Source organism: Scardinius erythrophthalmus, assembly GCF_964197995.2.
Source record: "Scardinius erythrophthalmus genome assembly, chromosome: 7".
Lineage (NCBI taxonomy): Eukaryota > Metazoa > Chordata > Actinopteri > Cypriniformes > Leuciscidae > Scardinius > Scardinius erythrophthalmus.
The window spans coordinates 45,813,847-45,875,280 of record NC_138227.1 but is presented as its reverse complement, the minus strand read 5'-3'; the positions used below and the strand labels follow the sequence as shown (position 1 = coordinate 45,875,280).

Below are 61,434 nucleotides of genomic sequence, written 5' to 3'. Positions count from 1 at the left end.
GGCATATGCACCGATTAATGTTTCTGCCGGTTGGTGCTCGCGCTATGTTGCACTTCTGGTGTAACGACTGAAACAAATCAGACACAATTATTTGTTATAATTAACAAATAATCTTTAAAACTCACTCTGGGATCTATGATTCCATCCTGAGACTAGGGCAAGAACCATGACTAGCATCAGATAAGATGGTTTTATTTATAAAAATGTGATCATGTGGTCAAGACTGAGTCCATTGGAAAGACCTACAAAACTTAAAATAGACTTTCCTGCATTAATTTATAGACAAACTGATAAATAAATGAACATGCATCCCAGGACATTGTGTGTGATAATTTTAAGACTTGTATACTGTCTCTTGCATTTGTATTTATTTCATGCATGCTTTATGAGAGAACTACTAGTTAATGTAACCCCACCTATATCGTGTCTCCTATCTAATTAATCCTCATTTAATGACTCACACTTTAGTGTACATCTGCTTCTCATTTAATGCAGTGTGTGTTTGTAAAAGGAGACAAACGGCAAGGCCCATGTCTAACCACACTTGAGACAAGAGTCATAAATTGGAAATCCCACCCTTCTCATTGGTCAAGCAAACCCAGAGAGACAGGACTTTTCTCAAGCTTTATTAGAGCCAAATTCACAGTGACTCTTCCTCTTCTTCTTCTGGCTTCTACAGCTGCTTCTTCGGGTTGATGAGAAAACCTGATGAGTCAAACAAATAATTCGAGTTCATCACCATTTCTTGCTTCAACGCAGAAGAAATTGTTTGAAACTCATGGAACCATCAAAATCCTTCTTCAGGAACATCATGAAATGCTTTCACTGCAAAGGCCATGCAAGTATACATGTAACGAAGTGCTCTGAAAATAATATGCTGATGGTTCTTTTCAAAGTTAGATTAATCTTTTCCATAGCTTCATTCCCTATTTACGGTTTCATCCTGTCACTTTCTATTTTACCCAGGATTTTATGGATATGTTATGGATGAGATTCAACTGTGGATCTATTCGTCTTGCACGAAAACTACCATTGTCCTATGTTCTTCTCGCTAAAGGACATGGACGCGCCCCTCGGGGTAGATGCACTGGCCCACCCGTGGCCCAGAGTGCTGCTGTATGCTTTTCCTCCCCTGTGCTGGAGGCTGTCTCAATATCCTTTTGAGCCTCTGGGAAATATGTCCCTAAAGCTGCTGTCCTTCAAGACAGCTTTGCTCTTGGCCTTGGCATCAGCTAAACGTGTCAGTGAGCTACATGCACTCTCGGTTCATCCCTCGTGCACTAAATTCTCTCTTAGTGGAGATAAGGTTTCCCTTAAACCTAATCCGGCCTTCATGCCGAAGTGCTTCCCTACGTTCACTTCGGAGGTGTTGGAGCTGTCCGCTTTTCACCCTCCACCTTTTTCCTCCTCGGAGGATCAGAGGCTAAATGCTCTGTGTCCTGTCCATGCTTTACAGACATATATGACCAGGACCATCGCTTTCCGGAAGAGCAACCAGCTCTTTATTTCATGGGCGCCCCCTCATAGAGGGAATCCCATATCTAAGCAACGCCTCTCACATTGGGTTGTGGACGCTATAACTATGGCTTATGAATCAAAGGGAGTGCAGCCCCCAGGGGACATCAGAGCTCATTCCACGAGAGGCTTAGCCGCCTCTTGGGCTTTGTTTAGGGGAGTGTCACTGCAGGACATCTGCTCCGCTGCCAGTTGGGCTTCTCCTCATACCTTTGTGCGTTACTACCGGCTGGATGTCACCAGAATCTCGGTAGCACATTCGGTTTTAGGGGTGGGGTCATCTTAGACCTTCCCTGCAACCCCGTTGGAAGTAACGAATAAGGAGTGAATGGGCCGGCAGGCCATGCACATTCCTGTCACCAAGCATGCATTTCCATTCCTTTTCTGGGTGTATATATATATGCACATTGGTGTTGCTGGGGTTATTATCGTGTGTGTGCTGCATACATGTTTCATGTCCTGCATGACATGTGCACAGCAGTCATGTGTGTGCGTCAGGATTGCAGGTTCATGATTATGGGACGTGTCAGGCACCGCCTCCCTGGGGCGACCGTCCTTCTCTGGCTTTCAGAACCTTACTGTGAGTGTATTGGGCAATCGGGGAGCTGTCCATGTCTCTCCCATGGGTGGATCTCGAACACAAGATGATGAAAGAGAACAATAGGTTACTGTCGTAACCCCGGTTCTCTGAAACATCGAGTGGAGAGATCCACCAGCTTTGCCCCGCTTGCCGCACGAGAAGCGAATATACTTACTGAGGAATAGCAGCGCTTGCAGGCGTTATATGCCCCTAGGTAAGGGAGCGGGGCCTTACCTGGCATTGGCTGCGCGCTTCTGTCTGTCTAGCCAGACTTGGTGCAATTGGATGCTTCTGCAGAGGTCAGGTACGGATATCTTTCCCATAGGTGGATCTCTCCACTCGATGTTTCAGAGAACTGGGGTTACGACAGTAACCTATTTTTTCCCTCCCCCGGAAATGAACATTTCTTAGAATTAATAAACAATTAACACTGAGTGTTCATGGGATGAACAGGTTAATTGACTGTAATATTAATTTTACTACATTAAATTAATTCTATGAACTGATCCAAATATTCATAATTAATTATAACAAGTTATGATTGATTATTCATATTTATTTTGAGCTAATTTGCTACACTGGCAACATTAAATCCTGGAGAGAAGATCATTCTAGATTCCCGTTTCTGTAGGTGGCGCTGTTATGTTAGTTGGAAATATTTGCTTTACATGCTTTGAATCATCAATTTGGGCAGCTTTTTTAATAATAATAAAGACATAACTGAAATGCGGGACACTACTAAAGCTCCCAATTTCGGGACTGTCTCGTCGCCCTATCTGATGCCCGTGTGCCCATTGTAGGTGGACAGGGGTCATCATAGCTCTCTGATTGTGCCATTTGCAGCAGACTGTGATGTACTGTGTGTTGACACATTCCTCCCATTAACAACATTAACATTTTGTGTGTCTTGTGCCACAGTAAACCTTCTGTTGGCTCGGATCAGACGGTAGTGATGTATGTCTCGAGACCGGTCTTGGTCTCGAGACCGTTCTCGCTCTTGTCACGGCCTTGAGGGTCTTTGGTCTTGGTCTTGTCTTGGTCTCGGACCTCTCGGTCTTGTCTAGGTCTCGCTGTCTCAGACCGACATAGTGGTCGGGGGATTTAGCTATACAATACTACAATATCCACGACGACACAACGTTCGATAATGCAACATTATTATCTGCAACGGAACGGATTGAAGCGCGCGTCCGAGTGAAGACAGAGCGGCGTGTGCACGAGGCGCGAGCCACATGAGAAAACACTTTATCTGCGCCACTGATTGCAGCGGCAACGAGCACTTTGATCACTTGGTTTAAAAAACACATAGGGTTTTAACTTCATTCAGGAGATTTTGGGTAACTGCACAACTGACAGATGACTTTGAGCGCACTGCCAACGGTGTGTGTGTGTGTGTGTGTGTGTGTGTGTGTAACCATAGCGACAAAACGACCAACTTTCGGATCCTGCTCTTAAGCCTATAATTTCATTTTTAAACATTTTATTATGTATTTAAAAGTTGCAGAATGGATTCATTTGGAGACTCCGAAATCAGCAGAGATAGGCAGGCATTTGCTTAGATGAATTTGTGTCTTTGATATCTATGAAGGTAAAACAGTAGCAAAACTCGAGAGCATGTAAATGTGAATTTGAGAACTTGTACAATAAATATTCGTACTTGTACATGAACATTTACACTCACAGCTCCAATGTGAAAACCTGTAAAATAAAAATCTGAAGTTGAATGTTGAAATTTGCACTCGCAAACAATAGTCACAAACCTGTATTCTGAATCTGAAGCTGCAGACAAGTAGACACAAATGTGTAAAATGCCATTCACAGAAATACAACGACAGACACAAACTTGTAATATATATTTTGCGTTTAATCTTACGTTCACATTCGCGGTACTTCCTCAATTAAGCACTTGCAGCTTCTCAAATCTGTCACTGCAATTTCAAATTTCGCGCCTTGACTTTTGCTACTCTTTTCGCGACATATCAGGTGCAAAACTAACTTGTGCACTTGAAACTCAGAGGCGGTGAGAGGGAAAGGGGGGCGGGAGAAGGGGGGGTCAAAGGAGCCGTTTTATTGGTTGGCACCTAGCCAATGAAATGGGAGTTCGATGATGTCACGAAACCCGCGTGCACTGAAACACTAACATGGCTTAATGCATTAGACTGATATTAAAATAAATAAACGAAATTATCAAACTCAGTAGGCACAATGCTAATGCATACTACAGAAAAGCAGATGAGCACAGAATATGACGTAAAACATATGACGTATGCCATATATATATATATGCCCTATATATGGTATATATACCATATAGACTGTAAAAGAGTTTTGTGTGTCCAACAGTTAGGCTAGGGTGAATATTTAAAACATTTACATTTTTCCAAAGCGACTTACATTGCATATTAAGGTATACATTTTACATTCTTATCAGATAATTTAGGTGCATTTTCATATTGCAATGGAATTGGCACACACACACACACACACACACACACACACACACACACACATATATATATATATGTATATATATATATATATATATAGGCTATATATATATATATATATATATATATATATATATATATATATATATATATATATATATGAAGAGTTCAGATGCAAAAGCCTCTAAATGCCATTTGAAATTTTCTTATAGAATGATCATTTTTATCAAGCTTGTATATTTAAGTTCAGTAATTTCACTTAAATGATAATTAATAGGTAATCTTCACTGCCATTTAAGTGAAATTATTGAATTTAAATATATGAGCATCTGAACTCTTCATTTATATATATATATATATATATATATATATATATATATATATATATAAGCAAATGTGTGTTCAGTGCAAATAAACTTGCTGCCTAGTGTTTTATTAATAAAGTAACAAATTATGTGTTTTTTTTATTGTTTTTAATTTTTATTTTATAACTGTTAGTCCATTAAGCCTCATTAAGCGTTTTCTTGGGTTTCGAGGAAAACGTACAATTAAACGCGTTGCGTTCATATTCTGTGCTCAATTTTTTTCTGTATAGGCTATGCTTTATGGTGTTTCCTGTTTGGTCTTTTAATACCACTGTCTCAATTAAACGCGTTGCGTTCATATTCTGTTCATTGGTGAGGCATCGACCAATAAAATGACTTCATTCCGACCCCAGCCCCGCCCCCGACTCTGCTCTCGCAAGTCTGCATTTACAAGTGCACGAGTGAGTTTTGCTACAGGCATATCGCAAAAAGAGTAGCAAAAGTCAAAGCGCTAGGATTTGAAGTTGTACTGCCAGATATGAGAGGTTGTGAGTGCCGACTTGTGGTTGTACAACGAAACTGAACTAAAGCACAAAGATAAATGTGTAGTACACAATTGTGCCTGTCATTTTGTTTATGTAAATGACACTTTACACATTTGTAACTATTAATCTGCAACTTCGAATTCAAAACACAGGTGTTCTGAGTATTGTCTGTGTGTGCAAATCGATAGATGCAGCTTTTCACATCAGAGCTGCAAGTATAAATTTCAACTTACAAATACAAATATTAATTTTACAAGTTCTCACATTCAAATTAGCTACTGTTTTACCTTCATAGATATCTGTGTGTGTGTGTGTGTGTGTGTGTGTGTGTGTGTGTTGTTTGATTACAGTATTGTATTTAAGATGGCGTTAGACTAAATAAATGGTTTTTTAAATATCATCTGCATATCTCTGTTGTGTTGACTAAACATTAGGCCTAATCCAAGTTTATAATTGTGTATCTTTAATTTGATGTTACGATTTCATCTACACATTAAGTATAATTTCAATTGGTTGCATATTTCTCATTCTTTAGACAGTTGTTGGAGGAGCAAGATGGTGTTGGAGGTGTTTGATGTTTTGTCAGATGAACCAGTCAGTACCAGTCATGTCAGTTCTCAACAGTAGGCTACACAAAAGTTAAGGGAGTCTCAATCCTCTAATAGTGCAGTAACAGCCGTCATGCAATTGCTACACAGTTGATCTCACCCAGTCTGCAAAAACATTTACAGTGAGCTCACAGTCACACACATGACATGGTCTGTCTCTGTATAGTTCTGCCTGTGTAGTTGAAGTAATACCGTCTAATATGTATTGAATGTAAACTGCGGCTGAACCCTAGTATGCTGCTGTTCTTGAATTCATACAAGTTATTGCTTAGCTTCAACACTAGTCTGTTATTTTTTCCCTCCGGTCTCGACTTGGTCTCGACGTGGTCTTGGTCTTGACTTGGTCTGTCTTGGTCTTGGTCTTGTCTTGGTCTCGATACCCTCTGGTCTTGGTAGTGTCTTGGTCTCGGTTTAGGCGGTCTTGACTACAAGTCTATCAGACGGTATAGCCTTCATTGCCCTTGTGCATCGACCCTGTCTTCGGTTTGTGGTTTGATCCTCCGGAAGCGACACACAAGCATTGAGTTTCAGAGATACTTTGACTCAGTCGCCTTGCCATAACAATCTGGCCCTTGTCAAAGTCACTCAAGGCTGCGTTTCCCAAAAGCATTGATCAACTTAGGCTTACGATGCTTTGGAAATATGCAGCCCTGCTCTTAATTCCTGCTCATTTCTCCTGCATCCAACATTATGAGAACTGATTACCATCTAATCTACCCAAACATTAACATGTGGACTTGTTAGGAGAGGATCAACATATTTGCATGAATCATCACTCAAGACACATAAACCAAATGTAAAAAGGTTAGTGATTTCCTAAATAGTTCTTTCATTTATCTCTTATTTGCACCCATTTCTCACATAGTTAAATAATTACAAATCAAATTAATATTTTGTTCATTTAGCCTATTTATTTGGTAGGTAGGTGAATAATAATAGAGATGAAGTAATATACAATCCATTTTTTCTCACATGGCAATTTTACCACCAGGTAAACTTTGACAACTATTCTAGCACAAAGTTCTGACTTTTATTTTGACAGGCAGTTGGTTTGGTTTAGTGTATTTTGTAAGAGTTGCTGTAGCAGAATTAAAAATAAACATTGGTGAAACTGATCATCGTCGTGTGTCTGTCTCACGTACAACAATCAGCAGTAGTACTGACGACGAAGGCCTGTCTGTCTGTCTGTCTGTCTGTCTGGCATCTGGTTGTGAAACACACACGAGCACCGAGCTGCGAGCACACAGTACGCAGAACACCTGCACAGAGCCAGAGGACTAACACGCCATTTATTTACCATTTTCAAAGGAAGGAGCGTTGCATCTGTGTATTATTTTTTCGAAGGGAAAGTCTTAAGATTAACAGATGTTTGATGTGTGCAGTCGTTCTGCTGTCATTAGCGCAGAGTGAGTGTGTGCCAGAGGAGAGCATGAGTGTCTGATGTGCATTAGTTGAGTGAGTGTGTGTGTATGTGTGCGCGCATGCTTGGCGGAGGAGGAGAGCATGAGCCTCTGATGTGCATTAGTGTGAGTGTGTGTGTGTGAGAGAGCATGAGTGTGCTGTCTCTGCTGGCCCGGATCATGCGCTCTCTGCTGCTGCGGCCCGAGTCTCTCCTCCTCCTGCTCCTGCTGTGTGTGTCTCTGGCTCTCTGGAGCTTCTTCTTCTTCCACACGGAGGAGGTGAAGACCATCGTGCGGTCCAGCAGAGACGCGGTGCACCTGATGAAGGGCAGGATGAGGGAGATGATGCTGGAGGAGCAGATGAACATGATGAAGGGCAGGGTGAGGGAGATGATGCTGGAGGAGCAGATCTCCTTCTCCAGGACATGGCAGTTCAGGAGCAGCTCTGCCGCGGTGTACTCGATCCAGGGCAGGAGAGATCACATGGAGGACCGGTTCCTCATCCTCACGGACACACTCAACAACAGCCATCCGGACATCTTCGGCATCTTCGACGGGCATGGGGGAAAGGTAAACATCTCTCTCTGTGTGTGTGTGTGTGTCTGTGTGCATGCATCTTTTTGTGTGTGGGTGTGTGTGTACATGCATCTGTATGTGTGGGTGTGCATCTCTCTCTCTCTCTCTCTCTCTCTCCCTCTCTCTCTCTCTCTCTCTCTCTCTCTCTCTCTCTCTCTGTGTGTGTGTGTGTGTGTGTTTGTGCGCATGCATCTCTGTGTGTGCATGCATGTCTCTCTCTCTCTCTCTCTCTCTCTCTCTCTCTCTCTCTGTGTGTGTGTGCGTGCGCGCATACATCTTTCTGTCTGTCTGTGCATGCATCTCTCTCTGTGTGTGTGCATGCATTTGTGTGCCTGTCTGTCTGTGCATGCATCTGTGTGTGTGTGTGTCTGTGTGTGTGTCTGTGTGTGTGTGTGCATGCATGCATATTTATCTTTCTTTCTAGTGACATTTTGGTTTTTGTAAGTGGTAACTACAATCACAACTACAAACTACACAGTATGTTTTTTTTTTTTTTTTGGGTGTCCAAGAAAATATCATAGCCTTTGAAGCAGCTTGTTACATGCAAATGTCTCATTCAGTAGCGTCTTATGATATTATAATTTACTAATCATTAGTAAATTATGAATTGAATCATTAATTCAGTAATCATCACTAATGTACTATGACTTTTGCCAAATTTGATTTTAATGGATTCAACGACAGCTTTGTTGCTGAATACTCTGTGTTTATTGGAAAATTTAATTAAAGGGTCTGTTCAACCTAAAATAAAAATTAATTAATTAATAAAAAAAAACATTAATTATTTACCCTCATGTCGTTCCAAACCCATAAGGCATTCGTTCATCTTCAGAACACTAATTAAGATATTTTTAATGAAATCCGAGAGGAATCCGCAAGAGATATTACGAGAGAAATACGCCTGGGGCCGTCGCCCTCTGCCGTCGCAACGTTCACTGGTCTTTTTTGCGGATGCGAGCTTGACAGCAAGGCCGTCAAGAAACTGGACTTGACATGGAATGCTCCAGATGAGCCTACCAAGAGTAAGCTGGATTCCTGATATCTCCAGTCGGGCCACCGAAACCAGGCTGCTTCGAGGAGGCATCCACTTGGCATTCCATGGCTGTACTGCAGGTGTTTCGGGCAAAGCTTCTGCAGTCCCTGGATGGCGGCATCGTGGATGTGGACGTCGTAAAAGACCTGCCTGCGGCAACAGACTTCACACTCATGGCTACTAAGCGCTTCGCACAGGCCATTGGCCGCTCCATGGGCTTCATGGTCATATTTAACAGGCACCTGTGGTTAACACTAGCTGAAGGATGCGGACCGCAAGACGCTCCTTAATGCTCCAATCACTCCCTCCGGCTTCTTTGGCGATGCCGTGGAGTCAGTCACGGAGAGTTTCTTTGAAGGCTATGAGTTACGTGATGACCCGTCACTCGTTCCCAGCCCTCATTGAGGTTTCGCTCTTTGTCGGCACCTCGCCCCGCCCAGAGACCGGCCAGACAGCCCGCCGCGTCCCCCGCCCCGAGCCGGATGTTCGCTGCAGACAGTGGACGGGACCTGGAAATAAGCATCAAGGACCGAGGAGAAGCCCGCGCCGCGCTAGCGTGCCGTCCGCGGCTACCAAGCCTTTGTCCTGACGGTCCGTCCAAGAGGAGGAGAAAGTACGCTGTAGGCCCTGCCCCCAAGCGCCGTGTTCTGCATCATGTCCCCTCTGTTCCTGCAGGCGACAATTGTAATGTTTGTTTGAATGCTGTGTCTGTTTGTGTGAGTTCCACAATAAAAACACATATCCCTTCACAAAAAGAGCTTTTTCCTCCTCATACACTCAACACTTTGTCACTAGCGCTGCTCAGTCGCAGTCCATACCTATATTGGCCTCCCGAGGGCACGAGAGTGCCAATATTCCCCCGCCGTGCACAACACCGCTCGTTTACCCTCGCTGGCGCAGGGCTCCAGTCTACACACATCGCCACTGGCGACAACGGCCATAGAATTTATGTGACCGCTGTGTCATTATCTAGACACGTGGAGGGCTATTCTGGCCGTTTCACCTTGGCTGCTGGGGATAATTCAACACAGGTATTCTCTTCAGTTCAGACGCAGACCACCCCGCTTCAGGCATGGGTCCGTCACTGACTTTGCCTCAAACGCCCCATTCTGAGACAGGAAGTGCACAGCCTCAGACAGGAGAGCGGTTTTACAGACGCTATTTCAGGGTGCCCAAGAGGGATGGAGGACTCCATCCGATTCTGGACCCGAGACCCATCAACCGAGCACTTCACAAGCGCGCGTTCAGGAGGAAAGACCCCTCCTTAACGTGTGAGCTCACTCGTCGAGGTCTATCGCCTCTTCATGGGCCAGGTAAGCGAAACTGGCTATTCTGATCTGACTACGTCTGTTCACAGTTGTTGCCACTTCAGCTGATGACGCTGTGCTTATATACATACTGATGAGATTACTGCTGTTGTGCTGCCCTGTATTATTCAGTACAGCCGAACATTCTAGCTGATATGCAAATTCTGGTGTACTTGAGCTGAGCAGCTCATTGGTCTGGCCCTGCCTATCAGCTGTGAGCACTCCTAGAGGAACAACGCTATTGGCTGTTGTTCTACTCTATGATTGGTGTAGCCTTAGCCCGGTATCTTCGGCCTGATCCTAACCTCTCGTATGGCGGGACTGATTCTGTTCCCGCAGCGTCAAGCTGACGTGATACTGAATTGAAACGATTGCTAAATGGTGCTCTGGTGGTCAGATTTCTCAGGGGAGCGAGGAGATTATGTCCTTCACGGCCGCCCTCAGTGCCGCCGTTGGATCTAGCTTTAGTTTTGAGGGCTCTCTCTCTACCGCCTTTCGAGCCCTTAGCTTTGATTGCTGTTAAGGAGCTCTCCCTGAAAAGGGCTCTGCTCCTTGCCCTTGCTTCAGCTAAGCGCATTGGGGACTCACACACGCTCTCGTTGATGGTGATATTATCTGTTTCGGACCTGGCGACTGCAGTGTTACTCTCCGGCCGAGATGGGGTTATGTGCCTAAGTCACTACACCGTTCAAAGCACAGGTTGTTTCTCTGCCCGCTTTATCTACTGAGCCGTCTGCCTCGCGTGACACTGATGCTCAAAGCGTATACTTTGTTCCTCACTTACGTTGGGTCCTGCTGCTAGTGTTAACACAGTTGTTACTGCTACCGCTGTTGACACTGTGAAATACTTTCATGCATTGAGAGCTTATTGTGCTGTGTGTGCCCTGGTTTCAGTGCGCCCTTCGCTTTCATTGTGTTGAATATGTTGAGTTTGATGGGGTTGGAGCTGATGTTTCATTGGTCTAGTTCCACCTAACAGATGTGAGCACTCCTAGCGGCGTGGCTATTGGATGACTGTCTGTCTCTTCTGTAGCTGGTGTAGCTTGGCCCCGTTTTCTCCGGGCTTATCTTTACTCTTCACTACTCTCACGGCGGGATTTAATACAGTTCCCACAGCGTCATAGCTGATGCAATGTTGAAGTTACCGCTCTCGAAAGCGAACGTCTCCGGTTACTTTTGTAACTTCGGTTCCCTGAAAGGGCAGAACGAGACATTGCGTTAGCCGCCGTAATTGTCGCACCCATGCATTTTATACTGCTTGTGAGCCTGTCAGTATTTGCATACTTCGCGACAATTGGCCAGCTGTTCCCAGCTGGCGTTAGCCTATAAGATTTAAACAAAAGTGGAGAAGGGAGGAGTTTCCACAGCGTCATAGCTGGCGCAATGTCTCGTTCCCGCCTCTCAGGGAACCGAGGTTATGATAGAAACTGGAGACGTTTTGTGTGAGTGTATGTGGCGTTACTGAAGGTGCAGATGAGCTGATGAAGTAGGGGTGTGTGATATCACGATTTTTGATCGTGGACGATTAAATGTCTCCATGATCTGCTTTTGAAGAAATATTTGGCTGTGATGCTCAGTCACCTTCAAAATAGTAAAACAAACATGAAAAAGAATCGTGAATCGTGATTTTCCAGAAAAAAAATTGTGATATGATATTTTTGCCATATCGCCCGCCCCTATGATGAAGGTACTCATTCTGCCTAATTGTTACAGTTTATGGAGCCTAACCCTTCCCCCATTATAAGCACATTATGCTTATGTGTTCCCCATTATGAATGTGTGTGTGTTTACGTGTGAAGAGTGTATGTGTTTAGATGAGCATGTGTGAGGTGTGGGCGAGCGTCTGGAGGAGAATGATATGGGCGAGTAAGTGTGTGTGTGTGTGTGAGAGCATTTGGGCCGCATTTACACTGCAGATCTTGATGCCCAATTCCCATGTGTTGAGTATCTGATTTTTTTTGACGACCAGCTTACATCTTTTTCAAATCCGATACGCATTTACACGATACAACTAGACGGACTGACCCGGAAAAGCTCAGGCTGAAAATCAAGTAGAAATGGCAGGATTTGCAATGGACGCAGTTGAAATAATAATAATACAAGCTTTTAGTTTGAATCAATTTTCAGTATATTCAAATAACAAATATTATTTTTAGGGCTGTCAGTAGCTAAAAATTGTAATTGCTTACTTATCGTAAAATTAAGCGTACGTCCTTTATCTTGTTTAACGTGTTTATTTTCTTATCATCTTCTATATCCAGCTAAGTAAACCATCAGATTGAAGGGTGATTACCACAAAAGGTAAATTTAGGTTAAAATATTTTTTTCCCCACATAATTCATACATTTATGCACACCAAAGCAAAGCACCCATGGCAAAAATAATATTATTTAAGATAAAAAAAATTAATTTAAGCTAAGATTATGTATTTATTGTAAAATATTAGTTTTAAGTTAAAGATGTTTCAATTATGTTCATGATAATTTTTTCAATGATTTTAGATGCCACTATCATATCAAGTAAAGGAAAATAGGTCACACTTTATATTAGGTGTCTTTAACTACTATGTACTCACGTAAAATAAAATGTTAGGTACGGTGTACTTGTTGATGTTGTAGTGTAAAACACTGAGGTGGAGACTGGTAAAGGTTTGGACAGGTTTGGTGGGATGAGTGATTTAAAGGGAAGGGCAACACTGTCATTATAGATGTAATCACAGAAATGCAGGATATTTTAGAAAATACAAGTTCTATGTAAAACATGTATGTACATTGTGCATTGAATCAAATGATTCATTGAAATGTTAGTACATGGTAGTTAAAGACACTTAATATAGAGTGGGACTGAGAAGCACAGGGAGAGCATTAAAACTGATCCAGCTTCAAGAGAAGCATAACTTGCAAAAAAGAAAAAGAGAGGTGAGATTATATTTAGGCATGGCTCGTTTTTTTAACCGAGAACCGTCACACATCTCTAGTGAGTGTTTGAGCATGTGTGAGCATTTTTGTGAACAGTGTGTGTGAGTTTGTGTGTCTATATGTGTGTGTGTGTGTGTGTGTGTGTGTGTGTGTGTGTGTGTGTGTGTGTGTGTGTGTGTGTGTGTGTGCATGCATGTTTGTGTGAGTGTGAGTGTTTGTGTGTGAGCCTTTGATTGATGTGTGGGCAAATGTGTGTGTATGTGAAAGTGTTGCATGGTATATTGGTGTGACAGTAGTAAGCCATTGCCAGAGTGTTTTTCACATGCTGTTGCATAGTTTACCAGTGCTATTGGGGATGTTTTCCTATACCACTTTCTTCCAGAGCAAGTGTGATACCAATACTCAAATTCTTGGTGCTTGTTGATACCTGTACTGTCATTGCATTTGAGAATATCTGTGTTTCTGCTTTTTGGGAAATCAGCTGATATGCCTGATGCCTCAATATATTTTTGTCGGCAGTGTTTTCCTGCCTGTTGTCCTTTCGTGAACGCCATTCTGGTTCAGTGTTTTCATGATAGTTGATGCATGAACAAAGACTTTCATAGTCTTCTGGAGGTGTTTTGCTGTTATTCTTGTGTTCTTCCTCATCCGTTTCAGGATTGTGTGTTGTGCTCCTATAGTGATCTCAGTATGATGCGCCTACGGAGAGACTCCAGAATCTCCTTAACCTATAAATACTGTGGATTCATGAACACCAGGTCTCTGGAAGTGCTTTTGTAGCCTGTTCCAGCTCTGTAATGTGTTAAGGTCCTGTGAATGCTTTTGGGATTGAGGCATGCTTCACATATGTATCTGTGATTGTGATTTAAATGAAGAACAGACCACATTTTATTGTGGATAACCCATGGGTACTTTGAGTGAGTCAGATTCACTGTTGAACCTCTACAGGGATCGCATACAAAGCCAGCGAAGTATGAGAGTTGTTGCTCTAGGTTAAAGTTTTCAGGTTGTAAGTATGTCAAGTTATAGGCGAGCACCTTTTGCTTGCCCACACACGCATCACACATGCTTGAGTATGTGTAGTGTACAACACTGAGGCTCTCGTTTACTCTGGACTTCTCGAATTAAGGACATGCACTGTTATTCTGTCTTATTTTCCCTCCACACATCTGTGTTTCCCTGAAGAGGAAGATCTGTTCTGCTGAGCACATGTTTGGACGCCGCCGTCTAATGGAAAGGTGATGCACAGCTGAATTTCATCCATCGACGGAAACTTTTTTCCAACAGACTGTAAAATTAAACGTAAAATGAAAAAGAATTAACTTGTGCTAATTTAAGTTAAACGTGCGTGTGCAAGCTAAGTGTTGTGCTAACTGGTGATAACTCAGATCAGAGGAGATTAGTTAAGCTTTTTCCAGCACAGGAAGATCTTGCCTGTAGTGATTTGTGCAGTAGTCAATGTGTGTGTGTGTGTGTGTGTGTGTGTGTGTGTGTGTGTGTGTGTGTGTGCTTCTGATTACAGTTGAGATTTACAAAAAATTCTGTCAGTTTTCAGTCGGACTGTCAGACAGTGGCAGTGACATGCAACCAAATAATCCATTAGTATTATTCAGATTTACGGCTCAATCGGACTGAAAAGCCTTCATGTAAACACCTTAATCAATCCGAATGAGCTCGATCCGAAGGTTGTGACATATAAACGCACACATCAACCCGATCACGTTTAGCGTTCATGTAAACATTACGTTCAGATTCAGTCCGATTGAAACAAAAGTGGTGCATGTAAATGTAGCTGGTGAACGGAAATTACTTAGGAAATGAATTAAAAGGAAAGGCAGCAGGAATTACTCCAGCGCGTCTTAGATGGATCTCATAAATACAATCATATGAGCAGAATATTTTCAGTTCAGAGAGGATGGACATCCTTTGATCAAGATCAATAACATGTGAAGGGAGTTGAAGTGCTGGGTTGGGAAACATTTAAGGGAATAGTTCAGAGTTGAGTCATCATCGCCCTCACCTGAAAGCCCTCGCGCTGCTCTTATGCTGAGAGAGAGAGAAGACACTAGAGATGCACGATTACTCTTTAAAAGACTGTGATCTCCATTCAAACACCTGCACGATCTTCTTCTGATTGCTGATTGTTTCATTGCGCATCGAGGGATTTATTAAGTAAATGTCTTTCCATCTTATGCTCATTTCTTCTTATTGGATATCTGCCTCAAATGAGCGCATGAGTTTTTAATGCATACGGAGAAAGATACATATTTTATATTATACACAGGTAATGGACAAATGTCTGCTCAGGTCTTTTTATTATTGCAAATGAAAGGTTACAGACATGGAAATTAGGTTCAGAATGAATTCATTTGTCTGCTATTTCTTTGCACAGTAGCTAGGCGTCACTAGTGAGCAATGCTGAAGGAAGCTTCAAGTAATGACCCTTTGGCTGCGAGGTCTCAGTGGTTCAGGAAGCCTCATTTTGCCATCGCTTCAATGCTGCAGAAATGTTTTTGTACCCTTCCCCAGATCTGTGCCTCAATACAATCCTGTCTCGGCAGTCTAAAGATAATTCCTTGGACTTCATGGCTTGGTTTGTGTTCTGACATGCACTGTTAAATGCGGGACCTTATATAGACGAGTGTGTGCCTTTCCAAATCATGTCCAATCAACTGAGTTTACCACAGGTGGACTACAATCCAGTTGTAGAAACATCTCAAGGATGATCAGTGGAAACAGGATTGCACCTGAGCTCCATTTTGAGTGTCATGGCAAAGGCTGTGAATACTTATGTACGTGTGTATTTATGTATTTTTTTTTTTTTTTTTTGTCTTTCATTTTTAATAAATTTGCAAAGATTTCAAACAAACTTCTTTCACGTTGTCATTATGGGGTATTGTTTGTAGAATGTTGAGGAAATTACTTCATTTAATCCATTTTGGAATAAGGCTGTGACATAACAAAATGTGGAAAAAGTGAAGCGCTGTACTTTCCGAATACTTTCCGGATGCACTGTATGATGAACACTAAATGACCACAGTCATGGGCAGAAGAGTGTGTTCCTGAATTGATGTGAATCCCCTGACGTATTGCTCAAGAATGAGAAATGTCATCTGTGTTTGTCTCTCAGGCAGCTGCAGAGTACGCCAAGTCTCGTCTTCCCGTCATGTTGCGCCAGCAGCTTCAGAAAGAAAACAGCGCTCGTACTCCTCAGTCCGTCCTCAGGCAGCAGATCCTCAACATGGACAAAGAGATGCTGGAGAAACTGTCGGCTTCCTATGATGAAGCAGGTGAGAGCTCACAGTCCAATGGATGGCTCAGAATCACGATATACTAAGTGCAAGTCAACGACAATTTGACCTTCGACCTGAGAATCAAACATGACATGTGATGAGGTCATTGTGCCCTGTCGTGTCGTCTCATACTCTGTGCTGCTTTGAAACACATATTCAGTAGATTCTGAATATACTACTGAACAAACTATCATGTGATTTACTAGAGGTTCTGACAAAATGTTCATTGCTGCAGTCTGTTTAAAAAATAATTAATTTGATTTTTTTTTTAATTGGTTAAATGAATGATTCAGTCACTCTCTTATAAATACTTCACTTGTTTAATTACTGGATGAATTAGTGGGTGTTTCTCATTTCTTATTTGAGTATAATGCATTATATATAGTAGTTTAATGTAGTACTGACATTAAAACTCTGAAAACTTTTTTTCTTAACAGAAATATTTATTTTGGGTGAACTACACAATACATTCTGTCACTATCCACGATAAATATTGTTGCATTATTTTGCATTATTTTGTAAGGACAAAATAATAATAATTACAATACAGGTAGAAGGCTAACGAAAATACGAAGTTCAACTGTAAATCGTCCCAAGAGCTGGATTGGTGAAGGATCTCGCATGAGGCAAACAAGACCAGACTAACAGAGAGAGAGAGAGAGAGACCATTAATGCCATTGGTGCTTTTATAGTAGAGATCCCAGATGATGCCGCTCCACTTTAGAGGATTGGAGAATCCGCTTCTGGCAACACCACCTACACGCTGAAATACATGCATGACACATGCATGCTGACCGGCACTGAGAATAATACCAGACACGCATGAAACCGGCCTGGGTTTCCATTGATAACTGGCTCAGAGTTCTCTTTTATGAAGTTTTTCAGTCTTGTAAACGGGTAAGTTCAGCCCAGAGCCTCACTCGCATCCGGTTTGTGTCTCGCTCAGGTACCACGTGTCTGGTGGCTCTGCTGTCTGAGAAGGACTTGACTGTAGCTAATGTTGGCGATTCCAGGGCAGTGCTGTGCGATAAAGACGGTAATGCCGTCCCGCTGTCACATGACCACAAACCCTACCAGGTCAAAGAGCGAAAGAGAATCAAGAAAGCAGGTGAGTAGCAGCCCACTGCAGTCATGCATGTATAGATATTAAATTATGTTTAGGATTGTTTTTTGCATCGTCACATTGATGTCCTGTCAATTAAAAAAAATTTACCCCAAAAAGTTCATTACTGTAATGTGATAATTGTAAAGTATTTATACATTAGGGTAGCAGTTATACTTCCTTTACACTGATTTAAAGGTGATCTATTATGCAAAATTCACTTTTAAAATGTTTCCCCAAATTCAACTGAAAATGCAACTTTTAATGACTTCTGCAGTCTCAAAATTATTCAACCGCCTGAATATAATCCCTCACAACAGCACAAATCTGCAAAACAGGTGTTGTCTCACTAATCAAGGGCTTCATTAGGTGCACCAGGTGTGCTTGAGATAGAACACGTGAAATATCTGAACTGGCTAGGTTTGTTGAGTGTCACGTTTGCATCCTCTGGCACTGGAAAGGCAAGATGGATTCATTGAAGTATCAGGAAATCCTAGAAGAAAAACGTCATGCCATCAGTGAGGAAGCTTAAGCTTGGACCTTCCAACAGGACAGTGATTCCAAGTATACCTCAAATTTCACCAAGGCTTGGTTGCAGAAGAAGTCATGGAAGAGTCTACAGTGGCATCACAGTCACCTGACTTGAACCCCATAGAAAATCTCTGGTGGGATTTGAAGAAGGGAGTTGCAGGACGTAAACCTAAGAATATTACTGAACTGGAGGCTATTGCTCATGAGGAATGGGCTCAGATTCCTCAGAAATGCTGCCAGAAGCTGCTGTCTGGTGTTGTGGCAAAAAAATCATTAAACAATCATCACTGCGTAAGAGACATTTCTGAATCAAATTGTCTTTTAAAAGTATTTATTCTTGCAAGAAGGCCCAGTTGCCACACAGAAGTCACAAGTACAGTCTGTGAAACAAGTGTGACGACGGGAGGGAGGGCAGAGCAGGTTTTATACCTTTGTCTCAAGGTCTCCTGCTCACAGGCTCTTATCTAAACAAGGGAAGGTTTTCTCTGCTAGTCATCTAATCCTGCTGAGTTAATTCTTACAAACTCACAAGTTCTAAATTGGACGGATGACCACTAGGGGTCAGAGGCCCCTTTTCAATCTGCCTCCTCCTGACGTCTCACCTGTTTCCCAGTGTTTAAAAACACACACACATTAGTCATATGTTGGCAGACTACGTACAGTCCAGCAAGGGTCATTTCAATGTCTTACTGAAAATAAATGAAAATCAATTAAAATCAAAATTTTCCATTACACTGGTTATACATCTCATTTGCAGCAGGGCAGAACAGAAAAAGGGTTCCCTTTTTGAAAGGAAACTCGCACTGTGTCGATGATGCTATGGGGAACGCCTCCGAGTGAACTGGTGTCTGAAAGCTTATCCAATCACGGCAATCGTTATTGACCGGCGACAGCCTATGACGTCACTACTTGTGTGACCCGGAAGTATAAAAAGGGTGCCTAGAGAACATGTCATCCACTTATCGTCTGAGGGGACTGTTCAGCAGGCATGTCACATAGGTTACAGTCGTAACCTGAGATGTTCCCTTTCGAAAGGGAACTCGCACTGGGTAGATGATGCTTTGGGGAATGATATATCATGCTGAGGGGAGTGCATGTCAAATAATGGCTGTGACAAAAAACGTCAGTTTCACTGAAAATGCCAAAACACTCCCCCTTCGGGTCACATGCAGGCTTCCCTACAGCCACTGCCCAAGCTATGAGCCTTAAAGAGGACTCCGAAACACTGAAGGCCAACCAAGGCCGCTCAAAGGCTTGGTACCAACAGCTTCCATGGAAGGGGTTCCTTTAAGGGAATATGGACAGGGGGTCCGAAAGGAGTCTCGTCCAGTCACTTTCTGAGGGGAACATAAAGTCAACCCCACATGCCACCAGGGAGGCTGACCTGAAGGCCTACCTACTTGATAGCGATACTTGTTAGCAGAGCCTGCCTCAGACGTTTTAGGTGCTCTCACAGACATTTCTGTGGGCCTGGTTATACTTAGTTTACATCGCCAACAGGCAGTGAACTAAGCAGAAGTAAAGGGGAGTACAATCTTACGCTACAGGACTATCAAGGAGGCCTAATGAAAGGCCTACAGCTTCGAATATCAAGAGCATCAGCCCATGGCAATGCTTAGGCTGTAAGGGGGTGTACTCAAAACCGACCCAAATGGGAGGGAGTACTTGATGTGTCTCTACCTCAGACCCAGTGGTGAAGGCTGAATAAACTAGAGCTATGGGTAGCAAAGCACTCTAACAATGACCCTAACAAGGGGAGTACTATCAGCATGACCCTGAGGAAAAAAAAGAAAAATTCTGGGTCGAGGCCTATTTATCTTGTATTAAAAGACTAGTTTCCTTGTTTCACTGCTAAGCCCGTGGGAAATGGAGGCCTCAACTATGGGGCCAACTACATTCAGCCTTGTGACTTGAGATTTAATTCAAGGAGCCTAGAGGAAAACCAACTTAAGGCCTAGCTGAATAGTGCAAAGGTGGGCCTAGGCTAGACGACTCTTGTAATAAGAGGAGGCCAGTACCAGGGAAACTAGACATTACAGAAGATGAACTAATGGGCTCTAGCTCTAAAGAACCTACACTCAGATACTGAGGGGCTCAAGGCGAGGATGCTTCAAGCAGACCACCTATAAAAACTTCCTCGTATACATGCCTAAGTCAGATATTGAGATGAACATCATCTGTCTGAAGTTCAGAGCTATAGTCTCATTTCAACAACTCTCAAAGTGAGAGGAGACCTGCTACATACATACAAGGTGGCTATCAAGGTGGCCCAAAAAGTGAATAACTGTCAACAAAAAAAATAATGTTGTAATGAAAAACATCTTAATGGTCCTAAAATAACTTTTTCTGTTAAAGTCACTATGCAATCAAAATGGATCATTCTTATTTTTTTATGAAATATTTCAGTCTCCTCCCCCTTATAATTTTTTTTCTCTCATGATGTGCACAGTCATCCCTCCCCTCCATCAACCTTTCAATCACATGAGATTGTGTCAATCAAGCCCCGCCCTACATGTTTTCTTTTTACTTTTCCTGAAGCAGTTTCACTCTAATGTACATCACAATAGGGAGGAAAATACAATCACCATTTCTGGTTCTGACATGAAACAAATGACAATTTTTTTAATTTAGGTGTTAAATTTGGCTTCATGACATTCTGCCAAACATCTCTGAAGCTGACATTAAATTGCAGCTTAACTCTTTCCTCGCCAGCGTTTTCTAAAGACGTTGCCTGTCACCGCCAGCATTTCTGATTTTCACAAACGTTTCATGGCCCTCAGAATATTTTGTTGAATGAATATCTGAACATGCAATATAGCAAAAGAAAGAACAGAGCTTCATGACTTTTATTATCAACACTTGAATAAGTTTCATAAAAAAAATACATTTTGAGCAAAAAGCTGAGAAAATCATGTTTTTGTCAAAGACTACATCTGGATCAGATTCAGAGCGATGATGAAAACACAGATGGAGTAGACCGAGGCCATCAACACCTTCAAAGCTTCAGTCCTGTAGCTCGTCCTGGGTCGACATTTCATTCAGTAACATTAGTTTTGATTTATATGCTGTTTATTGTTGATGATCGTGTTATTTTACATATGCATATGATTACATATGGTATTGCTTGTTTCTGCTTCTTCTTCTCCTGTGTTGTGATCAGGAGATGCTGTACTCTTTCAAAAGATGTGTAATAGCGCCCCCTACCGCATAACAGTGGAAACACTGAAAGCTGGAAAATTCCGTCAATGGCAGGGAAAGAGTTAAATATGTTCTGCAACTGTTATAGATTTATTAGCAGAACTGTCATTGTGTTTGCGTCTGAAATGCATAGTGTCTCGACTTCCTACAAAACAAAACAAAATGTTCTTTTTTGAAACACCTTGAATTATCTTATTGAATGACTGGCCTGCTTTAATCCAGCAGTAATCAGCTTCTCTGATTTAGGTGGCTTCATCAGTTTCAACGGCTCCTGGCGTGTGCAAGGCGTTCTTGCCATGTCCCGTTCACTTGGCGACTATCCGCTAAAGAAGCTGAAGGTGCTGATCCCGGACCCTGATGTGCTGAACTTTGACCTGGACAAACTACAGCCTAAGTTCATGATTCTGGCCTCAGATGGACTCTGGGACGCCTTCAGCAGCGAGGAAGCCGTGCACTTCATCAAAGAGCGTCTGGATGAGCCGCACTTCGGTGCGAAGAGCATCGTCCTGCAGTCCTTCTACCGCGGCTGTCCGGACAACATCACCGTGATGGTGGTCAAGTTCAGAAAGAGAGGCTCCAAAGCTGCTGGCTAGTGAAGACGGATCTGAACTCACATGTGATCATGGACTGCAAACCGATATCTGAGTGACTGGATGAGCGATTATCATTATGCATAACTTTAGCGTTAGATAAAAATGTTAAAAGGCTGTATTTTTTGGAGAAGCAACGCTTTGTATTTAAATTGAATTGTACAGATTTAAGCAATCACTTCTTCATTAAAGGTATAGCTCCCCCGTGGAACATAAAAATGGAATTTTTGAAGAATATTTACACAGTTCTCTTATATAAATCTGTTCAAATATTATCATTATCCCTCACTTTGATCTGTTTTTATCTGTCATGTTGGTTTTAATTTCCCTGGTTATTACATATAATATTTTCAATAATTAACAGTAGGTTGCCTTAAGAAATAATCCAGCCAACACGTACAGTGTAAATCATGAATCATGGAGAAACAGGTAAACTGTGATAGTGACCATGTCTGTCAAGATCTAAAGTATCAAGTAACTGCCTGAAAACCTCCGCTACAGCTCTCAAATGCATGCAAATACATGTTCACTTCATTTCTGTGCTAATGCAAACTTTTCTGCTGAATGCACTCTTTGCCCCATATTATGGAAGTTGGCTTCTGCCACAAATAACAGAAAAACAAAAACAAAATATTTTGCAAAAAAAAATTGCGACTTTTTATCTCACAATTCTGACTTTTTTTCTCACAATTGCATGTTTCTATCTCGCAATTCTGACTATAACTCGCAATTGCGAGTTATAAAGTCGGAATTGCGAAATTTAAACTCTTTATAACACGCAATTGCGACATATCACGCAATTCTGATTTTTTATATCTCGCAATTCAGAAAAATAAAGTCACAATTATCTTTTAAAATGTTTTATTCTGTGATGGAAACAAGCTTCCATACCATAGCAAATCCATGTACACTTGAATATATAATAATACAGATATACACACACGTGTAAAGAAGAATAAATGTTCATTCCTCTTCTTTGAACTGGTGCAGCACATTCAGTGCACAAACAAACCTTGTCCAAAACTGAACATTTTCCAAAGTTTCCCTTTGGCGGAGGGGGGAATAAAGACGTGAAAGTGGGTCTGTTTCTCACACAAAGCAACATGTGACTACATCAGTTGACCTCATGTCATCAGTCGATTCTTCATTCCAAACTCATAACTTACAGAAATGGTCATATTTAATAGGCGCTGAAGTGTCGTGTGCCTAGTTCTGTTGGAAGGCGTTTTCTGTTAATATGAAGACATTTATGCCAAGCAAAAGTTTCACTTGTTTATGCCTATAAGTATAACTGTCAGATGTGGACGTGAGGATTGTTTCAAAAACACATCAGCACACTACTGTTACACTTTATTTAAAGGTGTCTTTATTACAGTGTAATTATAGTTGTAAATGAGTAATTTTAATTAACAACATGTATTTTCTATAGGGTTAGGGTAGGATTAGGGTTTTGCTTAATCGCATGTAATTATGCATAATTTATAGTCGTTACTACAGTGACTACATGTAATAAGGACACTGTAAAATAAAGTGTTACCAAACTACTTTACTAAAACATATTTCAGGTATATCTGACTTTCACAGCCTTGACTTGACTCAGTGTGATCATTGGAAGATATTAATCCAAATATGTTGCCTTATTTTAATGAACAAACTTATTTTATTTCTCTTTCTTTCATGAATTTAATTGCCAGAAGTGTTGTGTTGTCCAGAATTTGTGTTTACAGTGTCCGGAGGTTCATGTCAATTGTCAGTGTATTATTTTACATATTGATGTCTCTCTGAGACGAAGAATAACAAAATGAATGTTTATATTAAATATTAACACAAGGTGCTGCAATATCAGTCAATGGAGCCTGACTTTCAGAAGCTTCAAAAGCATCATCAAATAATGTTACGAAGCTTCTGAATATCAGGCACCTTTTACTGATGTTATTCCTGTGCATGTGTTTATCAATTATGACAATTGGTAAAACATGCTTATTTAATAAAAATAAAACATGACTCTGAATCATTTGTTGTGTTTAAGATTGTTTAATTTACTGTGTAATGGGAATTTTAAAAATATATAAAAATATCACTGATAATAAATATTTTATTAAAAATGCTTAAAGGTTGTATTTTAGCATTTGTAGAGACGACAGAGAAACCAAAAACAAGCAGAGCTTTGAGGGAAGCACAGGCCATTTTGTTGTTTCTAACAAAGTTTGAAAAGTTTTTAGAAAAGTTTCAGTGTGTGAATCTCCATCTTTTTTCATCTTTGTTTGAATTTCTCTCAGGCTTTTCTCGCAGGCCACAAATGAATGTAAAGAGATTAACAAATATGTGTTTTGTCACAAACAGAACTCTGCCTGGCATTCATTTGTGAATCGCTTCTTGTGCATTTGAGGATCGCTTCTTGTGCATTTGAGGATCACCGCGCACATTTGTGGATTTCAAAACATTTCTAGCATCAAGACAATATTGCTAGAGAGACCGATCTACTTATGAGTGTAAATACGGCGCAGATATGAATCCGGAAGCATGTGTGATTGCACTTCAGGTTTTCGCTGAGGAGTTGTGTCATGATAGAATACAGGAAGCAATAGCAGGTAAAATGGTGTTTATTTCGAACAGCAAGAACAAAAGTAATATCACTCAAAAGTCAATGCTGAACGATCTCATGGGGACTGGCGATCCGATGCACGCAGGAAACCGGCAACCGACGCTCTCAGGAAACAGGCAAACAGACGCTCTCAGGAAACAGGCAAACAGACGCTCTCAGGAAACAGGCAAACAGACGCTCTCAGGGGAAGACAATCAGGCTCACTCTCGCAGGGACTTTGATGGTCAAGTGCAGAGGTGCTCGGGTGCGGTGAATCCGTGGAATCCTCAGTGCTCGGTGCTCGTGTGCGGTGAAACAGAAAAGACGCGATCCACAGGAAGATCAGATCCGGAAGAGACGGCACAACACTAACACACAGGACTGCAAACAACGGATGGACACTGGAAAGGAGAGGTGAATGAGTATTTATGGAGAGCGGGAATGGATTGCACCTGAACAGGGAATGAGAGTGATTGATAACAGCTGGAGCACTGAACAATCACGCGAGCGGGACAACGCCCACTCGCGCACACTCACAGACATGTAAACAAACAGTGACACGAGACACAGAGGAAACAGTGCATAAATCAACCGTGACAGTACCCCCTCTCCTAGGAATGCCTCACGGCATTCCCAGACCCCCTTACCTGTCGATTGTAATCATCGATAAGGGAGTGATCCAGGATGTCACGAGCAGGAACCCAACTTCTCTCCTCCGGACCGTAACCTTCCCAATCCACCAAGTACTGGAACCCGCGTCCCCTCCGCCTAGAATCCAGGATGCGACGGACCGAATAGGATGGTTCCCCGTCTACGAGCCGCGGCGGTGGGGGAACCGGGACTGGCGGATTAATACGTGAAAAAAACACGGGCTTTATCTTTGAAACGTGGAAAACCGGATGAATTCTCCTGTACGCCGGAGGAAGGTTGAGGCGGACTGCCACCGGACTAACAATCTTGGTGACAGAAAACGGGCCAATAAATTTGGGAGCTAATTTATTTGAAACGGAGCGGAGAGGAATGTTCTTGGTAGAAAGCCACACTTTGGAACCGACGACGTATACAGGAGGCCTTGACCGGTGGCGATCGGCCTTGGCCTTGGTGCGCTCCCGCACTTGGAGGAGTGTCTCCCGGGCTCTCGTCCAAGTACGGTGACACCTCTGGATGAAGGCGTGGGCGGAGGAGACCGCGACTTCGGATTCCGTACTAGGAAAAACAGGTGGTTGGTACCCTACACTACACTCAAACGGAGACCGGCCCGTGGATGACACTGGCAACGTATTGTGGGCGTACTCCACCATAGAAAGTTGTTGACACCAAGAGGAAGGATTCCTGGAGACCAAACATCGTAGTGTTCTTTCCAGATCCTGGTTGGCTCTCTCAGTTTGACCATTGCTCTGGGGATGGAACCCAGAGGACAGACTGACCGTCGCCCCCAGCAACTTACAAAACTCTCGCCAGAATTTGGACACAAATTGGGGTCCCCTGTCCGAAACCACGTCTGTCGGGAGGCCATGTAACCGAAAGACGTGGTCTATGACTGCCACCGCTGTCTCCTTGGCTGAAGGCAATTTGGGCAAGGGAATAAAGTGGGCCGCCTTCGAGAACTGGTCCACCACGGTTAAAACTACCGTGTTACCCTGGGAGGGTGGGAGGGCGGTTATAAAATCTAGAGCGATGTGGGACCAGGGTCTCGAAGGCACCGACAGCGGTTGAAGTAACCCATCTGGGGGTCGATTGGATGACTTACCAATGGCACAACTAGAGCAAGCCAAAACAAAACTGTGAACATCACGAGCCATAAGTGGCCACCAGAATCGCTGCTTAACTAAGGAGATAGTACGACTCACCCCTGGATGGCAGGCTAGTTTAGAGCAATGACCCCACTGGATAACGTCTGATCGTAATCCCTCCGGCACAAATAAGCGGTTAGGTGGGCACCGGATCGGGGGCGTTACCCCTTCTTGACCTTCGATTCGACCTCCCATGTGAGCGAAGAGATAATTAGGGTCTCTGGAAAAATGCGCTCGGGAGTAGGTTCGTGTTCGGGACGATCAAAAATACGCGACAAAGAATCGGGTTTGATGTTTTTGGACCCCGGACGATACGAAAGAGTAAAATCGAAACGACCGAAAAAAAGTGCCCACCGGGCCTGCCTGGAGTTCAATCTTTTGGCGGTTCTAATATACTCCAGATTCTTGTGGTCTGTCCAGACGATAAAGGGTACCCCAGATCCCTCCAACCAGTGACGCCATTCCTCCAAAGCTAACTTGACCGCCAACAACTCTCGGTTACCAATGTCATAATTACGTTCGGCAGGAGATAAACGATGTGACAAAAACGCGCAAGGATGCATCTTGTCGTCTGAAGGAGAGCGTTGGGAAAGAACTGCGCCTACCCCCACCTCTGACGCATCGACCTCCACCACAAACTGACGTGATGTATCAGGGGCGATCAAGATGGGAGCTGAAACAAAGCGGCTCTTTAGTTTGGCAAACGCAGCCTCAGCTGCGTCTGACCACCTGAACGTAGTTTTGGAGGAGGTCAGTGCGGTCAGAGGTGCGGCTAGTTGGCCAAAGTTGCGAATAAACCGCCGATAGAAGTTGGCGAATCCCAGAAACCGCTGCAGGGCCTTGCGGGAATCTGGGATTGGCCACTCTACCACAGCCTTAACTTTGTCAGGATCCATACGCATACCTTCAACCGACACGATGTGTCCCAAAAAAGGAACCGACTGTGCATGGAAAACGCATTTCTCCGCCTTGACAAAAAGCCCATTCTCTAGCAATCGTTGAAGCACTCGTCGAACATGCTGCACATGTTCCTGGAGAGACGAAGAAAAAATCAATATGTCATCCAGGTAAACATATATGAATTGATCGATCATGTCTCGCAACACATCATTGACGAGTGCCTGGAAGACTGCGGGACTATTGGATAAACCAAACGGCATAACCAAATATTCAAAGTGCCCCCTAGGGGTGTTAAAAGCAGTCTTCCATTCATCCCCCTTCCTGATGCGGACCAAATGATAAGCATTACGTAAGTCCAATTTTGTGAAGAGTGACGCTCCCTGCAACCTCTCGAAGGCTGAAGACATCAATGGCAAAGGATAGGTGTTCTTTACCGTGATGTTATTCAACCCTCGGTAGTCAATGCAAGGTCGCAGAGAGCCGTCCTTCTTCCCCACAAAAAAGAACCCCGCCCCCGCTGGAGAAGAGGAAGGCCGAATGAACCCGGTTGCTAGAGAATCAGAAATATATTTCTCCATAGCCTCTCTCTCCGGAACCGAGAGTGAATAAATCTTGCCCTTGGGCGGAGACTTACCTGGCAGTAAATCTATTGCACAGTCGTAGGGACGATGCGGAGGGAGAGAAGCAGCCCTTGACTTACTGAACACTTCCCTCAGGTCGTGGTACTCTACGGGCACGTTTGACAAATCCACTGCTTCCTCCTGCAACACAGGGACAGAAACAACAGAACAAGCAGACACTAGACACGAATTATGACACTCAGTGCTCCAAGCCGATATGGTCCTGTGTTTCCAGTCAATACGGGGGTTATGCAAACTTAACCAGGGGTGTCCTAAAACGATGGGTGTGAGGTGGGAGTCCATGATGTAGAATGAAATGGTCTCAGCGTGATTTCCAGATGTGATGAGTGTGAGGCTCTCAGTGACTTGAGAGATGGCTGGTAGTGTTTGTCCATTTAATGCGTTTACAGTGATGGTCTGAGGGAGTGTTCGGAGGGGAATATGAAACTGTAAAGCAAAACTGTAATCCATAAAGTTACCTTCGGCCCCCGAGTCAATAAGTGCCTTGCAGTGGTGATCGTGAGTTGACCATCTCAGTCTTACCGGGAGGATGGTGGAAGTGGATGAGGTCTTTTCTGCGGAGATCCCACCCGACAGTAGCCTCATACTTACTGTCGGGCTGGGCCTTTTACTGGACAACAATGAGCGAAATGTCCTGCGCCACCACAGTATAGACAAAGGCCCTGGGATCTCCGCCTTTCTCTTTCCTCCCGGGAAAGCCGAGCTCGCCCTACCTGCATGGGCTCGGGATCGTGGGGACCGAACGCGTCCATGCCGCTGGACCGCTGGTGTTCCACGCTGCCACGGACTCTGGTGGGTGACGGTCGTTGGCCGATCCGAGATAGACGAGCGTCCACCCTCAAGGCCAGATCAATAAGCGCGTTAAGTGATGGGGGCAGGTCCAGGGCGTAGATCTCCCTTTGGACGCGTTCGGCCAGCCCATGCAGGAATAAATCCCACTGCGCCTCCTCGTTCCAGCGACACTCGGCTGCCAGGGTCTTGAACTCAATGGAATAGTCCGAGACGGATCGATCTCCCTGGCGTAGCTCTGCCAGCACCCTGGCAGCCTCTCTTCCCGCGACGGCACGATCAAAGACCCTCCTCATTTCCGTCGCGAGCGCCTGGAACGAGGAGCAGCACTGGTCTTGGTTTTCCCACACGGCAGTTCCCCAAAGCGCCGCTCTCCCAGTCAGTAGCGTCAATACGAACGCCACTTTCGACTCCTCTCTCTCGAAAGTCTTAGGCTGTAGGGCAAAATGCATGCTGCAACGTGTTAGAAATGGACGACAGAAGTTGGGCTCACCGGAGTACGACTCAGGAGTAGGGAGTCTGGGCTCCGACTGGGAGAGAGGCACAGCTGGTGTGGGGGGAACTGCCAGTGCGTCTGGTGGTGCTGGCGCAGTGGGAGGTTGAAGCTGATGGAACCGCTGGGTGAGCTCGGACACCTGCGAGGCAAGAGCCTGAATTGCTCGTCCTGTCTCCCCCTGGCTGCGTTCCTGTGCATCCATACGGCCGATGCATACTCGAATAAACTCCTCCAATGAGGCTGAAGATCCGCCTGCTGCTCCCATGTCTGGGTCCATCCGTTCTGTCATGATAGAATACAGGAAGCAATAGCAGGTAAAATGGTGTTTATTTCGAACAGCAAGAACAAAAGTAATATCACTCAAAAGTCAATGCTGAACGATCTCATGGGGACTGGCGATCCGATGCACGCAGGAAACCGGCAACCGACGCTCTCAGGAAACAGGCAAACAGACGCTCTCAGGAAACAGGCAAACAGACGCTCTCAGGAAACAGGCAAACAGACGCTCTCAGGGGAAGACAATCAGGCTCACTCTCGCAGGGACTTTGATGGTCAAGTGCAGAGGTGCTCGGGTGCGGTGAATCCGTGGAATCCTCAGTGCTCGGTGCTCGTGTGCGGTGAAACAGAAAAGACGCGATCCACAGGAAGATCAGATCCGGAAGAGACGGCACAACACTAACACACAGGACTGCAAACAACGGATGGACACTGGAAAGGAGAGGTGAATGAGTATTTATGGAGAGCGGGAATGGATTGCACCTGAACAGGGAATGAGAGTGATTGATAACAGCTGGAGCACTGAACAATCACGCGAGCGGGACAACGCCCACTCGCGCACACTCACAGACATGTAAACAAACAGTGACACGAGACACAGAGGAAACAGTGCATAAATCAACCGTGACAGTACCCCCTCTCCTAGGAATGCCTCACGGCATTCCCAGACCCCCTTACCTGTCGATTGTAATCATCGATAAGGGAGTGATCCAGGATGTCACGAGCAGGAACCCAACTTCTCTCCTCCGGACCGTAACCTTCCCAATCCACCAAGTACTGGAACCCGCGTCCCCTCCGCCTAGAATCCAGGATGCGACGGACCGAATAGGATGGTTCCCCGTCTACGAGCCGCGGCGGTGGGGGAACCGGGACTGGCGGATTAATACGTGAAAAAAACACGGGCTTTATCTTTGAAACGTGGAAAACCGGATGAATTCTCCTGTACGCCGGAGGAAGGTTGAGGCGGACTGCCACCGGACTAACAATCTTGGTGACAGAAAACGGGCCAATAAATTTGGGAGCTAATTTATTTGAAACGGAGCGGAGAGGAATGTTCTTGGTAGAAAGCCACACTTTGGAACCGACGACGTATACAGGAGGCCTTGACCGGTGGCGATCGGCCTTGGCCTTGGTGCGCTCCCGCACTTGGAGGAGTGTCTCCCGGGCTCTCGTCCAAGTACGGTGACACCTCTGGATGAAGGCGTGGGCGGAGGAGACCGCGACTTCGGATTCCGTACTAGGAAAAACAGGTGGTTGGTACCCTACACTACACTCAAACGGAGACCGGCCCGTGGATGACACTGGCAACGTATTGTGGGCGTACTCCACCATAGAAAGTTGTTGACACCAAGAGGAAGGATTCCTGGAGACCAAACATCGTAGTGTTCTTTCCAGATCCTGGTTGGCTCTCTCAGTTTGACCATTGCTCTGGGGATGGAACCCAGAGGACAGACTGACCGTCGCCCCCAGCAACTTACAAAACTCTCGCCAGAATTTGGACACAAATTGGGGTCCCCTGTCCGAAACCACGTCTGTCGGGAGGCCATGTAACCGAAAGACGTGGTCTATGACTGCCACCGCTGTCTCCTTGGCTGAAGGCAATTTGGGCAAGGGAATAAAGTGGGCCGCCTTCGAGAACTGGTCCACCACGGTTAAAACTACCGTGTTACCCTGGGAGGGTGGGAGGGCGGTTATAAAATCTAGAGCGATGTGGGACCAGGGTCTCGAAGGCACCGACAGCGGTTGAAGTAACCCATCTGGGGGTCGATTGGATGACTTACCAATGGCACAACTAGAGCAAGCCAAAACAAAACTGTGAACATCACGAGCCATAAGTGGCCACCAGAATCGCTGCTTAACTAAGGAGATAGTACGACTCACCCCTGGATGGCAGGCTAGTTTAGAGCAATGACCCCACTGGATAACGTCTGATCGTAATCCCTCCGGCACAAATAAGCGGTTAGGTGGGCACCGGATCGGGGGCGTTACCCCTTCTTGACCTTCGATTCGACCTCCCATGTGAGCGAAGAGATAATTAGGGTCTCTGGAAAAATGCGCTCGGGAGTAGGTTCGTGTTCGGGACGATCAAAAATACGCGACAAAGAATCGGGTTTGATGTTTTTGGACCCCGGACGATACGAAAGAGTAAAATCGAAACGACCGAAAAAAAGTGCCCACCGGGCCTGCCTGGAGTTCAATCTTTTGGCGGTTCTAATATACTCCAGATTCTTGTGGTCTGTCCAGACGATAAAGGGTACCCCAGATCCCTCCAACCAGTGACGCCATTCCTCCAAAGCTAACTTGACCGCCAACAACTCTCGGTTACCAATGTCATAATTACGTTCGGCAGGAGATAAACGATGTGACAAAAACGCGCAAGGATGCATCTTGTCGTCTGAAGGAGAGCGTTGGGAAAGAACTGCGCCTACCCCCACCTCTGACGCATCGACCTCCACCACAAACTGACGTGATGTATCAGGGGCGATCAAGATGGGAGCTGAAACAAAGCGGCTCTTTAGTTTGGCAAACGCAGCCTCAGCTGCGTCTGACCACCTGAACGTAGTTTTGGAGGAGGTCAGTGCGGTCAGAGGTGCGGCTAGTTGGCCAAAGTTGCGAATAAACCGCCGATAGAAGTTGGCGAATCCCAGAAACCGCTGCAGGGCCTTGCGGGAATCTGGGATTGGCCACTCTACCACAGCCTTAACTTTGTCAGGATCCATACGCATACCTTCAACCGACACGATGTGTCCCAAAAAAGGAACCGACTGTGCATGGAAAACGCATTTCTCCGCCTTGACAAAAAGCCCATTCTCTAGCAATCGTTGAAGCACTCGTCGAACATGCTGCACATGTTCCTGGAGAGACGAAGAAAAAATCAATATGTCATCCAGGTAAACATATATGAATTGATCGATCATGTCTCGCAACACATCATTGACGAGTGCCTGGAAGACTGCGGGACTATTGGATAAACCAAACGGCATAACCAAATATTCAAAGTGCCCCCTAGGGGTGTTAAAAGCAGTCTTCCATTCATCCCCCTTCCTGATGCGGACCAAATGATAAGCATTACGTAAGTCCAATTTTGTGAAGAGTGACGCTCCCTGCAACCTCTCGAAGGCTGAAGACATCAATGGCAAAGGATAGGTGTTCTTTACCGTGATGTTATTCAACCCTCGGTAGTCAATGCAAGGTCGCAGAGAGCCGTCCTTCTTCCCCACAAAAAAGAACCCCGCCCCCGCTGGAGAAGAGGAAGGCCGAATGAACCCGGTTGCTAGAGAATCAGAAATATATTTCTCCATAGCCTCTCTCTCCGGAACCGAGAGTGAATAAATCTTGCCCTTGGGCGGAGACTTACCTGGCAGTAAATCTATTGCACAGTCGTAGGGACGATGCGGAGGGAGAGAAGCAGCCCTTGACTTACTGAACACTTCCCTCAGGTCGTGGTACTCTACGGGCACGTTTGACAAATCCACTGCTTCCTCCTGCAACACAGGGACAGAAACAACAGAACAAGCAGACACTAGACACGAATTATGACACTCAGTGCTCCAAGCCGATATGGTCCTGTGTTTCCAGTCAATACGGGGGTTATGCAAACTTAACCAGGGGTGTCCTAAAACGATGGGTGTGAGGTGGGAGTCCATGATGTAGAATGAAATGGTCTCAGCGTGATTTCCAGATGTGATGAGTGTGAGGCTCTCAGTGACTTGAGAGATGGCTGGTAGTGTTTGTCCATTTAATGCGTTTACAGTGATGGTCTGAGGGAGTGTTCGGAGGGGAATATGAAACTGTAAAGCAAAACTGTAATCCATAAAGTTACCTTCGGCCCCCGAGTCAATAAGTGCCTTGCAGTGGTGATCGTGAGTTGACCATCTCAGTCTTACCGGGAGGATGGTGGAAGTGGATGAGGTCTTTTCTGCGGAGATCCCACCCGACAGTAGCCTCATACTTACTGTCGGGCTGGGCCTTTTACTGGACAACAATGAGCGAAATGTCCTGCGCCACCACAGTATAGACAAAGGCCCTGGGATCTCCGCCTTTCTCTTTCCTCCCGGGAAAGCCGAGCTCGCCCTACCTGCATGGGCTCGGGATCGTGGGGACCGAACGCGTCCATGCCGCTGGACCGCTGGTGTTCCACGCTGCCACGGACTCTGGTGGGTGACGGTCGTTGGCCGATCCGAGATAGACGAGCGTCCACCCTCAAGGCCAGATCAATAAGCGCGTTAAGTGATGGGGGCAGGTCCAGGGCGTAGATCTCCCTTTGGACGCGTTCGGCCAGCCCATGCAGGAATAAATCCCACTGCGCCTCCTCGTTCCAGCGACACTCGGCTGCCAGGGTCTTGAACTCAATGGAATAGTCCGAGACGGATCGATCTCCCTGGCGTAGCTCTGCCAGCACCCTGGCAGCCTCTCTTCCCGCGACGGCACGATCAAAGACCCTCCTCATTTCCGTCGCGAGCGCCTGGAACGAGGAGCAGCACTGGTCTTGGTTTTCCCACACGGCAGTTCCCCAAAGCGCCGCTCTCCCAGTCAGTAGCGTCAATACGAACGCCACTTTCGACTCCTCTCTCTCGAAAGTCTTAGGCTGTAGGGCAAAATGCATGCTGCAACGTGTTAGAAATGGACGACAGAAGTTGGGCTCACCGGAGTACGACTCAGGAGTAGGGAGTCTGGGCTCCGACTGGGAGAGAGGCACAGCTGGTGTGGGGGGAACTGCCAGTGCGTCTGGTGGTGCTGGCGCAGTGGGAGGTTGAAGCTGATGGAACCGCTGGGTGAGCTCGGACACCTGCGAGGCAAGAGCCTGAATTGCTCGTCCTGTCTCCCCCTGGCTGCGTTCCTGTGCATCCATACGGCCGATGCATACTCGAATAAACTCCTCCAATGAGGCTGAAGATCCGCCTGCTGCTCCCATGTCTGGGTCCATCCGTTCTGTCATGATAGAATACAGGAAGCAATAGCAGGTAAAATGGTGTTTATTTCGAACAGCAAGAACAAAAGTAATATCACTCAAAAGTCAATGCTGAACGATCTCATGGGGACTGGCGATCCGATGCACGCAGGAAACCGGCAACCGACGCTCTCAGGAAACAGGCAAACAGACGCTCTCAGGAAACAGGCAAACAGACGCTCTCAGGAAACAGGCAAACAGACGCTCTCAGGGGAAGACAATCAGGCTCACTCTCGCAGGGACTTTGATGGTCAAGTGCAGAGGTGCTCGGGTGCGGTGAATCCGTGGAATCCTCAGTGCTCGGTGCTCGTGTGCGGTGAAACAGAAAAGACGCGATCCACAGGAAGATCAGATCCGGAAGAGACGGCACAACACTAACACACAGGACTGCAAACAACGGATGGACACTGGAAAGGAGAGGTGAATGAGTATTTATGGAGAGCGGGAATGGATTGCACCTGAACAGGGAATGAGAGTGATTGATAACAGCTGGAGCACTGAACAATCACACTCACAGACATGTAAACAAACAGTGACACGAGACACAGAGGAAACAGTGCATAAATCAACCGTGACAAGTTGAGCCAGAGACCCCGGCCGGCCAGCAGTGGTACAGCACCCGTGGTGACAGGACGTGACGTCTCTGCTCCCTTCTTCAGGGATCCCTGTCAAGTCAAGTCATCTTCATTTATATAGCACTTTTAACAATGTAGATTGTTTCAAAGCAGCTTTACAGAGATAAACTTATAATTTAAGGTAAGATTGTTTTGGCTTTACAGCGGTTCTTTAATAAAGTTATTTTCCAGCTAAAGTTAGTTTTGATTGATTTTCTTCCGTCGCAACGATCATTTGTTATTAAATTTTGGGCCGCTAAGACGACACCATTCTCTCTACACAGACTTTAAACGTGAACCTGTGATAAACGCTGATGGCGTTCACATGCGCATTAAGAATTGGTTCTATAGTTATGTGCGTTTGAATATATGTACGCAGGTTTGGAATTCCCTACAGACCAAGCCTAAACAAAGTACTGGTGTTTCCTTATAATTTTGATACAGAATTTTATTTTATTTGATCAATTCGGGGTAGATATGCGAATTGAGTTTTCCCGACAACGCCTTATCTGTATAGTGGTAGTGGGATCCTCCATAGGGAGAGACTAGTTGGCACTTCAGCACTGCGTTGGATCGGGTCCAGGTGAAGGTCCTTCATCAGATCTGGATACGGCCTGGATCCGGCAGGCTGCGGGAAAACCTCGGGATAAACAAAGACACTAAAATTAGCGTAGATGCCATTCTTCTCATGATGTAACGAGTACATCAGGATTTTTGGGAAGTGTTCCCGGTTCCAGCTGACCTAATCTATGCAGCCTAACACTGAATTATAGAAGTCTATAATGTATTATGTGAATGCTAGGTCAAAGAGATGTGTCTTTAATCTGGCTTTGAACTGACAGAGTGTGTCTGCTTCCCGGACAATGGTAGGAAGACTGTTCCAAAGTTTTGGTGCTAAATAGGAGAAGGATCTACCGCCATCAGTCGATTTTGATATTCTAGGTATTATCAACTGGCCGGAATTTTGAGATCGCAATAGACGTGAAGGACTATAATGCGTTAAGAGCTCGCTCAAGTACTGCGGAGCTAAACCATTTAGTGCTTTGTAAGTGATCAGCAATATTTTAAAATTGATGCGATGTTTAATAGGGAGCCAGTGCAGTGTTGACAGAACTGGGCTAATATGGTCATACTTCCTGGTTCTGGTAAGAACTCGAGCTGCTGCGTTTTGGACCAGCTGTAGTTTGTTTATTAAGCGTGCAGGGCAACCACCCAGTAGAGCATTACAATAATCTAGCCTTGAGGTCATGAACGTATGAATTAATTGTTCCGCATTTGTCATTGAGAGCATATGTCGTAATTTAGATATATTTTTAAGATGGAAAAATGCGGTTTTACAGATACTAGACACGTGACTTTCAAATGAAAGATTGGTATCAAAGAGCACACCCAGGTTCCTAACCGACGACGAAGACTTAACAGAGCAGCCATCAAGTGTTAGACAGTATTCTAGGTTATTACGTGAGGAAGTTTTTTGTCCAATAATTAGAATCTCTGTTTTTTCTGAATTTAGAAGTAGGAAATTACGAGTCATCCAATTTTTTATATCAGCTATGCATTCCGTTAATTTTGTGAATTGGTCAGTTTCGTCTGGGTGTGAAGAAATATACAGCTGAGTATCGTCAGCATAACAGTGAAAGCTAATGCCATGCTTCCTAATGATATTACCTAATGGTAGCATGTACAGAGTGAACAGCAGCGGTCCTAGTACTGAGCCTTGTGGTACGCCATACTGAACTTGTGATCGATGAGACATCTCTTCATTTACTGCTACAAACTGATAACGGTCAGATAAGTATGATTTAAACCATGCTAGTGCAGTTCCACTAATGCCAACATAATTTTCTAGTCTATTTAAAAGAATGTTGTGGTCAATAGTGTCAAATGCAGCACTAAGATAGAGTAACACTAATAGAGAGATACAACCACGATCGGATGATAAGAGCAAATCATTTGTGACTCTAACGAGAGCCGTCTCAGTTCTATGGTACGGTCTAAATCCTGACTGGAAATCCTCGCAGATATCATTTCTTTCAAGAAAGGAACACAGTTGTGAAGATACTGCTTTTTCTAATATCTTTAACAGAAAAGGTATATTCGAGATCGGCCTGTAATTGAAGTTGTGTTTTTTAACAAGCGGTTTAATCATAGCCAGCTTAAAGGTTTTTGGTACGTATCCTAGAGACAAAGATGAATTAATGATATTAAGAAGAGGATCTATGACCTCTGGAAGCATCTCTTTCAGTAGCTTAGTCGGTATAGGGTCTAACATACATGTTGTAGATTTAGATGATTTAACAAGTTTAGTAAATTCTTTCTCTCCTATAGCAACGAACGAATCAAATTTTTCCTCAGGGAGACAACAATGCACTGCCTGATGCGATACTGTAGTAGATGGTTGCATAGTTATAATTTTCTAAATTCTAAATTTCTTCCTTTAAAAGTCATTACTGCTGTGTTGCTTGGGAACTTCGGTGCTTGAAGCTTTCTTTTTCGTTAGTTTAGCCACCGTTTCAAATAAATACCTAGGATTTTGTTTATTTTCTTCTAATAAGCAGATCTAGCAGTTTTTAAAGCCTCTCTGTATGCAATCGAGCTCTCTTTCCATGAGATGCGAAATACCTCTAGTTTTGTTTTCTTCCAGTTGCGCTCCATTTTTCTGGCTGCTCTCTTAAGGGCCCGAGTGTGCTCGTTGTACCACGGCGTTGGACTATTTTCTTTAATCTTCTTTAAGCGCAACGGAGCAACTGTGTCTAAAGTGCTGGAAAAGAGAGAGTTAAAAGTTTCTGTTGCGATATCGAGTTCTTCTAAACTATCTGGGATGCTGAGATGATGAAACTGATCAGGAAGATTATTAATAAAGCAATCTTTAGTGGCAGAAGTGATAGGTCTAAAATATTTGAAACACGGAGTCGGCTTTGCAGCCTTGGCTAAATGAAGTTTACACGAGACTAGATAATGATCTGAGATGTCATCGCTCTGCTGCAGAATTTCAACGACATCAACATTTATTCCATGTGATAATATTAGATCTAGAGTATGATTATGACAATGAGTAGGTCCTGACACGTGTTGTCTAACTCCAATTGAGTTTACAATGTGTTTAAATGACAAATCTTTTTCATTATCGATGTGTATATTAAAATCACCAACAATTAGTACTGTATCTACAGTCAATATTAATTCTGATAGAAAGTCCGCAAATTCTTTGATAAAATCTTTATGGTGCCCTGGTGGCCTGTATACAGTATACATCTTGCGGGGAGGACTCATTTAAAGTAATGTAATCATTTGGTTTTAGCCAGGTTTCTGTCAAACACAGCACATCTAGGTTATAGTCTGTAATCATATCATTAACAATGACTGCTTTTGAAGTAAGCGATCGAATATTCAGCAACCCAAGCTTTAGCATTTGCTCATCTGTATTATAGCTGTTTTTTATTTGTTGAACATCAATTAAATTTTTAACCTTAGATGGGTTTAAATGTTTTTTTGGATTTCCAAATTCGGGGAACAGACACAGTCTCTATATGATGATAGCTAGGTGAAAGAGGCTCAATGTGATGGGATTTATCTGACCTTGGTGACGCGAGGCTGCTAGCAGACGGTCGGTTAAGCCAGTCTGTCTGCTTCCTGACCTGAGCCCCAGATTGTCATGTTTGAGCTCTAAGACTATGTGCCATATTACTAGAGAGAAGAGCAGCACCATCCCAGGAGGACCATTCCCTTTTCAACAGGTCAGGTTTGCCCCAAAAACTTTTCCAATTGTCTATGAGCTCTATATTATTAAGCGGACACCACTTAGACAGCCAACCGTTAAGCGAACACAATCTACTAACTATCTCATCACTCCTGCGAATAGGAAGGGGGCCAGAGCAAATTACAGTGCTTGACATCGTACTTGCAAGTTCACACACCTCTTTAATATTAATTTTGGTGATCTCCGACTGGCGGAGTCGAACATCATTAGTGCCGACGTGAATAATGATCTTAGAGAACTTACGATTAGCATTAGCCAGCACTTTTAAATTTGCTTTGATGTCAGGCGCTCTGGCTCCGGGCAAACATGTGACTATGGTGGTTGGTGTCTCTATTTTCACGTTCTGTGTGATCGAATCACCAATAACTAGGGCACAATCAACAGAACTCTCAGTGGGTGTTTCACTGAGCGGGGCAAATCGATTTGTTATGGTAATCGGAACGGAAGAGTGGTTTTTTGATCCGCGACTAGAGCGATCCCTCACTGTCACCCATTTTCCTGGCTGCGCAGGGACTAATTCAGCTGGAACCGAATCATGTAAAGAGTTCACTATGCTAGGCGCATCCAAAATAGTATCTAAAGCTCTAGCACTCTTACTATCCTCAATTAAAGTTTGGATGCGTGTCTCTAGTTCTGAAATCTTCTCCGTCAGCCTAACTGACTCCTTGCATTTATCACATATAAATCCTATATTGCCAACAGAGAAGGCTATGCAAAAAATGTGACATGAAGTGCAGGTGACAATAACAGGACAAGACATTACTCACCGTGTTTGTTGACTGATTCTTACTCACCTGAGCTTTTTATGAACTCAAAGGCGCGAGCGCGCGAGAGAAAAATAAATAAAAAAATAGCTGAGCGCACGGGTGGCGCGTTAACAGGCTAGCGAATTACTAGCGTGTTGTGCTAGTAGTAACGGAAGCTAGCGATGTCAGGTTAATCTGAGATGTTGGGTAAGCTGTATTTAGTAGTAGTATAACAACTACTGTAGAAATTGTAGTAAATTATGCTTCAAAACAAAGAAATACGAGGCTAAGACGGCGCTTACAGCACCGAAGCAAACACACTCACAGCAGGCAGCGAGGCAGACAGGAGCAATCGATCACAGGGGAAGATGGGACAGGGCTTACGCAAAGAAGGTCGATCACTGCTGTTACGCATGACCCACTCAGTGAGACTCGGATGACATTGAATAACACTTGGAAACCGTGCCCTTTCCACTGAAAAAGGAATGCTGCAAAAGCCACATCCTGCACGCAGGGAAGTATTATGTGGATTTTACATATATGGACTTACCCGCTAGGGCTGTGCTACATTTAGAATGTCTCTTGGGAGGCTGCGGCCTAGTTAGGGAGGCGACTACACCTGGCAGAGACGGCAGAGCAGACTGTGCCAAGGGAAAGACACAGGCTTCCGATTAGGAGCTATACCATGGAAGAATACACATATGGGATCCCCTCGGGGTCTCTACATATGGGCACCCAGCCTAGCACTGGTTTCAATAATGCTTATGAGGGTGATGGAGGAACTCACAGGGTTTGCCTGTAGGCAAATTGTCTGGAGCAATATAAGCGCATGTATTGGCGCTGTCATGGTGCGCTGGAAAATAGTCAAGGATTCAGATGCGAGTGAATAAGTATTTATTATAGTCAAAAAGAGAAGACAAGAGGCTCAATTTGACAGGCAGCATTCACAGGAATCACTCAGTGTAGAAATAGCAGATAATTCTCATGTGAGCTCAGTGTAGAATAAACAGATGATCCTCAGGCAAACTCAGAGTCGGAGTGGCAGACGATCCTCAGGCAAACTCGGGCAGACTCGGTAACGCAGGGACTCAGTGGGCGGAATGCAGATCCACGTGGAAACGAAGATCCTCGGTGAAGCGTCGTAGAAACAGGACTGGAAACAGGAGAACAATAGCACAGACCCAGGAGAACCTCCACAACCATCTGACAAAGACAAGACGAGTGAGCAAACAATATATAGGACATCCTCATTCAGAACAGCTGGCGCTGATCGGCTCATCAGTGGATAACGAGCCAGCTGATGAGCCGCGCCCATTCACTCAACACGCACACACATAGCGAGAGAGAGTCAATGAATCCATGAACCGTGACAGCACCCCCCCTCCTAGGAATGCCGCCTGGCGTTCCCAGACACCCTTACCTGTCGATTGTAATCATCGATAAGGGAGTGATCCAGAATGTCCCTGGCAGGAACCCAACTTCTCTCCTCTGGACCGTAACCTTCCCAGTCCACCAAGTACTGGAATCCGCGTCCCCTCCGTCTCGAGTCCAGGATACGGTTAACCGAATATGTAGGCTCCCCATCTACGAGTCGCGGCGGGGGGGGAACCGGAGCAGGCGGATTAAGATGCGATCGAAAGACGGGTTTAATTTTGGAGACATGAAAGGCGGGATGAATTCTCTTGTACGCTAGAGGAAGGTTGAGGCGGACTGTCACCGGACTAATAATCTTGGTGATAGTGAACGGGCCAATGAATTTAGGAGCTAACTTATTAGAGACGGAACGGAGAGGAATGTTCTTAGTAGAAAGCCACACTTTTTGACCAGCGACTTATATGGGTGGCCTCGACCGGTGGCGATCGGCCTTAGCCTTGGTGCGCGCCCCCACTTGGAGCAGAGTCTCACGGGCTCTGGTCCATGTGCGGTGACACCTCTGGACGAACGCGTGAGCGGAGGGGACCGCGACTTCGGATTCCAGACTGGGAAAAATTGGTGGCTGGTAACCTAAACTACATTCAAACGGAGATAGGCCCGTGGATGACACTGGTAATGCATTGTGGGCGTACTCCACCATAGAGATATGTTGGCTCCAAGAGGAAGGATTCCTGGCAGCCAAACAACGCAACACTCTCTCCAAATCCTGGTTGGCTCTCTCGGTCTGGCCATTGCTCTGAGGGTGAAACCCTGAGGACAGACTAACGGTCGCTCCCAGTAATCTACAAAACTCTCGCCAAAATTTGGACACAAATTGGGGTCCTCTGTCGGAAACCACGTCTATCGGGAGGCCATGTAAGCGAAAGACGTGATCTACAACGGTCACCGCTGTCTCCTTGGCTGAGGGTAATTTGGGCAAGGGAATAAAGTGAGCCGCCTTCTAGAATCAGTCCACCACGGTCAAAACTACCGTGTACCCTTGAGAGGGTGGGAGGGCGGTGATAAAATCTAGCGCAATGTGGGACTAGGGTCTCGAAGGGACAGGCAGCGGTTGGAGTAACCCATCTGGGGGTCGATTGGAAGTCTTTACCAGTGGCACAGACAGAGCAAGCCAAAACAAAACTGTGAATGTCGCGTGCCAGCAGAATCGTTGCTTGACCATAAAACTGGTGCGATTAACTCCTGGATGGCAAGCTACGTTGGAACAATGCCCCCACTGAATAATGTCTGACCGTAATCCCTCCAGCACAAATAAACGATTCGGTAGGCAACCGGGCGGAGGCGTTACCCCTTCTAAGGCCGTCTTGACCTTCGATTCGACCTCCCATGTGAGTGTGGAGACAAATAGGGTCTCGGGTAAAATGCACTCGGGAGTAGACGGGCGTTCGGAACGGTCAAAAATACGCGACAAAGAATCGGGTTTGATGTTTTTGGAACCCGGGCGGTACGAGAGAGAAAAATCAAAACGTCCGAAAAAAAGTGCCCACCGAGACTGCCTGGAGTTCAATCTTTTGGCGGTTCTGATATATTCCAGGTTTTTGTGATCGGTCCAGACGATAAAAGGTACCCCCGACCCTTCTAACCAATGACGTCATTCTTCCAACGCTAACTTCACTGCCAACAATTCTCTGTTACCAATGTCATAGTTACATTCGGCAGGAGATAAACGACGAGACAAAAACGCGCAGGGATGCATCTTGTCGTCCGAGAGAGAACGCTGGGAAAACACTGCTCCTACCCCCACCTCTGATGCGTCGACCTCCACCACAAACTGACGTGAAGAATCAGGGGCTATCAAGATGGGATCTGAAACAAAGCAGCCTTTCAGTTTGGCAAACACAGCCTCAGCTGTGTCTGACCACCTGAATGCAGTTCTAGGGGAGGTCAAGGCGGTCAGAGGTGCGGCTAGTTGGCTGAAATTGCGAATGAAACGCCGGTTTAAGTTGGCGAACCCCAGAAACCTCTGTTGGGCCTTACGGGAATCTGGACTTGGCCACTCCACCACAGCCTTAACCTTCCCAGGATCCATGCGTACTCCCTCAGACGAAATGATGTACCCTAGGAAAGGAACAGACTGTGCATGAAAAGCGCATTTCTCCGCCTTGACAAAAAGCCCATTCTCTAGCAACCTCTGAAGCACTCGTCTGACGTGTTGAACGTGCTCCTGGAGAGACGAAGAAAAAATCTATATGTCATCCAGGTAAACTTATATGAACTGATCTACCATGTCTCTCAACACGTCATTGACGAGTGCCTGGAAAACCGCTGGGGAGTTCGATAAACCGAATGGCATAACCGAATATTCAAAGTGACCCCTGGGGGGTATTGAAAGCGGTCTTCCACTCATCCCCCTTCCTGATGCGAACCAAATGATATGCATTACGTAAATCCAATTTTGTGAAGATAGATGCTCCCTGCAACCTCTCGAAAGCTGAAGACATCAACGGCAAAGGATAAGTATTCTTAACCGTGATGTTGTTCAACCCCCGGTAATCAATACAAGGTCGCAGAGAATCATCCTTCTTTCCCACAAAAAAGAATCCCGCCCCCGCTGGAGAAGAGGAAGGGCGGATGAACCCAGTAGCTAGAGAACCAGAAATATATTTCTCCATAGCCTCCCTTTCTGGAGCAGAAAGTGAATATAACTTGCCCTTAGGCGGAGACGTACCTGGCAGTAAATCTATAGCACAGTCATAGGGACGATGAGGAGGGAGAGAAGCAGCCCGAGACTTACTGAACACCTCCTTCAGGTCGCGGTACTCTGGCGGCACGTTAGACAGATTCACTGACTCCTCCTGCAACACAGAACGAGAAACAGACGGAACTGCAGACGAAAGACATGAGGCATAACAGTCATCACTCCAAGCTGAAACAGAGTTTTGACCCCACTCTATCCTGGGTCCGTGCTTCACCAACCACGAGTGACCCAGGACAATAGGAGCGTGGGGTGACTGCGTGAGGTAGAGTGAAGTCCTTTCAGTGTGATTCCCCGTGGTGATCAGTGTGATAAGTCCAGTGGAGTGAGTAATACCCGGGAGTTCTTGCCCATTGAGTGCGTTGATGGTGATAGTGTTCCCTAAAGCAGTGATGGGGAGGTGAAGTTTACGTGCCAGTGAGAAGTCCATAAGGTTTCCCTCCGCTCCCGAATCCACCAACGCTTGGCAGCTGAAGGAGTGTTCCGCCCACTGGAGTCTAACCGGGAGGAGGGTGGCGCTCGAGGGTCCGATCATGGAGAGCCCGCCCGACAGTAGCCGCCGTCCTACCGCCGGGCTTGGCCTTTTAAAGGACAGGTGTTGATGAAATGGCCGAGCTCCCCGCAGTAGAGACATAGACCCCTCGAGCGGCGGTGTTCTCTCTCCTCCCGGGAAAGCCGAGCTCGACCTACCTGCATGGGTTCAGGATCGTTAGAGGGACTGACCGCGTTCATACTCCGGGTACTGGAACTCGTGGTGAAATCGACCGCAGGCATCCGGTACGGTCGGCTCTCTCTCTGTTGAAGACGTGCATCGACCCGTAATGCTAGCTCGATCAGTCCATCCAGTGTCTTGGGCAGCTCCAAGGTATAAATTTCCCTCTGAACGCGGTCAGCCAACCCATGCAGGAACATGTCCCACTGCGCCTCCTCGTTCCATTTGCACTCGTCCGCCAATGTCCGGAACTCTATGGAATAGTCAGAGACTGACTGTTGGTCCTGGCGAAGGTCGGCGAGTTGGCGGGCTGCCTCGCGTCCAGCGACGGCGCGGTCGAACACTCGGGTCATCTCTAGCTCGAGTGCCTGGAACGAGGAGCAGCACGGATGTTTGTTCTGCCACACCGCTGTTCCCCACTGAGCCGCGCGACCAGAAAGTAGTGTCATCACCAGGGCTACCCTCGACTCCTCAGAAGCAAATGTCACAGGTTGAAGCGAGAAGTAAATTGAGCACTTGGTTAGAAACGTTCTGCAAAGATTGGGTTCGCCCGAATACCTCTCTGGTGCTGGGATGCGCGGCTCTGGTGCGAGGGTGCGCGGCTCTGGTTGATGGAAAATCCCTTGGGGAACAGGCGGGGGCGGTGCTGGCGCAGTGGGAGCTCTCAGGCGTTGGAATTGAGAGGTGAGCTCAGACACCTGCGTTACCAAAGCCTGTATCGCCTGTCCCGAAGCTCCGATCTGCTCGTCCTGGCGATCCATCCGGGCGTGGTTTCCGGCGAACAGCTGCTCAATTCCGGGAGCACTCGCTGAATCCATGAGAAGTTGGTCAGATGGTTCTGTCATGGTGCACTGGAAAATAGTCAAGGATTCAGATGCGAGTGAATAAGTATTTATTATAGTCAAAAAGAGAAGACAAGAGGCTCAATTTGACAGGCAGCATTCACAGGAATCACTCAGTGTAGAAATAGCAGATAATTCTCATGTGAGCTCAGTGTAGAATAAACAGATGATCCTCAGGCAAACTCAGAGTCGGAGTGGCAGACGATCCTCAGGCAAACTCGGGCAGACTCGGTAACGCAGGGACTCAGTGGGCGGAATGCAGATCCACGTAGAAAACGAAGATCCTCTGTGAAGCGTCGTAGAAACAGGACTGGAAACAGGAGAACAATAGCACAGACCCAGGAGAACCTCCACAACCATCTGACAAAGACAAGACGAGTGAGCAAACAATATATAGGACATCCTCATTCAGAACAGCTGGCGCTGATCGGCTCATCAGTGGATAACAAGCCAGCTGATGAGCCGCGCCCATTCACTCAACACGCACACACATAGTGAGAGAGAGTCAATGAATCCATGAACCATGACAGGCGCAGCAAGCCAACACTAAGCAGGGGCCTCTCTGTGTTTTTACCCGATTGTGGTGAGAACACAGGAGGATACCGAGTCTACACAAAGGCTATATAATCTAGTGAACCTGTTAGGTGTCGCCCAGCCAACAGCTCTGTCAGATATCTGTCAGTTGCGATATGCAGCAAGAACGTAGACCACCTTGCCAGTTGATGTACGCAAAGGTCGTAGTGTTGTCCATACGGACCAATACGCGTTTGCCCTGTAGCTGCTTTTTTAGGCGGCCCAGTGCAAGATGTATTGCTTGCAACTCGAGGCAGTTGATGTGCCAATGCAGTTGTGGACGCGTCCAAATCCCTGAAACTGCATGTCCGTTGTACATGGACCCCCAGACTGTGGTAGAGGCATCTGTAGACAGCAGCATGCCTGGACACCTGTTCTAGGGGAACTCCTGCCCATAGAAATGAAGGGTCCGACCGCAGACGGAAGGTTTGTGCGTGCCGCATTGCCGCGCCCATCTAGGGACTCTGCTGTGAAGCCAGTGCTGAAGCGGCCTCATATGAAGCAAACCGAGCGGCATTACCGCGGCTGCCATATGTCCCAGGAGCCTCTGAAACAATTTCAGTGGGCCGCTGTCCTGCCTTTGAACAAATTCAAGCAGTTCAACACTGTCCGGACACGTGCCTCTGTGAGGCGTGCAGTCTGGTCGACCGAGTCCAGCTCCTTACCGTGAAAAGAGATCCTCTGCACAGGAGAGGCTTACGTCTTTCCCGTTTTTGCAGAGGTTTTGGATGACCGACTTAAATACCCCGTTACTGGATTTAAATGTGCCGCTATTCATTATATCAAACCTTGTCGTGTAGTGGCGACATATCCCAGACCAAATCGCAATGTAGCTTGAAATTGAGTACGTTTTTCTGTTAGCATTCCTAACGGAAGCATAAAATGATCACAGCATCTGATTCAGGTTTTCTTCCCCGTAACTATCAAAGTCTGCTGACATATTCTTTTGGACTAACCAGTCTTTAAACACTGCCAGAGCCCATACCGTACTCCGTTTAGTGTTTACTTCGTGCCCGTCTTCTTCAATTTCGTCGATTTCTCTGTCAACCAGCTCTTTGTGTCTTTTACCCTCTCTTGCATCTTTTACGTTGATTTTTGGTTTTCTTTTCCATTTCTTTACTGGGGACAAAACAGCCATTAACCACAAAATTTAAAAGTTTTGTTCTCACCATAAATATTGAAATTAATATTAAAATCTTCCATGTTCTGACTTTTTTGCCACAGCTGATCCGCACTTCTTTCAGCGGATTGATAGCTGTCCTCCAGAGTGAACAGAACTGTGTCCATGGCAACGCTCTGTTTTTCATGGCAACGGTGTGTTATACTTAGCAGCGGTCTGTTGTCAAGAAATAACAGACCGCATTCTACATTAGAATTCAACCAAGTCATGTAATATATATATATATACAGGGACGTCGTTAGGCCTATTTTAGGGGGGCTGAAGCTACCCCAAAATGTTCCTAAGCCCCCCTAAATGAAAATAAGAACAACAATAACAATTCGATTTATCAATAACCGTATCCTCATTCATATTTAGACGCAACAAATGATATATATAATACAGCTACAAAAAATAGCCGAAAAGTCGGAAGTTGGACTGAAGTACAAAGAGTCGTTGTGCTATCGGATGATGCACCGCACCGTCTCGTTGCATTGGTGTGAACTGTGGCAGCTTTCAGAGCGTTGCAGACCGGAGCGCTGCAAGAAACTGGAGGATTCATCTCGTCTCGTCGTTACTCTAGTCTGAAGTTGAACTTGCTATGCACCCCTCCCCCCCCTCATCACGGTAAAACACAATGAAACGTGCATCACTCTACTTTCGTTTTCAATAACGTAATTCTCTTCAGGGAAAACCAATCAAGGCAAACATCGAACATATCGAAAACAAGGACTCGACAATACCGCTTTTTTTTCTTTTTTGAAGGGAAAAGTGAGAGAGAATTGTAGCCCATCCGGACAAATGCCCTGATTAAAACAATTTTTAATATAAAAATAAAAAAACTAGGGAATCACCGAAAACGTGAGGAAGATTCTGTTTTATTTCATTTATTGTAAGTGGCGATTGATAGCCCTATAATGTAGGCTACTGACGGTCATAGATAGCCTATGTAATCTATGCCCACGGTAACAAAGTTGCGCTGTTGAGGCTCGCGCTGTTATTTATAACATAGGCTATTATAGTTAAGAAACAATATATAGCCTAGGCTACACACGACCAGAGAGTTGTTTTCCTGAATGCCATCAAGATTGAAACCGAGACTGATTTCATAACAGTTCAATAAACAAATAATTAAAATTAAGTCACTTACATGCAATGACTGTTTTTGTTCTGTTTCAGCATCAGCGAAAATAGTTCCAAACAACAGAACAATAGCGCATCTCACAGCAACACTCAGCCGTGTTTCATTAATGAATGATTCAGCGTTTTGAACGAATCTATTGAGTCAAAGATTCAATTATCCATTCATAAACTGCCTCATTCTGAATAAATCAGCCTTTTGAACGAATCGTTTGAATGAATGACTCAATGACTCGCTCATTAAGACGGTCGCCTGCCGCCTCCTACTGGCGGTTTAGTTTCATAAAGTATCATTCTTTTCAACATTCCTTATGTGTATATTCAAAAATATTTAAAATAATCTCATTTAATACAGTTATAATTTTTCAATGTAAATTATTTAATTTGATTGGTATAACTAACAGCCTAGTGTCTTATTATTTTAATTGAATATATTGATCAAATTTAAGAATTTGAAATGAAAGATGGAGCAAACATTTAATAAAATTAGGGAAAAATGCCCTTTATAAAGGAGTGTTTTCAAACAGTGATGTAATGAAACATTGACAATTTAAGTTTGAAGGAGTAAAGCCTCTGTTTAGGCTATTAAGGAAATGTAATTTTGCCAAAAGAAGAACTTTTATTTTAAATAAATGTTCATTTTAAATCAGCCTACTTCAGTGTGATATGTTACCATATTATCATGCTTAACACTGAGAATTTGAATAATTGTAATGTGATGATCAGATGCAGATATCTAAATCAGAGAATATGGGCGGTTTGCGGGTGGATTATTTATTTTTAATAGTTTCGGGTGACTCAAAGTGCACCAGATTAATGAATTTATCTTTAAAATGTACAAAATTTTCTTCCGGGGGGGCACGCCCCCGGACCCCCCTAGAGGTACACCAACAAAAATAGTGTGAGAAACACCATGATGATATACAAAAAATACAAATTTAATTACCTTATTATTAAAATACATCATTAGGATTTTACCACGTCCGCCTCGTTTTGAACCAGGAAAAACCCTGTAAAGTGTACCCTGGGGGCTAAGCCCCCCCTTTCTTCCAATCCTAGTGACGTCCCTGTATATATATATATATATATATATATATATATATATATATATATATATATATATATATATATATATATATATATATATGTATGTATCCACCAGAAAATGCCACCATCTGGTTAATAAAAGTAATATATTTTTTTAATGTTATAGTTAAATGGCCCTGGGAATAAAAATTTCAATTTTAATGGGTTTCAATGGGGACATTGTTGTCCTTCAGGTCCTGAGTTGAACTATTTTGTGTTACTAGTGTAAAATAGATTAATTAAAGGAAATTGGTGTGAAAAAGTGTTTGCCCCCTTGGTAAATAAGATCAAATATGGCTGTAAAAAATAAATCTGCATTTTTAATCCTTTTGATATTTTATTTAAAAAATGTGCAAAAATCTAACCTTTCATTGAAGTAAAAAAATTGAAAGTGGGGGGAAAATCACATTATGAAATAAATGTTTTTCTCCAAAACACGTTGGGAACAATTGTTTGCCCCCTTTTATTAAATATTTTTTGCAACCTCTTTTTTCCAAGATAACAGCTCTGAGTTGTCTCCTATAATGCCTGATGAGTTTGGAGAACACCTGACAAGAGATCAGAGACCATTCCTCCATACAGAATCTCTCCATCCTGTTCTCATTATAAGATTTCTAGCACAGGCTGTCAGGTTTAGATTTTTTATCTGTTGGTATTTGGTCGAATCCGTGATGCCATGTATCTGAACAAGATGTCCAGGACCTCTGGCAGAAAATTAGGCCCACAGCATTAAAGATACAGCAGAGTATTTCATTTTACACATGGGGTACTTTTTTATCCCTGTGTGCACCAAACCCATCTTAAGTGTTTGCTGCCAAAAAAGCTAATGTTTTTGTTTCATTTGACCATAGAGCATTTGAAAAGTAACTGACTCTACAGGAACTTCAAACGGGATGGGCTCTATGGTCAGATGAAACAATAACATTAGCTTTTTTGGCAACAAACACTTAAGATGGGTTAAGATGACGCACTACAAACTCAAGCGCTGACGGCCACGTCGAGAAGCACGGCCAAGGAAATGTTTGCGTGTGAAAAAGACCTCCTTCGAGCCGGAGTTGAACCAGCGACCTAAGGATTGCCAATTTGCCATCTACAGTGCTCCGCTCTACCAGCTGAGCTATCGAAGGCACGCTGGTTGGGGACAGAACCTCAACCCATCAGGTTGCTGAAGCTCCGCAGCTGGCTAAAAGTGCTACTGGCACAGACAGACGTGCTGGCTGTCTCGATAAGTGAAGCAAAGACAACCCTAAGCAGGTTTTAGCAAGGCCTCCAGAAGGAAAGTGAAGCAAAGACAACCCTAACTTCCCATACCAGGAGTCGAACCCGGGCCGACTATGGGATCTTCCTCCCACCTGGAGCAGGCCCTTTGGCTTTTATTGTGTGACCACCCCCTTTAAGAACATGGGAATGATCTGAAGGGATTGTTTACTGAATTCAATTTCACCAGGCTCACCAGAGGGAGCTCTCCTTTGCCTCGCCCAGGGGGTTCAGTTTCCTCCCAATCCTGCGATGGCATAAAAGACACTGGCTGCGTTCGAAACCGCATACTCAATGAGTAGGTACTTAATTTCAATAAGTACTTACTTAACGAGCGCTAAAAGAGTAGGTACTTTATAGCCAGATCTCGTTGAGTATGAATGCGAACCGGACATCTGCCATGTTGATGTTATCATGTGACCTACGACGCGTTATCACACGCGCAACAACTTAAAAGATTTGAATGACACGTTGAATTCATCTATTTGTAAATATCTTGATGTTGATTAAACTTGCTCATTTTGTGGTCTTTTTGAAGAAACTGCTGCCCATTTATTTTGTCAATACATTTAGGGTTGATTTAAGTTCTTATATTTAACCCTACTAATGTGACCCACCGTTTTATCCTTAATGATATTATTTATTTTTACAAAATTGTCATGTCTTGAATATGTTGTTAATTTCTTTATTTTATATACAAACATTTTCATTCACAAGCAAAAGTGGCTAACTGCTTTGTTTTCCTCTTTTTCTTGTTGAACTTAACTCTCGTTTCATCCCTCAGACCTAATTACAAAAAATGCATTTTTTAAATGTATTATAATGAATTATTTAAGAAAATATATATTAAGATATTCAACCTTGTAGGTTATTTTTTCCTGTGTAAAAAATCTCATATTATGTATGCAAACCCATGATATATATGTATATATATATATATCATAACATCAGTAACTCGACAGCCCTACCTAGAACGGGTTTCCTCAGCGTTTGTAATGTCTGCACAAAGGGCAGCTGTGCGAAGATTCGCCTTTGGAGAAAACTCTTGATTTTATACTCGAAAAATGTAAGTATCATTAATATTAAAAATTAATATTACCCCAGAATGAATTGCACTGCTATCCCACCCCAAAAATTATAATACTTTTTACTGAAAATGATAAAATTCAATAAAACAAACAAAATGTAATGTATGTCATATGACATAGCTATGCATGAATACACTCTAGATGTATATATAGTGAACATATCTACATTTTCATTCAAACAGTTAAATAAGGCATTCATTAACTGACAACAATGAGAAATATTAATAAATTAGTAAAAGAATGAATGAAAGTCACCATCACACAATAAACAAATGCATAAGTCAACACATGAAACAAAGCTTTATTCAAACTACAATCATGTATGTAGGGTACAGGCGCTGAACCACATCCTTCTGCCATCTCAACACAGCGGTTCCCATTCTGCGGCTTTATTCTGATGAATCAGCTGACCGCCAGAGGTGAGCCGTTCCCTCGTGCCGGAGGCTGTTACGTGATGTGTTGTGCTTCACAATCTGAGGCAATAAGGGCAGGTGGAGTGATGGAGGGTCTCATTAGGGCAGGTGGAGTGATGGAGGGACTCATAAGGGCTGGTGGAGTGATGGAGGGTCTCATTAGGGCAGGTGGAGTGATGGAGGGACTCATAAGGGCAGGTGGAGTGATGGAGGGTCTCATTAGGGCAGGTGGAGTGATGGAGGGTCTCATAAGGGCAGGTGGAGTGATGGAGGGTCTCATTAGGGCAGGTGGAGTGATGGAGGGTCTCATAAGGGCAGGTGGAGTGATGGAGGGTCTCGTAAGGGCAGGTGGAGTGATGGAGGGTCTCATTAGGGCAGGTGGAGTGATGGAGGGACTCATAAGGGCTGGTGGAGTGATGGAGGGTCTCGTAAGGGCTGGTGGAGTGATGGAGGGTCTCATAAGGGCAGGTGGAGTGATGGAGGATCTCGTAAGGGCAGGTGGAGTGATGGAGGGTCTCATGAGGGCAGGTGGAGTGATGGAGGGTCTCATAAGGGCAGGTGGAGTGATGGAGGGTCTCATGAGGGCAGGTGGAGTGATGGAGGGTCTCATAAGGGCAGGTGGAGTGATGGAGGGACTCATAAGGGCTGGTGGAGTGATGGAGGGTCTCGTAAGGGCTGGTGGAGTGATGGAGGGTCTCATAAGGGCAGGTGGAGTGATGGAGGATCTCATTAGGGCAGGTGGAGTGATGGAGGGACTCATAAGGGCTGGTGGAGTGATGGAGGGTCTCGTAAGGGCTGGTGGAGTGATGGAGGGTCTCATAAGGGCAGGTGGAGTGATGGAGGATCTCGTAAGGGCAGGTGGAGTGATGGAGGGTCTCATGAGGGCAGGTGGAGTGATGGAGGGTCTCATAAGGGCAGGTGGAGTGATGGAGGGTCTCATTAGGGCAGGTGGAGTGATGGAGGGACTCATAAGGGCTGGTGGAGTGATGGAGGGTCTCGTAAGGGCTGGTGGAGTGATGGAGGGTCTCATAAGGGCAGGTGGAGTGATGGAGGATCTCGTAAGGGCAGGTGGAGTGATGGAGGGTCTCATGAGGGCAGGTGGAGTGATGGAGGGTCTCATAAGGGCAGGTGGAGTGATGGAGGGTCTCATGAGGGCAGGTGGAGTGATGGAGGGTCTCATAAGGGCAGGTGGAGTGATGGAGGGTCTCGTAAGGGCAGGTGGAGTGATGGAGGGTCTCGTAAAGGCAGGTGGAGTTATGGAGGGTCTCGTAAGGGCAGGTGGAGTGATGGAGGGTCTCGTAAGGGCAGGTGGAGTGATGGAGGGTCTCGTAAGGGCTGGTGGAGTTATGGAGGGTCTCGTAAGGGCAGGTGGAGTGATGGAGGGTCTCGTAAGGGCAGGTGGAGTGATGGAGGGTCTCGTAAGGGCAGGTGGAGTGATGGAGGGTCTCGTAAGGGCAGGTGGAGTGATGGAGGGTCTCGTAAGGGCAGGTGGAGTGATGGAGGGTCTCGTAAGGGCAGGTGGAGTGATGGAGGGTCTCGTAAGGGCAGGTGGAGTGATGGAGGGTCTCGTAAGGGCAGGTGGAGTGATGGAGGGTCTCGTAAGGGCAGGTGGAGTGATGGAGGGTCTCGTAAGGGCAGGTGGAGTGATGGAGGGTCTCGTAAGGGCAGGTGGAGTGATGGAGGGTCTCGTAAGGGCAGGTGGAGTGATGGAGGGTCTCGTAAGGGCAGGTGGAGTGATGGAGGGTCTCGTAAGGGCAGGTGGAGTGATGGAGGGTCTCGTAAGGGCAGGTGGAGTGATGGAGGGTCTCGTAAGGGCTGGTGGAGTGATGGAGGGTCTCGTAAGGGCAGGTGGAGTGATGGAGGGTCTCGTAAGGGCAGGTGGAGTGATGGAGGGTCTCGTAAGGGCAGGTGGAGTGATGGAGGGTCTCGTAAGGGCTGGTGGAGTGATGGAGGGTCTCGTAAGGGCAGGTGGAGTGATGGAGGGTCTCGTAAGGGCAGGTGGAGTGATGGAGGGTCTCGTAAGGGCAGGTGGAGTGATGGAGGGTCTCGTAAGGGCAGGTGGAGTGATGGAGGGTCTCATAAGGGCAGGTGGAGTGATGGAGGGTCTCGTAAGGGCAGGTGGAGTGATGGGTCTCGTCTCCAGGATTCAGCTGTGGGCTCCTCATCCTCAGTGCTCACACCAGCCTGCTGACATTTCAGATCCTACAAAAATGCACAAACATAACACAAAAGCAGTCATTTCAACCGCACAATGTCATTTGATTTCAGTATTATTTAGAAGACAAAAACGCTTTTTTTCACAAATGCCGCCATCATCTTCCCTTGCAGGTCCTGCTCCACCACAAAAGATCTGCAGCAAATGCACAGAAATCAAGAATCAGAAAAGTGCTGTAATAGCTCTGTTTGAAATTACAATATAATTAAAATGAACTACAACTTAATATTGAAATAGTTGTTGTTATTCATTTCTGTAGTATACTCACTCAAAGCCTTTGCTGGCAGCATTCAGCTTCATGAGCTCCACCGAATAAACACACACGTGTTCATCTGTCCCTGTAACATCCAGACAAGATTCACATTACCTCTGTGATTTATGAGCTCAACACTACATTTACATGCTGAGGTTGTTTTAACTTTTTATCCAACATAAATGTTCCTCAATTTATCAACAGTAATGGACAAATAAAATAGATAACTTATGTTTAGTTACTTTATAGATTTGTTCTACATAATAGCACACATTCATCAAAGTAGGCATATTCGAACGCACTTAAGTCCGAATCTCGCGATAATTAGTACGTCACCCAGGTAATTCTCGCCTACTCTTTTGAATTCATACATACTTTTTCGCTTTTTTCCATACTAAATAGTAGGGAAGTATGCGGTTTCGAACGCAGCCCATATAAGCTGGTCGTAAAGCAAGGTCCTTGTGACAGTACTCATGCAATGCATTTGAAAAGACGCATGTTATTGAATGGTAAACGTTATCCCACTGACAAAGCAGCCTATTGTTGGACTGTCAATTTTTTATATTAATCAACCAATCCAATAATAATAACAAAAACTTTGGGCTAATAAAACGAAATAATAAAAAAGGCTACGGGCTGACAGCGAAGCAAAAGGGGCAGTGCGAGCCAGCCAGGAGTCGAACCTAGAATCTTCTCATCCGTAGTCAGACGCGTTATCCATTGCGCCACTGGCCCACCGAGCGGGTGTCTTTGAGCTTACACGGGACCTGTTGGTGTTCGACTGGGCAGAGGCCTGTCATGACATCTACTTTTTCTCATGCCATTAACAGGCCTGGAGCCAACGTCAGGAAGGGGTCCGATGAGGGGCCTGCTGTAAAAACCCTGGAGATGGAGGCCTCACATGTTGGGGATCTCGATTGCTTTGTTTTCATGGCAAGTTGTGGTGTTGTTAGGATATTCCTACAGAGCCTGTGACAGTTTCTCAGCGGAAGAACTGGGATCCAGGGTCAGAGACGTCTCCTCTCCTGGAGGAAAATACAAGCCTTAGTGGTCTTGCTGGAAAATCTGGTAGAGGCCCACAGCTGGGCTTGAGGGGAAAAGACGGGGGAAAAGACGGGGCAAAAGGGACTGCTAAGGGGGGGAGGGAAGAAGGAAAAGGAGGGGGAAAGAAGAGGAAAGAACGCCAAAATCATGGGTTCGATTCCCAGGGAAAGCAATAACTGATACGAATGTAAAATGTGTATCTTAAATGCAATATTAGTCGCCTTGGATAATAAAATCGTCTGCCAAAAGCATACATGTAAATGTAAAAATATTTAAATGATTTACAAGTCAATATTTAGACCTATTTTACCTACCTACCCTATAACAAACAATGTGAAAGAATAAAGAATAAAAGTGTACAACACATACTTTCCACAAATATAGTTTATTCCAAAATCTCAAATGTAACATATTATATGTAATAATTAAAAACAAATATACACGTACAAATATATGTAACTACAATTATTTATTATACACTTACTACCACACATATGGTTTAATCTTAATATACATTATATACACACACACACACACACACACACACACACACACACACACACACATATATATATATATATATATATATATATATATATATATATATATACATACATACATACATACATACACAATTCAATGGCTAAATATAATAATAATAATACACATTACATGCAATAATAATAATAATAATTAAACACTTTCACAAATAAAAGCTCAAATCTATATAACTTTATAATAAAAACTAATTTAAATAGCTACATGTAATGCTAATAATAAACACCTACTACCATTACAAATAGTTTGATAAATTATAAATAATGATAAAACTAGTATTTATAATTAATAATAATAATAATAATAAGTAACCATGTAGTTATAAATGCCATTATATTAGCCATTATATATATATACATACTCACACAATTCAATAGCTAGATATAATAATAATAATAAGTAACCATTTAGTTATAAATGGCATTATATTAGACATTATATATACATACTATGTATAGAATAATACATTATATGTGAATAATAATAAAATTATGAATAACAATAAAACTAGTATTTATAATTAATAATAATAATAATTATTATAATGGAAAATATATTATAAATTCAATTTTAATGAAATACTGATTAGGCCAATAAGGTGCACACTCCTGCCAGGATTTGCACCTGGATCTTCCACCCAAAGGATGAATGTGTTACTGTTACACCTCAAGAGTTGTGTTTTTTGTTTTTAATAACACAAACACCAAAAGGTGTATGTGTTTTTTTTTTTTTTTTTTTTTTTAAATAACACAAACATCTCCAATAAAGAGATGTATGTGTGTGTTTGTTTTTTAAAAGACTATGTTAACGTAAACATAGATATACATAACAAGATAACACAAATACTTTGAATAGAAATAACACAATGTATGGGCTTGTTATGGAACATCAAAGTGCAGCACAATTATAAAAACAACTATAAAAACAACTATATACACTACATATGTATTTATAATGAGCTCTTCCACTCTGTGATGGTCTGTCCAGATGTAGGACAATACCATTTCCCCCGTAACTGTGTATGACCAGTAAGTTTGCTCTTTGACTGACCACATATTTTACACTGATAGTGGTAGCTTTCTTTGGTTTTCCGCTTCTTGGGGGGATCACCTCTTATCTCTCGCCCCTTATCCTCCAGGGTTGCCTTTCGCAATCTCCATTCTCGGAACCGATTAAGAGAAGCTAGTGGTGCTGGGGCTGGCTGGTAAGGAAGCCCACCTTGAGGTTGAGGTGTTGGAGCTGGTGGCGGTTGATCATGATGGCCACCCTGGGAGTGAGAAGCTGGTGGCAACTGGTAAGTGTTCCAGCCCTGAGAGTGAGACACTGGAGCAGGTGATGGCAACTGGTAAGTGTTCCAGCCCTGAGAGTGAGACGCTGGAGCAGGTGATGGCAACTGGTAAGTGTTCCAGCCCTGAGAGTGAGACGCTGGAGCAGGTGATGGCAACTGGTAAGTGTTCCAGCCCTGAGAGTGAGACACTGGAGCAGGTGATGGCAACTGGTAAGTGTTCCAGCCCTGAGAGTGAGACGCTGGAGCAGGTGATGGCAGGTAAGTGTTCCAGCCCTGAGAGTGAGACGCTGGAGCAGGTGATGGCAGGTAAGTGTTCCAGCCCTGAGAGTGAGACGCTGGAGCAGGTGATGGCAGGTAAGTGTTCCAGCCCTGAGAGTGAGACACTGGAGCAGGTGATGGCAACTGGTAAGTGTTCCAGCCCTGAGAGTGAGACGCTGGAGCAGGTGATGGCAGGTAAGTGTTCCAGCCCTGAGAGTGAGACACTGGAGCAGGTGATGGCAACTGGTAAGTGTTCCAGCCCTGAGAGTGAGACACTGGAGCAGGTGATGGCAGGTAAGTGTTCCAGCCCTGAGAGTGAGACGCTGGAGCAGGTGATGGCAGGTAAGTGTTCCAGCCCTGAGAGTGAGACACTGGAGCAGGTGATGGCAGGTAAGTGTTCCAGCCCTGAGAGTGAGACACTGGAGCAGGTGATGGCAGGTAAGTGTTCCAGCCCTGAGAGTGAGACGCTGGAGCAGGTGATGGCAGGTAAGTGTTCCAGCCCTGAGAGTGAGACACTGGAGCAGGTGATGGCAGGTAAGTGTTCCAGCCCTGAGAGTGAGACACTGGAGCAGGTGATGGCAGGTAAGTGTTCCAGCCCTGAGAGTGAGACGCTGGAGCAGGTGATGGCAGGTAAGTGTTCCAGCCCTGAGAGTGAGACACTGGAGCAGGTGATGGCAGGTAAGTGTTCCAGCCCTGAGAGTGAGACGCTGGAGCAGGTGATGGCAGGTAAGTGTTCCAGCCCTGAGAGTGAGACACTGGAGCAGGTGATGGCAGGTAAGTGTTCCAGCCCTGAGAGTGAGACACTGGAGCAGGTGATGGCAGGTAAGTGTTCCAGCCCTGAGAGTGAGACGCTGGAGCAGGTGATGGCAGGTCAGTGTTCCAGCCCTGAGAGTGAGACGCTGGAGCAGGTGATGGCAGGTCAGTGTTCCAGCCCTGAGAGTGAGACACTGGAGCAGGTGATGGCAGGTAAGTGTTCCAGCCCTGAGAGTGAGACCCTGGAGCAGGTGATGGCAGGTAAGTGTTCCAGCCCTGAGAGTGAGACACTGGAGCAGGTGATGGCAGGTAAGTGTTCCAGCCCTGAGAGTGAGACACTGGAGCAGGTGATGGCAACTGGTAAGTGTTCCAGCCCTGAGAGTGAGACGCTGGAGCAGGTGATGGCAACTGGTAAGTGTTCCAGCCCTGAGAGTGAGACGCTGGAGCAGGTGATGGCAACTGGTAAGTGTTCCAGCCCTGAGAGTGAGACACTGGAGCAGGTGATGGCAACTGGTAAGTGTTCCAGCCCTGAGAGTGAGACGCTGGAGCAGGTGATGGCAGGTAAGTGTTCCAGCCCTGAGAGTGAGACGCTGGAGCAGGTGATGGCAGGTAAGTGTTCCAGCCCTGAGAGTGAGACGCTGGAGCAGGTGATGGCAGGTAAGTGTTCCAGCCCTGAGAGTGAGACACTGGAGCAGGTGATGGCAACTGGTAAGTGTTCCAGCCCTGAGAGTGAGACGCTGGAGCAGGTGATGGCAGGTAAGTGTTCCAGCCCTGAGAGTGAGACACTGGAGCAGGTGATGGCAACTGGTAAGTGTTCCAGCCCTGAGAGTGAGACACTGGAGCAGGTGATGGCAGGTAAGTGTTCCAGCCCTGAGAGTGAGACGCTGGAGCAGGTGATGGCAGGTAAGTGTTCCAGCCCTGAGAGTGAGACACTGGAGCAGGTGATGGCAGGTAAGTGTTCCAGCCCTGAGAGTGAGACACTGGAGCAGGTGATGGCAGGTAAGTGTTCCAGCCCTGAGAGTGAGACGCTGGAGCAGGTGATGGCAGGTAAGTGTTCCAGCCCTGAGAGTGAGACACTGGAGCAGGTGATGGCAGGTAAGTGTTCCAGCCCTGAGAGTGAGACACTGGAGCAGGTGATGGCAGGTAAGTGTTCCAGCCCTGAGAGTGAGACGCTGGAGCAGGTGATGGCAGGTAAGTGTTCCAGCCCTGAGAGTGAGACACTGGAGCAGGTGATGGCAGGTAAGTGTTCCAGCCCTGAGAGTGAGACGCTGGAGCAGGTGATGGCAGGTAAGTGTTCCAGCCCTGAGAGTGAGACACTGGAGCAGGTGATGGCAGGTAAGTGTTCCAGCCCTGAGAGTGAGACACTGGAGCAGGTGATGGCAGGTAAGTGTTCCAGCCCTGAGAGTGAGACGCTGGAGCAGGTGATGGCAGGTCAGTGTTCCAGCCCTGAGAGTGAGACGCTGGAGCAGGTGATGGCAGGTCAGTGTTCCAGCCCTGAGAGTGAGACACTGGAGCAGGTGATGGCAGGTAAGTGTTCCAGCCCTGAGAGTGAGACCCTGGAGCAGGTGATGGCAGGTAAGTGTTCCAGCCCTGAGAGTGAGACACTGGAGCAGGTGATGGCAGGTAAGTGTTCCAGCCCTGAGAGTGAGACACTGGAGCAGGTGATGGCAGGTCAGTGTTCCAGCCCTGAGAGTGAGACGCTGGAGCAGGTGATGGCAGGTAAGTGTTCCAGCCCTGAGAGTGAGACACTGGAGCAGGTGATGGCAGGTAAGTGTTCCAGCCCTGAGAGTGAGACACTGGAGCAGGTGATGGCAGGTAAGTGTTCCAGCCCTGAGAGTGAGACACTGGAGCAGGTGATGGCAGGTAAGTGTTCCAGCCCTGAGAGTGAGACACTGGAGCAGGTGATGGCAGGTAAGTGTTCCAGCCCTGAGAGTGAGACACTGGAGCAGGTGATGGCAGGTAAGTGTTCCAGCCCTGAGAGTGAGACGCTGGAGCAGGTGATGGCAGGTAAGTGTTCCAGCCCTGAGAGTGAGACACTGGAGCAGGTGATGGCAGGTAAGTGTTCCAGCCCTGAGAGTGAGACACTGGAGCAGGTGATGGCAGGTAAGTGTTCCAGCCCTGAGAGTGAGACGCTGGAGCAGGTGATGGCAGGTAAGTGTTCCAGCCCTGAGAGTGAGACGCTGGAGCAGGTGATGGCAGGTCAGTGTTCCAGCCCTGAGAGTGAGACACTGGAGCAGGTGATGGCAGGTAAGTGTTCCAGCCCTGAGAGTGAGACACTGGAGCAGGTGATGGCAACTGGTAAGTGTTCCAGCCCTGAGAGTGAGACGCTGGAGCAGGTGATGGCAGGTAAGTGTTCCAGCCCTGAGAGTGAGACACTGGAGCAGGTGATGGCAACTGGTAAGTGTTCCAGCCCTGAGAGTGAGACACTGGAGCAGGTGATGGCAGGTAAGTGTTCCAGCCCTGAGAGTGAGACGCTGGAGCAGGTGATGGCAGGTAAGTGTTCCAGCCCTGAGAGTGAGACACTGGAGCAGGTGATGGCAGGTAAGTGTTCCAGCCCTGAGAGTGAGACACTGGAGCAGGTGATGGCAGGTAAGTGTTCCAGCCCTGAGAGTGAGACGCTGGAGCAGGTGATGGCAGGTAAGTGTTCCAGCCCTGAGAGTGAGACACTGGAGCAGGTGATGGCAGGTAAGTGTTCCAGCCCTGAGAGTGAGACACTGGAGCAGGTGATGGCAGGTAAGTGTTCCAGCCCTGAGAGTGAGACGCTGGAGCAGGTGATGGCAGGTAAGTGTTCCAGCCCTGAGAGTGAGACACTGGAGCAGGTGATGGCAGGTAAGTGTTCCAGCCCTGAGAGTGAGACGCTGGAGCAGGTGATGGCAGGTAAGTGTTCCAGCCCTGAGAGTGAGACACTGGAGCAGGTGATGGCAGGTAAGTGTTCCAGCCCTGAGAGTGAGACACTGGAGCAGGTGATGGCAGGTAAGTGTTCCAGCCCTGAGAGTGAGACGCTGGAGCAGGTGATGGCAGGTCAGTGTTCCAGCCCTGAGAGTGAGACGCTGGAGCAGGTGATGGCAGGTCAGTGTTCCAGCCCTGAGAGTGAGACACTGGAGCAGGTGATGGCAGGTAAGTGTTCCAGCCCTGAGAGTGAGACCCTGGAGCAGGTGATGGCAGGTA

General features: G+C 45.4%; 1 protein-coding gene across 1 annotated transcript; it reads left to right on the top strand.

Annotated features, from left to right (window-relative positions):
• The first annotated feature begins 7,415 nt into the window (after nucleotides 1-7,415).
• ppm1lb (protein phosphatase, Mg2+/Mn2+ dependent, 1Lb) lies at nucleotides 7,416-22,334 on the top strand. Its single transcript, XM_081370349.1, has 4 exons — nucleotides 7,416-7,970; nucleotides 16,365-16,524; nucleotides 17,474-17,635; nucleotides 21,605-22,334. Exons 1-4 carry the CDS (start codon nucleotides 7,551-7,553, stop codon nucleotides 21,949-21,951), a joined length of 1,089 nt encoding a protein of 362 aa, XP_081226475.1. The 5' UTR covers nucleotides 7,416-7,550; the 3' UTR covers nucleotides 21,952-22,334.
• The last annotated feature ends 39,100 nt before the right edge of the window (nucleotides 22,335-61,434 follow it).

What these genes read in the sequence shown, in the direction of transcription:
- ppm1lb (XM_081370349.1), top strand. Translation starts at nt 7,551, where the DNA reads ATGAGTGTGCTGTCTCTGCTGGCCCGGATCATGCGCTCTCTGCTGCTG. An exon ending in GGCTTCCTATGATGAAGCAG is followed by an intron (nt 16,525 to 17,473) that starts GTGAGAGCTCAC and finishes TGTCTCGCTCAG; the next exon opens with GTACCACGTGTCTGGTGGCT. An exon ending in AAAGAGAATCAAGAAAGCAG is followed by an intron (nt 17,636 to 21,604) that starts GTGAGTAGCAGC and finishes TCTCTGATTTAG; the next exon opens with GTGGCTTCATCAGTTTCAAC.